Source organism: Miscanthus floridulus, chromosome 15 (assembly GCF_019320115.1).
Source record: "Miscanthus floridulus cultivar M001 chromosome 15, ASM1932011v1, whole genome shotgun sequence".
Classification (NCBI taxonomy): Eukaryota; Viridiplantae; Streptophyta; class Magnoliopsida; order Poales; family Poaceae; genus Miscanthus; species Miscanthus floridulus.
Genome location: NC_089594.1, coordinates 29,560,551 through 29,621,498, shown reverse-complemented (window position 1 = coordinate 29,621,498; position 60,948 = coordinate 29,560,551). Strand labels below are relative to the sequence as shown.

Genomic DNA, 60,948 nt, shown 5'->3' with positions numbered 1-60,948 from the left:
CTGACATATATATGTATATGTCAAAATGTAATATCCTTATATAAATATTGATCTAAACGAGCTTGTGGAAGGAAGAGAAGAAATGAATCTGTCATGTGATTTATCATAAATACAGATAATAAGAGATTTCAGTCAAAAGGTAAAATACAGAGCTATGTATCGGAACAGGGTCTAGGGAATTAGGAGAAAAGGTGCCATCAGAAGGCATAATCAGGTATAGCAAAAATGCAGCTATGAAAATAGAAAGTACATGTCCGTGGGTATAGCAAAAATGCAGCTATGAAAATAGAAAGTAAATGTTCGTTCAGAAATATCATGACAGTTAACAGGAACATATTGTTCAATGCATTTTTCGTGGACATGCTGAACATTTGATTTCCATGTTTGGTCAGCTTCTACCGGCTCCCCATTCAGATAATATGACAAAGAGCCAGTACACTATAAGTTATAGTTTGGATTAGATTCTTCAAGTATACATTAAAGTTCTGCAAGACCAATCTCAGTGACTTGGAAAGGATGACAAAATTCACATTTTCAGGTGCTGACCATGGACCCATGGTTGTTTATTCTGTATTTGTGTTCAGGATCATATTAGCATCTTGCATTTCAAAATATTCATAAAGGAGTGCAGGAAATGACTCTTACATTGTGACTGATCATTTGACCGTTTGCCTCTTCAATTCTCTGTTATGGTCATCCATTACATTTGGCTCTCTTTTCAATGTCGTTTGAAGAGGTTGTGTGCTTATTATCTGATAGAACAATACACATTTAAGAGTGGGTCTACAGAAAGTATGTTTCTAAATAACTTCTCAAAAAAGAAAAGAAAAAGGAGGCTGATAAGATATAATAGAATTTCACCAGTTTTCGTTCAAGGTCATTGCTGCCACAATCCTAATCTCGAGGGCTGTCAAGAGATTGTGACTCAGAATGTAAGATTACATCTCGTTAGATTTCTTGACCCCACTTATGTTTCCTTGTCCTGATGTTCCATGAAATTCCATCTTTGTAACTCAACAAAAAGAAAATCTTGCCACATCAGAGAGCGACGAGTGTCCATCATCAGAGCCTGAAGACATTACCTGCAAGATGTGTGGTAGCACGGTAGGGCTGCGCCCAACCCAACCCCACGAATGCAGCTACGAGCGCTACGGCATGAGCGGCAATACGACGAACACTCAGTTGGGGTGACCCATGGTTGGAGATGCAGAGGCAACGGGAGGCAGAGCAGTAGCAATTCCAGCCGCCGAATTCACTGGCATCGCCTCGTCGGTGGGCTGCGCCTGCCTTGTTGGGAGCTACGTCTGTGGCTCGGTGTGCTCATGAAAAGCAAGCTTCCAGGAGCTAAGCTAGAAGTTAATCCTATTACCTAGGTTCTACACTTGCTAAACCAAACCACTCCGATAAAGTATGAGTCTAGTTCTTTGTCAAACTATTCAATAGGACATAATGCAAAGATAATATTTAATGTCTACAAAAATTTAATATTTTTCGCAACATAAGGCAACTAAAGCATATAAATCATTATAATGCAAAGATGGTTGTGCATATGCATTTCTCCAGGCAGAGCCACATCACAACAGATCCAATAAAATTGGTGTTGCAATTTGTAGAGCCCTAGGGAATTTATTTTGCATTTATCAAATTCTGCACATTGTAATAAATAAAGAAAATTTGGCTTGAGTAACATATGCAAACATATTTTCCATGGGTAGAGTATAAAGTTATGAATCTAAAAAAATTAATTTCACATTCTTTGGATCTATAATTATTTTCCTACGATTTTCACAGTTTTCTGCATGGATTAGTACAAATGTGCAAGTTCTTATTAGCTTGTACTGTCCATCTTCTGGAGAGGACAAAGGAACAAACCTGCCTTAGATTCACATTAAGAAGCATTCGAAGGGGTGCGTTCGGCTCGAAGCATCGCGCTACTAGCCTGCCTGCGGCATCCACCCGACCCGCCGCTGGCGCCTTTCGCTGCCTGGAGCGCCGCCTGGGGACGCCGCGCCAGGGTCGCCGTGGGAGGGGGGCCGCCGGGGCAGGCACGCCCGAGCCCCACGCCCGCGTCGGGGCGGCCGCAGCTGCCTTGCCCGCGCCCCCACCTGCTCCGAGGTGGCCAGAGCCACCACGCTCGAACCCCCGCTCACGCTGGGCTCGTCGGGGCCGCCGCGCCCGCACCCCTGCCCACGCCGGGGCCACTTGGGCCGCCATCCGCGCCGAGAACGCCGCGTCCGCACCCGGCCCACGCCGGGAGGAGGAGGGAGGTGCGGTGCGAATGCATGCGAGGTGGGCGAGGCCGAATCGAGAATTCGAGACGAAGCGAGAGGATGCGACAGGATTGTTACCGGGTGCGACGGACGGGGACCCGCCCGATCCACGATCGGACGTTCCATATCGCGTCTTGGCCAGATCCAACGGTTCAAGGTCTAACGGGCGACGTGGCCCGATCCGCTACCCGTCTTTTGGAAGCAGGATTCCTATATAGAGATATGTTTTCAGGTTCTCAAAAAAATTGTATATTTATTTTCATAACTAGCAAAATCTTGGGTATTGCATGGAATACAGGGGAATACCCTGCATTGCCCATGATGGAAGGTGGGCCACATGATTATATATGAGGACCATAACATAATCTTAGAGCAACTCCAATAGCCTCTCTATACCCTTTTTTATTGACAAAAATAGAGATTTTGATAAAAAATATCCTTAAACCCTGCTTTTATCTTTTGGCTTTCTGTTTTTCAAAATAGGTGGAATAAAGTACTCTTTCATAGTTGTTTCAAGAGAGAGATAGAAAGTATAATGTATACTTGTTCAACCAGACACCTTTCAGCTTTTCACAGCTCATAGCCCACAACCGTTTTTCTATAGCTCACAGCCCACACCCCACCGCAGCTTTTCGCCATAGCCACAGCTCAACCAAACGGACCCTTAGTCGATCAATTTGTAGGATTGAGACCATGACGTTCCTCTATTTTTGCCGCAGCAACTACTACTAGGGCGAAAGGCGCGCTCCGCTGTGCCCGTAAAAAAATGTGCCCGTAACCACATGTTGTCTCATCATGGTGTACCATAATGACCTATTGAGGTTTTCGAAAAATGAACCTAATACCAATAACATAATAGTCCTGGTAATAGATAGAACTATAGATTAGTGGTGGGCAAGCAAACAATTAAGGGTGGAAATATTATATTGACTGAAATGAATACGAATTCCATGGTCAAGGCAATATGCAAGGAATTTGTAGCCCGTAACTAATAAAACATAGTACAATCGTTTGGAGTACACATATATGGCATATATATGCATGCACTCTATCACATATACATACACCAAATGGTCTTCCAATATGTGATGAAAGGCAATATGACATATGGATCGTCGCTGATATAATGCCCACCATTGTTGGGCTGCAGACTCACAAGGGCACTGCTGAGTTGGGCATGATGAAGAACCTGAGAAAAATGTTGCCACAAGGGTTACATATTAGATTAGATCAGGAAATCCTCTATGGTCCTACACATGGGTACCAATTCTAAGTAGCAGTCTTACAGGGGTCAGTGGCAAATTCAGTAGCAGGTATGTTCAGTGCAGGATAGGAAGGTCATGTTAGGGGCATCAATTTAAAAGGCATGGACACGCATCCAATGAAAAAATTAACTTGAAAAGAAATACATATAAATATATAATAACTCATATGAAAAAATGGAACTCATATTTATCCCTGTGCAAGCTAAACACGTGCAAAGATTCTGCTTCCCTGATATGCTGCGAGGCTATTGATACAGTACCGTGTTCCAAGTTTATTAATGCATTGATATGCTGCTTATATTTACAATCTTCAAAAAGAAAAATGTATATGCTATACAAGTTCATACATAAGAAAGGAAAGTTCTTATGTGCAACTAAGAGCATCTCCAACCGATCCCTCACTCAGCCTCCTATCCATCTTTTGAGGGTCAAACCATAAAAACAGCTCTCCAACCGATCCCTCATCCGACTCCCACCCGATGAGAGACCCTCATCCATCGCCTCCCATCCCTCACATGTAGGGGACCGCACGAGATCCCTCATCCACGGCGGGAGCAACCGCCGTGAGCCTACGCACGCTCGGACATCTCCGCTCGTGCCTACTCTGCGTCGACGCCGCCGGTCTCTGACGTTGCCGTGCCGGCTCCATCGTCGACCAGGTATGCCCATCCTCCAATTGTATTTAGTAGCTGTAGAGACGAGGAGAGAGAGACCACATCTACTAGATCCCATCGTGGGGAGAAGATAGATCAGCTATGGTCGGTTGGAGCAGCGAGCACTGCTCGTGCGCTGGTTGGGCAGGTCAGCAAGCTCCGCCGCGCTACTGCCTGCCCCCTGGCCCCTCCTCCTCGCCCTCTTCTGTCGATTGTTGGTGGTGGATTTGTGATGCGGGATTTTTTTTCATCTTCTTCCTTCTTCTCGCGGTGTCTCGAAATCTCGGCTTCTCTGGATTGTTGTCAATCTGTGCTTCTCGATTTTGGTTAGTTTTGGGGGGTTGAGCAGGCGATCGTCGCATCCGGATCTGATGATTCTCGCATGGCCTCCTTCTCTTCACAAAATCTTGCTGCCCCTTGGGGACTAACGCCACTGTTGTTGTTTGTTGGTCTTGCCGCGGCTCTGATCTGTTCAGTCTCGGGGGAATTCGACCCATGCTTCTGTGCCGCCTTGAATGCTCAACCGTGTCAAGAGTGAATGCTGCTACTGGGATTGTGGGAGTGTGATGCTCTTATTTAGATTGCTGTCTTGTACTAGGCAGCAGCCTTTAAGCACCAATTTGGCTGCAATTCATTTAGCTCATCTGTGCTTTGCTCATCTGTGCTCGTTCCTTAGTTTTTGCTGTGGAAATCTCCAACAACTTTGCATTCATCTGAAATATCGGCAGTACCATTTTGGGAGCAATGTAGAAAACACCGAGGTTGATTATTTTGGTATCTCACCTGAAGATGGAAATGGCCAATGTGGCACAGGGTCTTATTTTGGTATCTCACCTGAAGGATAGAATATTGTTGAACAAGCCTCTCAGTCTACGAAAGGAAGCAAGAAGAGATAAAAAAATTTCACTTTAAAAGAGGATAACATGTTGGTGGAAGCATGGCTAGAAGTAAGCTTGGATGCAGTTCAAGGCGTCGACCAACCTCGTGCTACCTATTGGCAACGAATTCATGATTACTTCCATGAGCACAAGGATTTTCAATCTGATCGTAATATTAGTTCTCTCTCTCATCGCTGGGGTATCATTAATGAAAGTGTTAACAGATTTTGTGGATGGTTAACAGCGATTCAAAATAGAAACCAAAGCGGTGTGACTGAACAAGATGAGGTAAGAGGCATTTTCTTTCAATTTGTTAGAAATGTATATGTGCATTCATGGTTACTAACACATATTAAATTGTGTAGATACAACAAGCACTTGAAATGTACAAGGAGAAAGATGAGAAAAAAAGATCGTTTTTATTGATGCATTGCTGGAATGTATTGCAGCATGAACAAAAGTGGACTGACCAAAGACCTGTAAAAAAACAGAAGTCATCTTCTAGGGAAAGTCCAAGGTCATGTACTCCTGAAACCAATGAAAGTCATCTTGGTGATGAAGAGCAGGGTCCCAGCCATACTTCACCAAGGAAAGGTAGGCCTATCGGTAAGAAGAAGGAGAAAGATCACCGAGGTAAAAATCTTGTTGCTCATGGAGAAAACCTATACATGGAAGCAATGGAAAATATGTGGCTCAAGAGAGAGAAGGCCGAAGAGTTGAGAGAGATTAGGAAAAAACAGCGTAATGATCAAAGATTAGCTGTAGAGACTAGAAGGCTTGAACTGAAGCAAGAAGTAGAGAATAGGAAGCTTGATCTGAAGCAACGAGAACTACAACTGAAACAAAGGCAGGACGATGAGAAAGTGATGAATATGGATCTTAGTTCTTTGAGTGAGCGGCAACAAATATTCTACAAGACAATGCAAGATCAGATCATTGCTCGTCTTGGTGGTGGAACACTTTGAGATGACAGCTATATGTGTGGGGCATTATGTGTGTGGGACATCGTGTCATTTAAGTATTGTTGTAGGACCTATGTAAGAACAATATGTCCGAACCACTAAGTTTAATTCTTGTTGCCTCTATATGTGGACTATGAGCTATGTGTGTCTTTAAATAGAAGGCACGATACATGGTGCATGCTTAATAAAACGATGAGTACAAGCCTCAATAATAAATTACATAGTACATGATTACAAGCCTGAATAAATTATATAGTGCTAAATTACATAGTAAAATGATGACTACAAGCCTCAATAAAGTACATGGTACATGATTAATACAAGTCTGCATGATGTTGCCAAATATGCTCAATTAGGTCCTCCTTAAGCTGGCTGTGGGTTTCCATGTTTCTAATATTGTGATGAGCTTGCATGAACTCATGTAGCTCATGTGTGCGATTACGAACTTCACGCTGTGTAGGTCTCACTAGCTGGCCAATACCCTCATAGTGGAAGTCGTCTTCTTTATTTCGCTCATCTTCGACTATCATGTTATGCATAATGACACAAGCTGTCATAATTTCTCTAAGTGTTTCTTTATCCCAGCTACGAGCTGGCCCACGAACAATGGCAAAACGAGCTTGTAAAACTCCAAAGGCTCATTCCACATCCTTCCGTACTGCTTCTTGTGCCTTGGCGAAGTATTTCCTCTTATTGCCATGCGGATTAGTTATGGTCTTCACAAATGTTGCCCACTTGGGATATATACCATCTGCTAGATAATACCCCATTGTATAATTATGATCATTGATGGTAAAATTAACTTGAGGAGCCTCCCCTTCGGCTAGCTTGGAGAAAAGATGTGAACGGTGAAGAACATTGATATCATTGAGAGACCCTGGCAAACCAAAAAAAGCATGCCAAATCCAGAGATCTTTGGAAGCAACAGCTTCAAGGATGATAGTGGGCTCACGCTTATGACCGGTATATTGGCCATGCCATGCCACAGGGCAGTTTTTCCATTGCCAATGCATACAATCTATGCTACCAAGCATTCCTAGAAAACCTCTGCGCTCACCTATTGCAAGTAATCTGGCAGTATCATGCTCATTTGGAGATCTTAGGTATTCACCTCCAAACACTTCGACTACAGCTATAACAAACCTTTTAAGACTCTCTAGGGCCGTACTTTCACCAATGCGAATATATTGATCTATAAAATCTGCCGGTACTCCATAACTGATCATCATCAATGCTGCAGTAACCTTCTACAAACATGATAACCCAAGTCGTCCACATCTATCTCTTTTTTGCACAAAATAATTGTCATGTTGTTCTATAGCTTGCATTATGCGAAGAAACAGAGGACGGGCCATTCTAAACCTGAGCAAAGAAATGAGAATAAAAAAACTTACACATAGAAAGAGCATGAGAAAAGAGGGCAAATGAATTGACCAAGATATTTGCAAACCTGCGTCGGAATATAGATTCCCCATAGGTTGGATGCTCCGAGAAATAGTCATTGTAGAGTCTAAAATGGCCACTTTCTCTTTCTCTATGAATATAGTTCCGGCCAGGTATAGAATCTCCCCAACGTGGATTATTCAAAGCTAGATATTGAGTGTGGGCTTGGTGTAATGCACTAAGGATGAACTCAGGCTCATCATCATCATCTAAAGATGAGGATGAATCTAAGCGAGAGAGACGACTCATTTCTGGTGGAGAAGGAACAACAGAGTAGAGAAGGAGCAAAAAACGAATGAGTTGGTGTATGAACCAGGTGAGTGTGCAAGCATATATAAAGATAAAATCAAGAGCCGTTGGAATATAGCAGTTTGGAGTAGAGCCATTTGAAATAGAGCCGTTCGAAATAGAGCCGTTGGAAATAGATTTGTTTGAAATAGAGCCGTTTGAAATAGAGACGTTGCAACAAATTTGCTGGAATATGGACTTCTAAAAAAGAGACGTTGAAAAAATTGTCATTACAAAAAATGGCCATTGGAATGTAGCCATTAATCAAAAGTATAAATGTTGAAAATATAGCTGTTAAAAATGGTTGATTTGTTAGTTACAAGATATGCATAAAATAGAGGTGGAAGAAAGTAGGGAGGCAAATATGAGGGATCGGATGGAGTTCACAGCTAAGTAGGGGATGGAATCTGGATGAGGGAGCCCTACTTTCAAGGATAGGGGTTCAAAATTTGAGGGTTCGGTTGGAGATGCTCTAAGGTTACCTATGTAGTGGCATCTCTGTCTCGATCGAACCTGCAGAAACATATAAAATCCATAGAGCGTGAAAATGAAACAGTTTATCGCCTTCAAAGCGCACAGGCTGGCTAGTGGATCGCTGTCACAACGGCAATGGACAGGGAACTGGTGGCACATATTATAGAACTCTAAATCTATAGAGCAAAGTAAAAATGAGGTAAAATGCAGGGGGAAATAGCGCAAAGGCATGTTTAGAATGCCTCAAATGGTATGAACTTGATAGATGATGCCTATTCTTGAGCTGAAGCTCCAACTGTCTTTCATAGAGTTATGATCTGGGTTGGCAAGAACGCACGAGGTCCACCGTCACAAGCAATTACCGCACTGACCGGTATTTTCAAGTAAAATTTTCTGCTATTCTATCGAAGGAAACCAACTGTGTGGTACATGGATCCGCTTCGTTTGCCGGGACTGTATGTTCCGCTGCAACGATGGAAAGGCGATACATACCTGTTCAGTAAGAGGAACAGCGAAATGAAAGAATCGACAGGAATTACTATCTGTGTGTATGGAAAATTTATGTGATGAAAAAGGTGACATGGATCCTCCACCTGTGCCTACTACCAGAGCATTTTTGTCCACCACACTTGAAAAATTGAGATAAACATGCAACCTGACTAATAAAAAGGAAACCGACTGGTTCACAAGATGCCATGTCCATATATATAGTATTCAACATTCAAGTTGGGAGCCCTTTGCTGCCAAAGAGCAATCAAAAAGTGTGCCCGCAGTATTATAATCAAGGGAATAACAATAAAAGAAGTTCTATAGAAAATAATCTACTAATTGCAGCAGGAAATATACCTTATGATTTTTTGAACAATATACCTTTGATCAACAAGATGCACATTGCAAAGTGGGTTTGGTCCTGCCTTGATCTTTTTGAGTCTTACATGAGTACAACTCATCACAACACCAATTGTATCTGCAGATACAACTTATATATGAAGCAACCAAAAGACAAATAATTGTCAGGTAGAGCTTCAACATCGACATAGTTGGATATACACATAGAAAATTACAATTAAAGTAAACTAAAATTTGTAGAAGTATGTAGCAGAGTAAAGCAATAAGCATACTTATGTAAATGAGGCACCATGGTTTTGATCCTATATACCTTTGTATGGGCAATGAAGCTTATATCAGATAAGGGTGCTCAATAGTTGAGTTCTATGTGTGAGCATTGACAACCTGAAAAAATTCGAAGCGTGGTATAGAGTCCCTTCTTTTAGCTGGGGCATGGACACTGTTATGTATGCTTCCATTGTTGTATTATGTGAGAGCAGTAGTGCCTAGAAATCAGACGACCTCAATAGATATAACATAATGAACACTTGGGCATTTCTCAGAAGTATCCTGAGTCCTGATAGCTAAATAGTTACCGATTGCATTGACAACAAAGAGAAATTTCTTTGGTCATGCATGCATAGCGTAACATGGTTTCCAAACAAAAGAAGCAAAGAGAAGGACCTTAATAGTGTGCCTTTGAGAATAAGGTGACTTACTTGAAACTGCTGTTGAGGTTCACTAAGTCTGTCTACAACAGCCTTGAGCTGCAATGGGAGAAAAAAAACTTGTTTTGGGATGATTGATGTCTTCGCATTAGGAATTCTGTGTGTGCCAATGCAGACCAACAAAGTCCTATCAAAACACATTGGTGAGTAACTCGGCATCCCTTCAGCCCCAATATTGAAACTGAAAGCAGGGTGCAGCAAATTAGATAGTACTAAACGAACCAGGGTAGGTGTTGGTTGAGGCAACGAAGCAAACACATGGTGCGCGCTACGGTCGCGTTCTGTGAGCAGCACCTGCAGGGAGGGCACTGCTCATGGACAACGTCGAGCAGGCAAGATACACGATCTGAAACACAAAGAGCAAGAAATATATACACCAATCCAAGAACAGATATATACATCAATTGAAGAAGAAATCAAGGTAAATCACTTGGTCCTGAAGCTCCGAACTCCCAAGGCCGTGGACGAATGAAGGCACAGTTAGGCAGAGCCACAGAGGGATGGGGATGCACAACCTGTGTATCGTCCTGGTTGGCAGGTAGTGCCGGAAACGAACGTGCAAGCCGCCGACGCCAGGGGATGCGGCGTGAGAGAGATGACGATGCGGTGATGGGCCCGCCGTGGCCCACGGCGGTGCAACAGGCAAGCGGAGGAGTCGAGGAGTGTGCGCGACCCGTCCTCTGGCCGCCGCTCCCACCCCCGCCTGATGTTGCGCACACCGAAGGCGTGAGCCGACCTGCGGAGCACCGACGCCCCTGCCCTTGATCGCTGTGCGCATCTAACCTATGTCTCGCCGCGTCTTCCGAGCTCGACCGCGTACCGCGCTGGTGGTCATATCCAGATGCGGGAGGAGGCGGTGGCAGCGGTTGGAGCAGGTGGGGCAATGGGTGCGGTGGAGCAGAGCGGCTACCGAATCGAGCGGAGTTGGCAAGGGTTGACGGAGGGAGCAAGGAGAGTCGACGGATTCCATGCATCCGAATCTGATTTGTTTATCACAGACTGGCAAACCTTTTTAGAGCACGTGAAAGCAAAGCTTTTCATTACACGTTGAGGGATCAACTATATATGTTCTTGGCTTCTTTTATGATTGTACCGAACTTGATTTTAGCGGAAGGAAGATTGAGGATACCGGAGCGATATTATAAGGTGTTGCTAGGATTATGCTACTCAATTTATGGGAAGTAAGTTGGATGGAAAGATTATTGATTTCTTCTTGTCCAAAATGGAAGATTGGGATTTTTGTAGTGCAAAGGTGATCACTTTCTATAACATGCAACCAAATCGGTACTGTTTCAAGGAATATTCATGTACTCACGTGACGGTGCACCGGGTCGTCGCAGCTTCTCATTCTCTCACTTGCCGGTCGCCACTCGCCCACCGGCCGCCGGATGCAGGATGAGCGGCAACTTCGTGATCGTGCATGTGTGGGGCCCCGTCCAAGAAACAGAACACACGGGTATATATGGCCAACCGGCTGACCTGGCATAGACCCATGCCAGCACAGCCCGATAGCCAACGGGTCGGCATGGCACGCCGTGCCTCATAGACCCATGGGCCTAGCCTTCGGCTCAGGCAAGGCCCTATGGGCCGATTTCCGTATCGAGCCGGCCCACGAAGTACGGCCAAAATCACGGGCCTTGTCAGCCCGCGGCCTATTACCCTTTGCATTCATAATTTCACAAACAGATAACAGTTCACAGTTTTATAATTTATACATTCACATTTCACATCAATACATCATCACAGTTTCTTACATTCATAAAATCAAAGTCCAAAACTTGTCTGATACACATTTTCATACATTCACAGAATTGAAGTCGAAATGTCCGATACATTCATAGATCACAGTTTCATACATTCACTGATTCACAGAATCAAAGTCCAAAGTCGACAGACAACAGAAATAACCAAAATGAGTTGTTTAGTGCAATGCTGCATCGTTAAAAATCTTTCTAGGTAAAACTCACCCTTGTGAGAAACCCTAGAAAGGAAAAAAGAGTACAACCAGCTCTTAATTAACCATTGTTCAAATGATAGACAAGTCTTTCACAGTCACTGAGTCACACACACCCTTTTACAGTCACAGATCACACACACACACACTCAGGAGGCAAGTCTCAACCTTAGTACCTCACTAAGTACCGGGAGCACCACCAGCAGGTCCATCTTCATCAAGGTACAAGTTCTGGAATGAGTCTTCAAGTTCTTGGTTGTTAATAACATGTTGTTTCCTTTTTCTCCTAACTCCCCGTCCTTTAAGCAAGTTATCATCTCCACAGTCTCTGGTGACAAGCGCCGCCGTCGTTCCTCAATTATCCTACCTGTCAAACTGAAACAAGACTTCGAAGAGATAGTAGATACAGGAACTGATAGAATATGTCTAGTCATTATATATAGGATTGGAAAGGTTAGCTTGTGGTCACGCCACCACAGAAGCAGGTCAAAATCATCCTCATAAGAAGTGACATTGTCACTGTCTAAGTAAGCTGATAACTCAGAAACAACAGAAGTAGATGAAGATAAAGTGGCAGGGAGAGGGGAAGGACCAACAACACCTGATCCATGACCAAAGATTCTTCCCTAGGCCTGCTTTTTCTTACCTATATGATGTGATGGTTGTGCAACCCTTTGAGACCTAGCTGCACCAAACTTGCTCTCATATTTGTTAAACAGTTTATACAATTCAGTTTTAACATCAGCATAGTATGAACTGTACTTAGAACTAGTGTATTCACCAAGTAATTGCAGCACATTAAAGAAACCTCTCATCTTAGCTCTAGGATCAAGAATGAATGCATATGAATATAACATAGGTATGTCCTGCCAATATTTAAGGAACTTAAGCTTCATAGGTAATACAATAGCTCTTAGATTATGCTCTTTTTCACATGCATGCAAATGAGAAGCAATCTCTAGGATATGGTGCAGAACAAGTGGACTTGTAGGATAATAAACACTAGACAGTACAAAGTGGAGTCATAGAAGAGTTCCAGGAACTCCAATAACTTCTCAGCAAAATACCAATGATTTGTAGTCAACAATTATGAACCATAATGGGAATTAATGAACACAGAAAAGACATTCTTGTATGGAACCAAGTGTTTAAGCATAAGGTAAGTAGAATTCCATCTAACATCCATATTCAAGCCAAACTTTCTAGGTCTAACACCCTTAGCATTATAGTATTCCTTGAACAATGCAATTCTTTGTTTAGAGGAATTTAAAAAGTTAATTGCAGTTCTAAAATCTTCAGTGTAAGGTTTCAACCTCTTTAATCTAGATTTTATAATGAGATTAATGATATGACAAGCACAACGTTGATGTACAAGTCTGTACTTACGGTTACTGGGATCCAAAGGATCAGGTGAAGGATCAGGACCCAAGTAACAAGCAAATAGAGGTGTCAAAGTGTTCATAGCCCTAGCATTAGAAGAAGCATTGTCTAAAGTGATAGAGAAAATCTCGTCAATCAGACAATACTCCTCAACCACAGCAGCAATTCTTTCAGTAACATTTTCACCAGAATGTTTAACCTCAATCAGCCTAAGACCAATAACCCTTTTCTATAACTCCCAATTAGTATTTACATAGTGAGCAACAACACTAATATAGTCCTCCTTACATTACCAGACCAAATGTCTGAAGTCAAAGCAATAGAAGAAGCAGTAGGCAACACAAAATTCTTAAGCTTATCATGGTGTTCAGTAAACAACTTACCAAGATCTCTAGTGGTGGTCTTCTAAAAACCTTGGCAAACCTAGGATTATGAGCAAGAACAATGTAATCCTCCCATGCCTGTGACCCACCTATACCTAATGGAAGGTTAAGCCTAGCAATTAACCTACATAACTCAGAGTGAGCAATAGTAGGATTATAGTCCTAATTATGCACAGATCCATTAGGATTGTAAGAAAGCCTAGACTGAACCCTAGCAGCATGATCAACCTTTTTCCTACAAGATTTTTAATGCCTAATCAAATGGCTAGTGCCAGCAGAAGATCTAGCAGACAATCTACTCTTATACATTTTACAGATAGCAGCAGTTCAAACTTTTTGACCATTCACAGTCTTATAGATCTCATCAAAATCAACCTAGACACCAGATTTATGCTTACCAAGGCATGAGGTACCATCTGTGCTATTGGAGCCGACCGGTGTCCCTGTCGCCATTGCCGATGGCGTTGGCTCCACCCCTCCACCACCGTCTAGATCGATCGGAGCAGAGCCGCTACCGATATCGATACCCAACAACACAGTAGCATCGTCACGAATGTTGTCATCGTCCTCTCGGAGCAGCCCTGCTGCGATTAGGTCATTGTTGCTAGTGAGTGGATAGACGACATCATTGTCATCCATCGTGGTGACCTTGACCGTGGACGGCTTATCTCCAGCACTGTTCCTCAACGGTGCATGCAGCCGCCATGCCTGGTCTATGCCATAGGAAGAGGACGATGAGGCATCGGCAACCAACCTGCATGGAGGAGAAAAATAGAGTCAGAGAGATAGAGCCATAGAGGTACAGATCCAGAGTCAGTGGAAGAGACATAAGAAGTGGAGAAGATAGATCTAGGGTTAGGGTTAGGGTTAGGGTTAGGGTTAGCAGAGTACTTGCATAACTGGAGCCCGGTGCCAGAGATGATGAGGGCCACCTAGAGGAGAGAGACTGATTAGAAACGATGGCGAACGGCAGAGGAGGGACAGACGGGAACACGATCACAAACTCACATAGTTCACCAAGAGCAAGAGAAGAGAGAGGGAGAAGGGAGGAGAGAGGGAGAAGGGAGGAGAGGCGGATCGAGGTCACTGGAGTCAGGGACGACAGACGAGATCAGTAGATCATGAGAGAGAGCTCAGATTCACCAGATCATGGATGCGGCTGATGTGGGCAAGAGAGGGAGCAGAGATTGTGCCACGGTGAGCTAGTGAGTGAGTGGGGATTAGGGTTAGGGTTGGGAGCGGACTATGGAGCTGGCCACCGGCGAGGCCGAGGCGACTGGGTGAGCGGGGCTTGGCTACGCCACGGCGAGTGAGTAGGGAACTGGGGATTAGGGTTAGGGTTAGGGTTTGGAGCGGAGAGCGGAGCGGACGAGGAGGCGAGGCAACTGCTGACTACGGAGCGGGAAAGGAGGGAGAGTGGAGAGGTGAGGACTGAGGAGGCGAGGCGATGGGGGGACTGGGGAGCCGCTTATATGCGGGGGCGGGGCGCGGCGCGGGGCGGCAAGGGGGGCGCTGGCAGGCTAGGCCATCATCGGGCCGACTGCTCTATAGCAGGCCATGCCGTGCCAGCCCACATGCCTGGGGTCAGGCCTAGGCACAACCTGCTGCTCTAGGTCGGGCCAACCTAGGCCTGCTAGCCTCCGTGGTGGGCCGTGCTTAGGTTGGGCCAAAAAACCAGGCCTTGGGCTGGGCCGACGGGCTCGGGCTGCCTGGCCAACTATGCACATGGGTGCCATCCCCATCCAGGCATGCTATTGCTTATGGTGTCAGTCACAGCAAGCGACAAGAGAGGATGGGACAAAAATCTTCACAACAAGGGAGCAGGGCTTCAGGAATCAGGAGCACGAGGCGATCCACCCGTAGTACCGGACGATCACGAGCCCGAATCGTCAGGCCAGCAGTGGCTCGGGGCCACTGGTAGTCTGCCACCTTTAAACCCGAGCATTGGCCAGGCCGAGCCTTCCTCGGCTCTCTACGCCAGGACCTAGAGTCCTTAGCGGGTTTTGAAATAAAATAAATAAAAGACCTCTCTTCAGCTTTGCTCAAAAGCACAATTTTTTTCTCTTCAACTTCAGTCACAAGAGAAGTAGATTGGACTACATTGATAATTTGATAGCCGACTTTACTTAATAAAAAAAGTATGGATACATTTTTTCTATCCAAACAAAATCCAAATACATTTTTCGGAAAAGTTATGCAACTAAAACCCTAATTTTTAGAAATTTTGTTTTAGCTCAGAAAAATATGAAACAAGTTTAAGATCTTTTCTTAATTAAATCTTGCTCTATCTTGTGGTTGGTCTAGTTTAGAATCATGTTATCTTTATTATATGGTCTTTTGGTGTATTTTTCTAGTGCATGCTCTTGTTTTATGTTATAATTGGAGTATAATTATGACCTAGACTATGTAAAACTACCCACAGCATTGGGTTTCAGCGATGCTGAAGGTAGGAGAGAGAAGGATCAGGCATTGGGTCATACCATTGTAGAGTGTGATGCCAAGTTGAAAAAATCAGGCCCCAAAGCATGTAGATGCCTCGATGTTTGTTGAATAAAGAAATAATTTCATAGCCAGCTACTAGAGAGCAGATAGAGACACTGATGTTCTGACAAAATAGCCCCACATCCGCAGGCGCATCGACGCTGACGTTGTAGGCTTTTAAGTGTTCCCAACCTCGGTGAAGGTGGCATTTGAATATTTTGTTTGAGCATCGATCATGCTGTGGGCAGTCTAAGAGTTTATGTGACTTCGAGGACACCACGACTCCGCGGAGTGACATGTAACAACCTCATACTTAGATCTTATTTAGTATGAACACATGCATCACTTGTACATGAATAGATTTCATCACTAAAAGAGCTAAATTCGTCATAATTTCAATTTTATGACGAATTTATAACGAAAAACGATTCGTCATAGAAGTCGCGTCATTCTTGCACATCTATGACGAATCTGACAAAATCATCATAGAAGTGTCTTAATCTGTGACGAAAAATAGATCATCATAGAATTGTTTTGGCATGTGTGGTAGGGGGCTGCCACACTGGTGGGCGTTTGTGTTGGAGCTGCTTTCCACGTGTACATGCTACACATGTACATGCTATAGCCGGTTGCATTGGAGGTGGTTCGAATACGTATCGCCTTCTTATTGCACAACGTGGTCATCTCTGGTTCTTGCACATATCAAGTTCTTACTGGACCACGTGTCGGGTCCCTGTTATTCCACATGTCAGTTTTCTATTGGCACGCATGTCATGTTGTGGTTGGATCATGTGTCACTTCTTCATTGGACCATGTTTCGTATTTTTATTGGTCCACGTGGCCATTTCTTATTCAACCACGTGTCACAGCACTGTCCGTCCATGTTTCGTATTTTTATTCGGCCACGTGGCTTCACGACTTCCTTCCACATGTTGGATTTTAATAGCCCATGTGTCGAGTCCTGGCTATTGCACGTGTCATGTACTGGTTCGTCCACGTGTTGCATTTTTATTTGTTCACGTGGTTTATCCTGGTTCTACAGTGTGGAGTACAATCAATTCATCGTAGAAGTAATTCGAGATCGTCACTACTGCATAGATTGACTACATAACTATTTAGTCTGGCAATCAAATAACAATAATTAATATTTCACACGTCAACAGTGAACCACTGACAGAGTATCACAACATCAAACCGGCATAAAAGTCCACACATCAAACTGGCACATGAGTCCACACATCAAACCACAAATGTTCACTGCATCAAGCTGCATGAGTTGAAGACTGAGAATTACCAGAAGAGCTGATGCGCATGCATAGCTCATGGAGATTGTTGCACTCCTCCTAGTGCTGTTTCTTTTATTCCTCAAGCTCCCTTTCAGTCTTTTCTATCTTTCTCTTCAGTTCATCCACTTGATTGATGAGGGCAGCAAAACTTTCTTGTTCAGCAGCAAGCTATTTCCGAAGCATTCTCTCCATTGATGTCCCTATTCTAGTGGAGCTTGTCTGGATACCAGCATTCTTCAAAAGATATTGTTGCCGCTTCCCTGGGAAGGGTCCTTGCCCTGGTAGACGTAGAGGACCTTGCAAACAACATCAGCACTAGTAACTGGTTGCTGCCCATCAGCAACAAGTTCTGCTTGTATAGTTTCCATAGCTTCCTATGAAATTCAATCAGTAAAATATTATGTTTATAGATAATGTAAGAGGATTTCAATTGAAAACCCAAGAGATTGATTCATAACAAGTAATGTATAGGTCTTTGTTGACGGTAGTTAACAACCATTATAAACCGTCAATTAAACATGTATAAGGGCATAAATATAATCACCAATGAAAGTTTTGGTCTTTAAACTAATGAATTCCACAAGCTTTGGTGATTTCATGACTATAGCAGGATTTATCCAGAAAACAGCTCCTAGAACCACTGTCATACACTCCAAACAAGCAAACCGACGACAACAAGTGATTCTACCCATGACACCTATGAAAGTTGACCCAAGATGGAGCCCAAGCCTCGCCACTAGAAGGAAGAGCCCACCTAGCACCATAGTGGGCCGGCTGGCCCACTATGGAAGCCGCCCGGCATATTGGGGTGGCCCATCACCCTCCGCCGCTGTGTACTCCTTCCTATGATCTACACCATTGATTTTAAGGTGGTTTTAGGTCAGTTCATCCAATGGTGGTCGGGAGAGATGACACGGATCGATGATGTGGCAATTCCTTACCCCCTACTCCTCCTAGAGTCCTTGCCCCTTACTCCACCTCGATTCCTGGGCCGCTACTCTACCTTTGGCCTATATATAGCAGCCCATACTCCCCTCCCTCAATAGATCCTGGAACCCTAATTTATATTCTCCTCATGAGGATCAGAGCTAGCTATCAAGGAAAATTAGTCCTCTATAGGATTAGTCTTATAATTAGAAATAGTGAGATAGAGAGTTAGGGAAGAGTATGGAGGAGATGCTGGCCTGTCGGTGCTCTCTCTACGGCTTGTACCTTAATGGATTCAAGTTCTAATTGAGCTTGCTTCTGAGATTTCTCTAGTAATCAACTTCTGATTCAAGTAAGTATCTTGTTTATATTGTTCTTCAGATTCATGACTCTTTTGAGTGCTTTATTCCTGCACTAGAGGAAGTATAGTATTAATTGTAAGTGTAAGCATGGTGCTTAGACTTAGGTTAATCGTGGATGCACCTTGCATTCCGGATCGGTGATAGATCATGTGTGTGACATCAGTACTATATAGTATTGTACTATATAGCATCGTTGATCCTGTGTAGTCTACCTCCCGTCTGTAGATGCACGTAGGACACGGTTGCGAAGGAAAGCATCCTCTGCTGGTGTCTTTCTCTAGTAATGTCCCTAGTTGAATAGTAGAAGACATAAGCTTACCCAAGTCAGAACTAGAGAACCTCAGTTGTCCTCTCTACGCTCCTGTTTATCCTAACCTTGTTGCTACTCCTAGATAAATTAACCCTTAACCTATTTACTACCCCTTGTTAAATTAGACCGTAGTTAGTCTCACACGTTTTTCTGTGGATACGATACTTGGAATACTTCTGGGTGAAAGCTACAGTAGTATTCGTGCGCTTGTGGATTTATCTGTGTGCGTTAAATATACCAACAAGCTTTCTAGCGTTGTTGCTAGGAAAATGGTGGCTGAATTAACTACAAGCCTAGCTTAACCTTTTATCTTTTATTCTTTCTTTTGTTTTAATTTTTCTTTTGGCATGGATTCCACTCCTATCTATCAATATGCTAAACCTATGAGTGTAAGCCTAAAGCAACTAGATTCCTCAGAGCCTATCATAACACCTGGTTATGAGCTGCGCCTATGTTTAATAAAATTGATTCGTGATAAATCCTTCTCGAAAGAAGGCAATGAAAACCCATACTCATAACTACGAGAGTTTGAGCAGATCTGTGCATGCTTGCGTATCGCAGGCATGTTTGACAAGACCTTAAGATGAAAGTTATTTCTGTTCTCTTTGACGGGTAAAGCTAAAACATGGTATAGTCAAACCATAGGAAGTGTGCAAGGAGATTGGGAAACATTATGCTCTAAATTTTGTTTACGTTTCTTTTCTATCTCTAAAGTGGTTAGCCTTCGGAAAGAGGTTCTAAATTTTAGACAACTAGAAGAAGAATCTCTTGACATATCATGGGATCATTTTAATGAACTCATCATCACTTGCCCAGCCCTTGCTATTCTAGGCCCAATGCTCCTTCAACATTTTTATATGGGTCTTAGCAAGGATTTTGCGCAAACCTTTGATGCAGCCTCTAGAGGAACTTTTCTTCATTTGTCTACTAGTGAAGCAAGGGCTATGCTTGATAGAATTAGTGGAAAGACTCCCTGCACTAGCATTCATAATGAACTCCTCGAGGAAGAGAAGGAATCATCTCCCAAACAAGAAGAGGAAGTTTTGATAGCCAAATCAGAACCACTTCAATACCAAAATTTAGCTATCAATCCTGAACCACCAATACCCCAAAATCCTTCAAGAGAAGAAGGAATTCCACCTTTGGAAATCCCTATTGAAACTAAGGATGACCTCTTTGGTGCTGATTTTAGGAGGACATTAAATTCTCATCTTCACAAGAGACCTTCGAGCAAATATAATTCAAATCCTCTCAAGAATAGATCTCTTGGAAAGCGTCCTTATTCCCATATAGGACATTGGGAAGAACACAAGGATGACATGTCTAGTGAAGCCATAGAAGGAGAGCCAAGCTATCTAGAAGCCATTCCTATTCTCTCCTCTTCTATGCCCACATTAGATGTCTCATCTGAACCCATCTTTCAACCCATCCTTGACCCTGATGATCCCTGTTATGCTCTTTCTCCTCAGTCTTATGATGAATCTAGAAATCCACCAAGACACCCAACACATTAGAGTCATGAAGGCCACAAGGAAGACCAAGAAGAGCAACAACAATGGTTGGTGGATATTAAGAACTTATGTGCCGTTGCCATTGAATGGATGGACGAGTTTTTAGATGAGATTAACCCGAGAGTCACCAATCCAAGGGAAACCTTGGACAACAAAATAACCAAAGAATGTCATAGGCATGGAATGATGGAGATAATGTTTCCGCCTATAGACATTCATAAAGAAACACCCTTAGAGCTTGAAAAGGAAGATAACATCGATGAGCATGGAAGTTATTGCATGAACACCTCATCAAATCCATGCTCTCATGAGAAATCTCCTAAATCAATTGGTCTCTCCAACTTTGCCACACGCGAGATCTTCAACCCCCTCGTACTTCCTGTTCATAAAAACTTTGAAAGGGTGGTTGTAGATGCATATGTTTATCAAAAATATTGCAAATCTTGTTGGCATGAATCTTGAGATAGGCACCCAAAGGTTGGTATGGGAGGGAAAGCACCTCACCAAACTAAAGCGTGATTCAAAGGTTTCCCAAGGACGAGCTTCTATCCTAAAACAAGCACTTTTGGGGAGACAACATGAGTTTTCATCTTTTGCTATAATGCCCTTGTAAAATAAGCATAGAAATATAATTCCTTTGGGTATTTTTGTCACTAACTGTTCCAGGTCTGAAGTAAAAAGAATGAAGGATGACGACGCAAGGTATGTCCAACCCATTATCATGCAACATTTAATCACATCCATCCAAACTTGATTTTGCATTTGCAAAATTCAAGCTTGGGGGATGGACTTCTCTGAAAAATCTCTTCCCATGTTGCTAAATTTATCTTGGTTTTCTCTACCTTTAAACCACGCTCAGTTTGCTAAATAACAATCATGCTCTTTGTCTCTATTTGAATAAAACTCTATAAAGTTTTCATGCTACATTTGTTTGCTATTGTATGCTCCATGCTGTTTAGATTAGGGTGCTGATCTTGGGAAGCACGTCTGGGTCTTGATACACACATGTCAGATGATGTCGACAAGCTTTTAGATTTATTTTCTTTAACCCTACTACAAGATTCATTCTTCATCTTTCAGTAGGCTCGGGGACTAAGTGGCTACACTAAACCTGACAATGAATGTAGTTCTTATTTCCTGATTTACCCTCCTTATTGAGTAAGTCACGGATGATAATCATCTGACCTCGTAAAAGGAGTCTAAGGGACTACACTTTATCTGAGGTGAATAATTTTTAAAACTAATCTTGATCCCTATATATCCTTTTGGCAAGCCTTACTTGGCTAAGTCTGAGGTCTTCTAACTAGTTAAACTAGTTGGCTTTGACTTCCATCGCTCAGATCACATGTTAAACTGGTCAGCTTCGATTTTCATTGCTCGGATCATCGGTTAAACTGATCGGCTCCACATCAAACTGCTCGGACTTGTTCATGATAGCATTGCTCAAAGGATACAAGGTGCTCGGGGACTAGCTATGAGGGTATGGCCCTCGATACTCACAAGACAAGACATGGGCCACGCCCCAAAGGTGGCCCAGCCCACAAGATCAAGGTGTGCACTGCAAGACTACATGAAGATGTGAATATGATATTTTCCTTGTAAACCTACCCCTCCAGGGTATATAAGAAGAGGCAGGGGTCCTCTAGACGGGATATCGAATCTGATACACAATCAATACAAAATAACCAAGCATAGGATGTAGGGTGTTACATCAAGCTGATGGCCTAAACCTATATAAATCTTGTGTCTTGTGTTTCTATTACCATCTGGTTCGTATCACGTGCACCTCCACTGATTCATCTACTACAGTGGGTATACCCCTTGGTAGACTGCCGACCAGATTTTATCGATAGTGGTGCGCTAGGTAGGGGGTGTGCGTGCTGATCCTTGATGAACTAGATGGTGTACCTTAAGATCAACAACACGTTCTTAGCGATGGCCTCGTGCTTCTAACCACTCACATAGGCCGCCATTGGGGAGGTGGACCTACACTAGCATGCCTGCCGCAAGTCTGATCTCTAGATGCTCCGTACGAGCTTCACCACGTTCACTTGCCGGATGGCATTCGGGGTCTCCACCTCCGAGTCAACCCTCACGGCACCCGCACGGTGGTGCTCTACATCTCGATTGGATCCACTGGTCCCATCCTATGATGACGTGCCGGACACAAGCATGGTGACCAAGATACAGATGAGATCCAATCCAGTCCGACACGTGCATGTGCGGTTGAGAGGGAACCTATCGACGTCTGATGTTTTCATCAGGCAATAGCAAGCAAGAGAAACACATGATCTATGTGACCACACAAGCAAGCACACAAAGGCTATGTCCGATCTACACCACCATGCAAATCATGCATATACATGTATATTATCAGTGGAGCGATTCCTCAGCGGTTGATCGGTCGGCGCCTCTGCTTGATCTCACACAAGCTAAGTCAATTCTTTAATCTTCAATCTAATATCCTATGATATAGTATGTCTCCAGATATCTACATATGCGCATGATTAATTTGGTAGGAATTCGGCTATGTCTTTCGAAGTTGTCATCCCGCGCCGTCGACAAGCGTCATCGACTCATCGCTGTCCTATGGCAGCCTTCATCATTGACTCCTCGACAATCCATAGTTGACTTCCGCGATTGAATGTTGGAGGCTGCATCCATGGATTTTGATTGGACATGTCGCGGTCATGCGCCAAGTTGTCCAAACCTAATGGGGATTGGTTAAATCGTATGCAAGGCACACCGGCAAGGCATCATCATCATGTGGTGCCTTACAGCTTACCGTGAAGCTCACGGTGGATTATTGGATCTATAGGATCATGCAAGCTAATTAGATATTGAGGCTTGTATACATGTACATAGATGTATACATGCACAGATGCATCTATCAAGCATGCAAACATCTACGTGTATATCTCGCCGCACAGTGGACTTCATCAGGCTATGTCACGACTCCACATGTCTATGGGCTCCGTCCAGCCTTAGCACGACCAACACGGTCCGATGTATTATGACTCTACGATACACCGACTACTTCACTCGACCGTCAATCAATTCGGATGTGGCTACATCAATTATCTCTTTGAATCTAATCGGTCTAAGGCCGACCAGTAGGATGAGGATGATGTCGCCCGGACTACTCAATTCGACCACCTGCCGTGTCACAATGATGATCGCCGTGAAGAATAGCGCTGTCACAACCGCGACCGCCACCGTGACGATAGGCTCGAAAGCTCGAGGGCCGGGCAATGTCGTCGATGCTGACCAGATAACATCATACGCCATCGATCAGACGTTATATCTAAAGATAAGTACCTTTTTATATATGAATATTTAATAAAGTTTTTGTCATGATATTTCTTCATACTATTCTCTAAATGACTTTTCTCTATGCTAAACATCTTTAAGATGATGCATACTATCGCCATTCAAATCGGACTGCGCCCTCGCCTCAGTCGGACACGCTCAAGGGCTTCGCCTCCCCATGCGAATTGACTCTGTTAGGCTTCGATTATGCCCATTTGCCTATGACTCCACGTAGCCACCGAGCCACCGAGCTGCTCAAGCTGCCGAGCCACTTGAGCTGCTAAGCCATCGAGCCGCTTGAGCCGCCGAGCCATAGAGCCATCGAGCCGCTTGAGCCATCGAGCCGCTCGAGCCACCGAGCAGCCGACCCTCCCGAGCCGCTAAGCGAGCTGCTAAGCGAGCCGCCTGAGTCGTAAGCAAGCCACGCCGCATCACGATGATGACCGTCGTGAAGAATGGCATTGTGACAATAGCGACCACTATCATGATGATAGGATAGAAAAGCTCGAGGGCTAGGCAATTTCATCATCACCGACCAGTCACGTTTTCATTTGCGTTATCCAGAAGCAGCCCTGTCCTCAACTTAGCACCTAAACATGCACAAGCAGTAGCGCCCTATGTTATGAGCGGGTGGCAGTGGCTCCTTAGTGATGCACATATTCCTAAGCATGCACAAGAATCTTGGGATAGAATGGCCCACGTGTCTCATCGGTATAGTGCTAAGCACTCTCCATGTTCTCCAATCTCGCCACGGTATTGTGCTAAGCACTCTCCATTCTCTCCAATGTTCACCATGGTCAAGTGCTAAGCACTCTCCAAATTTTGCCATGGTCAAGTGCTAAGCACTCTCTAATTTTGCCCCAGTATAGTGCTAAGCACTCTCTAATTTTCTCCAACGGTAAAGTGCTAAGCACTCTCCAAATTTCACCATGGTCAAGTGCTAAGCACTCTCCAATTTTGCCCTAGTATAGTGCTAAGCACTCTCCAATTTTCTCCAATGGTAAAGTGCTAAGCACTCTCCAAATTTCGCCCTGATATAGTGCTAAGCACTCTCCAAATTTCACCATAGTCAAGTGCTAAGCACTCTCCAAATTTCAGCACAGTCAAGTGCTAAGCACTCTCCAATTCGCCCCAGTATAGTGCTAAGCACTCTCCAATTTTCTCCAATGGTAAAGTGCTAAGCACTCTCTATTTTTTCTCCATTTTAAGTGCTCAGCACTCCAAATTTTACTCCAATGTCTAGTGCTAAGCATGAGGATTTTGTCCTTTTTACTTGTTTCCTTGATCCTGCTACAAGATGCTGCTCTATCTTACAATAGGCTCGGGGACTAGGTGTGTACACTTCACCTAGCGGCTCAGGGACTACAATGTATACATTACACCTTGCGGCACATGTATCAATACTAACATCCTCTTTACTAAGTCATGGATGATGATCATCTGACTTCGCCAATGAAGCCTAAGTGTGTACACTTCACCTAAGGTCGATGTCTCTAGCAAGCTCCGCCGCTGTTTTCTTCGCCGATCAACTGGTCAGACCGCTAGGTTCATGACCTTCATCGTCAACCAGCTGGTCGGACTGTTCGGCGCTTGCTTCTACTTGGTGCTCACTTCGCCATCAACTAGTTGGTTGGGCTGCTCGGTGCTCAATTCTTCGCCAACCAGCTAGTCAGATTGTCCATCGCTTCATCGTCTGCTACGCTGGGGGCTCGCTAGCTAAGCTAGGGACTCCTCAGTGTTTGGATTGTTCGTCGCTTTATCGCTAGCTAAGCTAGGGACTCCTTGGCATTTGGATTGTTTATCACTTCATTGCCAGCTAAGCTGAGGACTCCTCGTCACTCAGATTGTTCATCGCTTCATCGTCTGCTACGCCGGGGCTCGCCACCTAAGCTAGGGACTCCTCAGCATTTGGATTGTTTGTCGCTTCATCACCAGCTAAGCTAGGGACTCAGCGTTCAGATTCTTCGTGTAAGAGTCACCAGCTAAGCTATACTATCAGCTTGCTCCATGCTATTTGGATCAAGGTGCTGATCTTAGGAAGCATGTTTGGGTCTTGATACGCACATGTCAGAAGATGTCGACAAGCTTTCAAATTTATTTTCTTTGACCCTACTATAAGATTCATTCTTCATCTTCCAGCGGGCTCAGGGACTAAGTGGCTACACTTCACCTAATGGTGAATGTAGTGCTTATTTTCTGATTTACCCTCCTTATTGACTAAGTCACAGATGATAATCATTTGACCTCACAAATAGAGTCTAAGTGACTATACTTCATCTGAGGTGAATAATTTTTAAAATTAATCTTGAGCCCCTTATATCCTTTTGGCAAGCCTTACTTGGCTAAGCCCGAGGTCTCCTCATTAGTTAAACTAGTCAGCTTTGACTTCCAATGCTCGGATCACCAGTTAAACTGGTCGACTTCGACTTCCATCGCTGAGATCACTGGTTAAATTGATCAGCTTCCCGTCAAACTGCTTGGACTTGTTCAAGACAGCGTTGCTCAAAGGATACAAGGCACTCGGGGACTAGCTATGGGGGTATGGCCCTTGGTACCCACAAGACAAGACATGGGTCATGCCCCAAAGGTGGCCTAGCCCACAAGATCAAGGCGTGCACCGCAAGACTATATGAAGATGTGATTTATTGTATAATACCAAATAGGGTATCTTTCATGTAAACCTACCCCTCTAGAGTATATAAGAAGAGGCAGGGGTCCCCTAGACAGGATATCAAATCTGATACACAATCAATACAAAATAACAAAGCATAGGATGTAGGGTGTTACATCAAGCTGATGGCCAGAACTTGTATAAATCTTATGTCTTGTGTCTCTATTACCATCTAGTTCGTATCACGTGCACCTCCACCTATTCATCTACTACCGTGGATATACCCCTCTGTAGACTACCGACCAGATTTCATCAACAATGTCTAGTTTGATATTTGAACCAAGAATATGCTATAGTAGATACTAGTCATTTTGTTGGACTAACCCCTGTAGGAAACTCTTAATTCAATTTGGGTAAGTCACGAGATGAATTCAAATCAAAGATGAAGCTAGGCACATGTCGAACTCCAATAACATGGCACAAAGAAGACACAGCTCATTCAACATGGATGAAAGAACTGTAAGTATCAAAGTTCATTCACTTTGTCTTTTGCTACAAGTTACCTTTGCCTTGAGCCATGCTGGTATAAAACATGATCTCTATACTAAAGTAATCCCAAAACTATCTTTTCATTAGCATAGAGGGAAATTACAAAATTCTGGACAAACAACTATTGTTTCAAAATTGTATTTTTCTTTAGGTATGCATTGTCCACTAATCCTTTGTAGGCATAAAACAATGAGTGAGGCAGAAGGTCTAACAAGGTGTCAAAAGATCAAAGAGCAGAAAATGGCATGACATTAGGATGAGAAAGAAAAGGTGTGAACTAGAAGATAAGAAGCTCATGAACAACTTGTACTATGAGGCTAGCCAAACAAGGAAAACTTCAAGTAAATAGGAAGGGCCATCACGAGTCATCTACCCTTCGTCATATGGTGTCTTCATGCCCCAATGACAAATGTAACATCCTAAGGTAAATGGTCATTATTTAAAAAGTTTTTCCTTGATTCTGGTAGGCACATAAATAAGAAACAAACATGTTTGAGTTACAAATTTACTTGATCCAACTTGATTAACTCAACATGTTTAGTTCTTTAAGCTTGTTCCTAGCACCACTTTCTTGATCTCATAGTCTTAACTAAATAATCTAAATATTGCACATCCTATCTCTGGAAGATGATAGTCATAATCATGTAAAGTTCGATATATTATGTAAAGATGGACAATCCTTCCATAGGTTAAGCAACTCAATCTTTTCTGCCAAAAGAACTTAAATGCTACATTCATGCTCACCCTTCTATCTTATTACCCATCTTTTAAATGAACAATGCACATAACATCAACTTCATCTTGTTCAATGTGCCTAAGGATAGAGAATGATAAATAAAGTTTTGGTTATGTTGGTGTTTTCCCACCAACGGAGCCCATGCACTTGATCTCTACCTTGTCTTATGAGCAAGACACACCTCAAGCAAAGTGTGGGAGAGTCAGTTGATTCTCCAAATTTCTGCAAGTGTTCTAAACCTGTCAAACCAAAGTCCAAACTCAAAATCAAGACATGTTTGGCAGAAAAAGGTGACATTACCATTGGAGGCATCATCACAAGAATCCTCATCTTCAAAGCAAACCGAGGAACTTGATCAATGACTTCACAAGGAGAAGTTCAGTTCTAAGGACTTAAAATACCAAACCCTCACTGAAAGAGCTAGCTTGGGGGAGAAGCACTCCCGTGTATCTAGGTAAGTATTATTTTCCCTTTTGTTTTAGTTTTTAGTTTCTTTTAAATAGTTAAAAAATGATGAATGAAAAACAAAATAAAAAGTTATCTATATAATAAATATATAGTTATAGTAATAATGTGTGATCTAGTAAAATTGAAAACAAAATAAAAGGTGTGTCTAGTTTGCTTTAATTTGTTTTTAAGAGTTGTTAGCAAATAAAGAGGACTCAGAATATTCTCTTAAATGGAAAATATGAATAGTTGCTCTGCTGTAATTCCTTTCAAGTACCTAGTTTTCAGCCTCAAATTCTCTCGAGTTTTGGATAAGATTGATTTGATATAAAGATTTACTCTGAACTTGAAACTCATGGGTAGCGAATGCTTGATCTAAGTCTAGGTAATTGACGGATATGATATGAGAAGGTCTGAGTTAATGTTTATCTTATTCCTAGTGACACTAATGTTCTGGAGATTTATCTTTTGAAAAACACTAAAATACTACATGATGAGTTCCTATATGACAAAGCTTGAATTCCCACCAGAGCCACATATGTTATTTAGGCTAGAAAAACTTCCACATATATGCTGCTTGCTTTTGCATTGAGTTTTGTCAAGCTTTGTTGACCCTTATGAGAGATTTGTCATGCTCTTAAAATCAAGATCATGTACACACCACCCACATATGCACTACTCCTACACTGGGGGTAGGCACAAGAACATGCCTTTCATTTAGATCCACCCAAAAATGTTCTACTCCTACACTGGTAGTGAACCCAAAAACATGCTTGTTAGGTTTTCCATTCACCAAATAAATGCCCCAAGTTCTTGTTGCTATCTCTTAAAAGTTTTGTTGCAGAAAAGAGACATGGAGCTATGCAAATGTTATTCAAAAAAAAGAGAAGAAAAAAAAAGTTGAGAAAAAATGGACAAGTGTCTGAGATATTTAAACAATGGGCACATAGATGCCCACCTAAAAAAGAGAGATGAATAAGATAGCCTCTGTTCTCTTGCAAAATTATTTCTAAGTTTCAAAAGAGAGATAAGTTTTCAAAGAACATAGTAGAATTAGGTTAGCCACTATATAACCACAACACATCCACACACATGCACTTCTTGATTTGATTGTATGACTCAACTCTCTTTGGATCCATTGTTTGACATTAGAATATATGCATTTGCAAGTATGTTCTAGCTTTCTCCCTACCTATGAACTCCACATAAGGCATGTGTCGCAAAACCACCTAATCTAATGCCCTCCCAAGAGTACTTGTCTTCTATTAGACACTAAGTACTTAAGAGAGTGCACTAAATCGTGCTGTTTCGTCGAGCACACCCCAAGGGAGAACTCAAAAATCCACATTTTTTCATCAGGATCATAAATGAGAGAATAAAGCTTACAACATTCTTAAGCCATTTCTTACATGACTTTATTACAGTAACAGAATATTACCTCAATTGATTATAATAGCGGAATATAACAATGTTATCAGAGTTAGAGGAAACAAAGATTAATTTAATGACATGGTGGAGTATTAACATAGTGGACATTTATATACGAGAGATGCTAGCAGATTTTACATCTTTTCTTATAAAAACCTTTAGTAAGGGTTATAAATAAACACTACGGTCGTAGCATGAAAGGAATCCTATCTGAGCCCACCCGGAGGTTTCCACACACAAGAGTCAGCTCTATGTATCCTCTAATCACCTTCAACAGGGGGAATAAAACCCTAAGTACTCGATTATACTCAGCAAGACTTACCAGACAGGAGGAAAATAAAATACTCCAAGGATATGCAAGGCTTATTTGGCTTATGGGTTGTTACATCTACGGAAGCATTACTAAATGTGTGTCCTTATATTCAATTTTATTAGCAATCATCATTAATTCATTAACTAACCATTCTAGGTAAGCACCTATGCTACTATTAAGCAGGTGGTAAGCAATCAGAACCATTTTATCACCTTTCAAGTTCCAGTTCTTACTATGGTGCTAGACCATAGCCAAGTTAGTACCGTCTCATAGAAACAACGATTTGTGAATCAATGTATCCTAGCTGGGTACCCCAAAACACATGCCCCGTTTGTACCCCCAGGCACAAACAAGACCAACCCATTCCACTCCTATCGAGGGGTCCAGGTCCCCATCCAAACTTGGGCTGCAAGCCTCCACACTTGAGGCCCAGCCTCAATATGGTACTTAGACCTCCACCTTTCTCCGCCTCCAATTAGTCGGTCCAGAAAGAGCCAGAACTCATGACAAGAGCGTAACGAGCCTTCACGCTCCCATAAGCAAGTATGTGCTCAGGATAATAAGTCTGTGACCTGACTACCATCCACAGCAATGGACGGTCCTTAATCAACATGAACAGGGAAAACAGTGTAACCAAGATAAGCCTCATTGGCTGCGGGACACAACCTGTTGCACCCACCAATATCCATACCATATCCTTGCTTGTCTCCATTTTTCCTTTCACCATTTTATCATGAGAGTAAATATAATAATCACTTATTGTGAGTAATGGCAGGTTACTCATGCTACCAAAAACCTAAGCATAGCATCTACTCGAACCTGCACTCGTAAGACTCATAGGACAGATATATCTATGTATGTGGTTTTCATAAAATTCCTATAACGTAAATGCACATAACATATATAAACAGTGATTATAAAAATAAGGGGTTATGCACCGGGGCTTGCCTGGGTAAGATATAACCAAAGGTTGGCACTCCATTAGGGTGACATGATCACCAAGGCACCATGTTTTCCACTACTTCGGTCGACTAAGCAACGCAGAGACACAATTAAGCAACGGAAACCGCAACTCTTAAAAATACGATTACGCCTCTCAAGCCAAGGAGCTAGCTCTAATGACTAATGTACTAGGCTACGTACCATGTTGTCGAATAAGGCTTTGTCTCTAGAACAATGTTTTAGTTCTAAAATCCTAAGGTGTTTCAGCATTTTATTGATTAAATATATATTTTTGAACTAGGGCTCATTTAGCTATCTTAGCAAACTAATTATTATGGAGCTACAAAAATTATAGTGTGCACCTAATAATGTTAGGAATTTACTGTGAAAGTTTTAGAGCCAACACTATTACCAATGTATCACAAAAATTCCTACAAGTTTATATCTTACACTATTAAGCATCTCAAATTAATTAGATAACTCCTGAAAGTATTATAAAACTATGTGAACAAAATATACTAGCAGATAGATCATGATTTTAGGAACCTAACAAAATTGGTTTCACAATTTTTGGTTAACTACACCATTTTATATTGAATTTACAAGTTTACCTTAGAAACTAAATTAGAAAATGCTTTAGAAAACAAAAAGGGCCGGGGGCAAGCATTTGACCCAGCAGACCCGGTGGCCCAGCACGTGGCGCGGCCCATGTGTGAGATGGCCCACGGCGGGGAGCCCATGCTTGCACTTTAGCAAATGAGCCCTCAGACTTTTCTTGAACCACGACTAGGTCCTAATACTATTTCTTCCTTTCTCTCATAAATTCACTTAACCCCCTAGATTTTTCCAAATCCCCCCCCCCTCGTGCACCCCCGACCGCCCCGTGCATGGCGGCGCGGCGAGCGGTGGAACTAGGTGCCCATGTCGGCCACCAGGGGGCTACGTGGACCCATTTATCATGCGATCGCCATCTACAGCTAAACACGCTAAGATGGCTGGCGGCTAGGGGCTCAAAGACGCACTGTCATGGGCTGCAGTGGCAAGTGGCTATCTATGGTGGTGGTACGACTATTCCAGCGGCCTAAGGTTCTATCGAGGTGGTAGGGATATCGGATAAGCACCAGTAGCTCACTGAAATTCATGTTGCGGTGACGGTTGAGGTGGAGGAGTGCCGAGGTGGCCTAGCCACATGCGCTCGGGCACAACAGCGATGCCCTAAGCTAGACATCGATGGGTCACCCCATCGCCGATGAGTTCCTTGGGTAAAATACCACAAGCTCCAGATGGAGGGAGTCAAGGCGAGTTTAGGGTTACGAGCAATTGAACTGCTATTAACCCTATGGGCCTTACCCCCAAACCTATTGGCTCGACGGCGCACCTGACTGGTGGTGAGCAAAACTCCAAATTGTTGGTTGGTAGTGATCGGCCGAGCTTGAGGAGAATAAGGCACCTAGCTGACTACCTATGCCACCCACTAATGTAGGGAATTGCGCTACAAAGCCCGAGCTGGTGATTATGAAGTGGATGGAACGGTGGCTCTACACACGGTGTAGCTATGGGGAGGTCACACGAGTGAGCCCGAGCGGATTAAGACGAGGTGACCCCGATCAATGGCAGTAGTACGAGCATGTGTGCATAGACGATGAGACCTAGAGGCTTGGCGCAAAGTGCTTGAAATGGCATGGCCAGACCTGGGCGGGCACACCAGCGTCAGCTAGCGGGGGCAAACATGACTGAGTGACATCACCATCACCCCTACAACCGAGGTCATGGCCCAGACATGGCGACATTGGCACCTGCCTAGAGCCTCGACGTGGTAGGTAAAATGAGGGGTGGGGTGGACGCCACGTCGACCGAGTGACGTTAGCCGCAACCTTGGCTTTGACCAGCGCACGGCACAATGGGAGCCAGATCGCGGCTAGCTGGGGCTGGCCAATGCCAGGCTGAGGCGTTGCGTGGCACCATCCGTGCACATGAGCTGACCCATGACCGCGACCCGGCCATGTCATGAGACTGATGCCCACAACGTCCACACGCACGATGACCACGGACTTAGGCCGAGCGGCTACGCTCGTTGCTGTGCACACATTTTAAAGCGAAGCAAAGATGGCTGGTTACCTCGATTGAAACTCAACCAATTTTGCTAACTCAGAGCCAACACTGCCAGCCATCTAGCAAAGCAATCATCACGACCATAGAGCAACCATAGAGGGAGATAAAAGGATGACAACATGGGCTCGTCGCTGGAGTGTCGGTTCATGAATAGAGCGCCAACAACATGGTTACTGCGCGTTCCAACGAAGTTTGGGGATTTTTTTACGAGAGCAATGTGACACCCAACACAATGACCACCTATATCTTGCCCATGTACTCACTTTGATGCAATAAACAATACAAAAACATGCGGCTAGTGTTTAAACATCTTTGTTAAGAATTAAATGTCAAAATACCATTGTCTTACTAATTTTCCCATACCTGGAAAAGTTAAGGTTTAGTTCAAACTAGCAGCTATTAACATTTTTGTTACAATTGTTATAAGGCCTAAACCCTATTAACTCCAACCCACAAGTATTTCATGCAATGGTCCATACTTCATACTAACCCATAGGAACAAAATATTTAAGCATTAATTAATCATTTTGCCCACAATAAATCACCAAAAATAGTACTGTAAACGTAAGTTCAAGTGTTTAACGTCTTAACGAAAAAAGGTTATCTTAACTTCAAATTTGATTTTTGAGCTCCCAAGAGCACTAGTTAACAACATTTGTTTTCACAAATTAAAGTTGCATCTTCAACTACACCACTTTCTCATCATCTTTACTTAAGTATTACACACAAATTATATTTTATTTTTGTTTATATAAATTGTTTTTCATGCCAAACTTTTAAAATGACTTATCCCATTTTTTCATTAGGATTTTCATTAGCACTTTTACGCACCAAGTAAGTTAACTTGGATATTTATTTGAGTCCACAAAGGTGAGTCACATAGGATTTGATTATCATTTCATGTGAGTTATAAATTTTTAAAACTCAAAAACTTGTTTGGCTAATCCCTCTCAGACTTAAATCTCGGTGCTAAGCAAGCTCGTAACACCAGGGGTGTTACAATCTTCTCCCCTTAAAAGAATCTTATCCCAAGATTCAAAACAAGAATCAGAAAGGGGAAAATGTGATTACACTTTGCAGATCTAAAATTACATGGGAGATTACACGACGTCGAAGACTAAACCACACCAAGATTTAGAGATACACGATTAAGAGCAACCTAATACAACCAAGGTCTAATCCAAAAGTCGAGATAGATGAGGACAATGGAGAAATAACAAGAAAATGATTATCCAAAACATGGCGTATGTCCAACAGATCGAGAAACATGAGACTGAGAACTCAAACATCATGAACCCTAAGACCAAACTAACCAAAGGTAGACTTGAACTTCTTTGACAAAAACTAGATCCCTTCTTCTTGGATTACGCAATCACCTCTAACTAGCAACCCTAGTTTTCTGAGCGACGGCTGGATCTCGCATCTCTGCTTTGGATTCGAGGGGAATGGGGATGCAAGAGGAGAGCAAGGGCATCTTATAGTGATGAATGGAGGTGGGAACGCAGTGCACTAGAAGTGAAGGCATTGTGGATGGAAGACACTGACGGTTCATGAGGTGAGGAAAAAGTCGGCCATGGTGCGCTCCCTTTGCGAGCTTGAGTAGAGGGAGGATAAGTGAGGGGGATTCACTCGATAGGGAAAGCGTGTGGACTGCCGTGTCCCCAAAAAGAAGAAAAATGAGAGGGGAAGGGGGGTCCAGTATGGGAGTGAGGGTAGGGATCGAGAGCCAATAGGGTGCTGATAAATGGGGAAGCGCACAGTGCATGAGTACGGTGGATGCGGCATAATGCTGAGGTTACGTGAGGACGGAGTGCTAGTGGTCCCTGACACTGACGGTGTCCACAGGACACGTGGCAATAGTGACCGACATGCGTAACGTGGTTGAGCTAGACACAGGGCTTGGGACATGACATCCACTCAGGCTTTTCCAATCACTTCCGACTACCCGAAGGCTAACTTTTCCTTGTTGCTTTTCTTTTCCTTCCCTTCCTTGACCGCAATATGCGCCAACCTGAGATCATGACATACATGCTTCCTCCAAAACCACATTCTCTTGTTTACTTTGAGGGAACACTATTTCATCAACCCATTGTGGATTTCCTGTTTGAACACCCGAATATTTCCCAGAAGAGTATTTTGTATCAAGGGAGGTACAGTGGTGTAACTTGGTAGAGGTACTTGGTTAACAACCTTGATACCAGCGCGTGCCGAGCAGCATCACCATGTGGTAGCTGTTCCATAGGGGCCCTCGGTTTTGTCGTGGCACCATAAGCTATTAACTAGGCAACTATTACCAACTTACACACAATGAAGGTGGTGGGGTCATAGACCATAGAATCAGAGTATTGCAAGGGAAGATTCAGACAACAAGAGTTTCTTTTGCAATAAGGGATAAGGAATTCAAATCCCACAATGGATTTGATTTAAAGAAATTCAAATGTTCTGCTGGGATATCCACAATTAGTCAATATAGTGTTCTACGTTATCCCATCATGGCTGGTCTGCTGGCATCTGAATGGTTGCTCTCTTGTAACCCACTTGACATTGTCCTTGAAAACCCTAAGCACGTCTAACGAGACCTAAGGGTAGATGGACACAATAAACACAACAAAATAAATAAAATGCACATTCCAAATGTCCTTATGCTGGTACAACATACAGGGACTCACTCTCCCATTGTCAACACATCATTCACCTTCCTTATGACCAGATGATCTCAACAACTACGAACAAAATACAACAGAAAGATTACAATACTGGAGGACAATGACAAAAGGCACCACTAACTATGGGCACATCTTCCCAAGGCAACTAATCTACTTTGTCGGACCACACATCTTCATTCCTAGCCTCGGTGGTTTCTCCTACTACCCAGCTATGGATCCACATCCTCTATTGGCAGTGGCTTAGTGAGGGGAGGCAAGGGCTCTACTTTTGATTCCTCCAAGGGTGGGGGTGCTGGTGGTAATGCAACACTGGTTCTCCTTCTTTCCAGCGGGTGGACATGGATTCCCTCCAAGATCAAGGGATGCTACCTTTTAGCGGCTAGCGTCCTATGCTTGGTGATGAGGACATCACTCCTTTGGATGTACCCACTGATCCTCCAACCTTTATGCAAGGTCCAATGACCCAAGCTCGAATGCGTCAACTCAATTTAGAGGTGAGCTCGTTCTTAAGCGATCCTTTTCATGCTTTTGAGAATAGACTACTACCTAATGATGTTATCTTTCTTAGGAACCTAGGAGAGGGTCATGAGGAACTTGGAGAAAGGTATAGAGGTGGAGAAGACCAGCAAGGATGACCAACAAAAGCTGGAGGCCCAGTCCAACTGAAGTTGGAGGTAATCTCAGGTTCCAGGACTAGTCTATCATAAAACTGGTCACACGGGCGCGTCTGGGCTTCGTTTTTGATGATCCACATCTAGATGGAAAGCTAATTAGATAAGTAAGCCAATGCAAGTGGTCTCATGTCAAAATCCCTTCAAAATCAATGGGAATCGTCGAAACAAGTTAGCATCCAGAATCTGCCAGGGTGATGCGACACCGTCTTTTGGTCCATTGGACCATGTATCGTGTTTGGGCCCATTAGGGGGCGCATCCAAGGGTCTTTGCATGACCCTAGAGTATTCATAAATAGCCACCACCCCTCCATTAGGGTTTGGGTTTTGCTTAGATTAATCTGTCAAGAACAGTTTCGCCGTTTATCGGTTTGTGGACCCCAACATTGTGAGATTAATCATTCATCTGCAATTTGATTGTTTTCTTTCTTGCTCTTGCTTGTGTTCTTTGTTGCGTAGGCAGGGGTTAGCCTTCTTGGTGAGGTCAACCAGAACCGAGTCTCAGTTGATAACCAGAGGAGTTGTGGTGCTAAGATTGCAGGGTTCGATCTTTCGATCTGAAGCTGGATCGGTGTGTCATTCTTTGCCACAACGATAGTTACCTCTATCTGACAGAAGATCAGGATCCCCGTTCCCATTAATTGGTATTCAGAGCTAAGGTATACCATCAGGTTCACATATATCCCCTAGTTTTGAGTGTTTTGCATTCATTCCATAGTCCAATGCCATACTCGTTTTTTTCCTGTCCTAGAACCTTCCGCGCCATAGCCTTCGCATATTCCATTTTAGAGTCCATCGTGTTGAGTTTGTGTCCTGGTCGAGGTCTTGTTGATGGTTAGGTCATGTTAGAGTCCAGTTCATGTGTTTTCCCCATCATTATCATCAAATCCTTGTTGCTGTGACCAATTTTGCGCGCATTGTTCCTGTTTTGTCCTCTAATTCGGAGTCAGTTCTCAAAATCAGTCTAGTTTTCGCATACAAACTCGGTTTTCGACGTTCCATATATCAAAATCGATCAAAAAAACATTTTGGATCCTCTCGTCCCCCGCTTTGTCGGGTTTAGAAAATTTTATTTTGGCCAAGAACTAGTCACAAGATCCTCTTTTCGTGGTCATAAGCTTTTTGTCAATTTTGAGGACATCTTCTAAATTTTCCACAGGCCACGCCTTTCACTTGTTTAAGCTCATATTTTCTATGGTTACTTCTTTTGTGATTCTAAGTGAAAAAATATCAAAAAAATTAAAAGAAAAAGTCGAAGTTTCCAAAAAAAACAACAGCAACCCAAAAAAATAGAAAAAAAGTGGGGCAAAAGAGGAACAATATCTAAAGGGGCACATAGAGAAGGCCAAAGTGAGCTATGTTAGCGTGTGCTATCTGGTGCCTTGTTCGTGTTGCTCTTGCTATCCACCATACTTGTTTGTCACACCTGGCACTTGGAACATTTTAGACCAACAACGAGAACAAGTACTTTGGACTATAATTTAGCATTACTTTCTGTTACTGACTTGTGTGCCAAATATACATATTATTCTTTGTGTGCCTTCCAAGCTTCACAAACTCTTCAGATTAGTACAGAAAAGGCCCTTACAATCTCAGTGCCACTACCTCACAGGTATCACAAACCAGCCACCGGTTGTACCACCCACTGCTTGCGTTGGTAAGAACTTTGTAAGAGCTTGGTAAAATGCTTTCACTTGATATGAAAAGTGACACCATTGCAACCATATAGTCATTTGGTAGGGATTACTTTCACTATTTGTTCCTATTTTTTTGTTTACAATGGTAGGAGATGATCAAACTGGAGATAACAATCCCAAGGATTTCAACGAGTGTATCAGCCAAGAGCAACTGCAAGCTGCTATAGAGAATGCCCAAAAAAAGATGAATGAGGCCGTCAGGAAGGCTGCCACTGACGCACTCATTGAAGTCAACATTGGCAACATCATGGAGAGATTGGACAAACGAATTTCCACATTAACCGACAAGGTTACTGAGTTGGAAACCTTTGTGGTGATCAACAACGACGTCTCCGGCAGCAACACCAGAAGACACGGTGTATGATGCCAATGGGAACATAGATCAAGCAGCCTTCTGACAAGCAAGATTATGATGACGTCTTCGCCGCAACATGATAGGTATGGGTGGTGTCCACCACCATCAAGGTAATAATCACCGTGTGCCCGATGATCCTTATGCTAAGATTAAGTTCACAATATCATCTTTTTTGGGTCATTATGATGCTAAGGGATATCTTGATTGGGAGATGACGGTAGAACAAAAGTTTAGTGCCCACCTTGTGCCTAAGCAACATAGTGTTCGACAAGCTACTAGTGAGTTTAAGGACTTTGCCATTATTTGGTGAAATGGGCTAGCTACATAGAATGCTTTACCTGGTACGTGGGAAGAACTTAAGATGGCTATGCATGATCGTTTTGTTCCTCCTTCTTATCATAGAGACTTGCATAAGAAATTGATGCATTTAGAACAAGGAGAGAAATATGTACAGGATTACTACGGTGAGCTCCAAAAGGGATTGATGCGTTGTAGTGTTGTGGAGGGGAACGAAGATTCCATTTGTCATTTTTATTTGGGTTTGAGGCGTGAGATTCAGGACATTATTGATTATAAAGAATTTCACATTGTCAATCAGTTGTTTCAGTTCACTATGCTTGCAGAAAAGGAATTGCAGGGGCGTGAACAACAGAGCAAGAGCAAGGTCAGCACCACATGCACGCCACGCTCGGCACTGTCTTTGGGGCTGACCAAGCCAACCATTTTTCGAGCACCTCCACCTGCGAGCAAGTGACCAGTAGCCTCTAGAGTTACCGCTACACCTAAGGCACCTCTCGCATGACCTTCAGATTTAGGTAAAAATTATTTGTAGGTGCCTACCAAGAGTGCCTCATCTGTTGCATCGACGGGACGCACTTCGAGCATTCAGTGCCACCACTACCATGGAATTGGCCATGTGTAGAAGAACTGCCCAAGTCAGTAGGCATAAATTGCTACAGAAGATGGTTACATCAGCACCTCTGACATTGAAGAAGAAGAAGACAAAGATACAGATGAGGAGGGCAGTGAAGTCCTTGGTGATGAGGCCACAGTGGCCTATAGGAGCATCATTGTACAGCAGGTGCTCAGCACACAAGTATAACAACCTGAGAAGCTACAACGCCATAACTTGTTCTAGACTTTCTTCGTCATCAACAACCGTCAAGCACATGTTATTATTGATGGAGGTAGCTGCAATAATTTGGTGAGTTCTGATTTGGTCAAGAAGTTTGGCTTGACCACATGCTCGCACCCACGTCCATACCACATTTGGTGGCTAAATGATTCTAGAAAAGCAAAGGTAACACAAACTTACAGAGTTGTATTTTCTATTGGTTCTTCTGTTGATTGTGATGTGGTACCTATGCAAGCCTATTCACTCTTATTGGGTCGTCCTTGGGAACATGACAATGATGCTACACACCATGGTAGAAGTAATAAATACATTTTTGTGCATAAAGAAAAGAAAATTACTTTGGTTCCTTTGACCCCTGCTCAAATTGTACAAGCTGATAGAGAACGCGCTGCTAGTTTGAATGATGTTCAATCTAAAAATCAGCACGTTGCTAATTCTATTCTCCCACCTAAAAAGGATAAGTCTACATCTATTTCTAATGCCATGGGGATTAAATTGAAGGGTGGTGTTATGCTTGCAACAAAATGTGACTTTGCTGAAATTTCTGATGATGATATTTGCTATGCTTTGGTATACAAACAAGCTATGTTTTTGCTTGATGATATTGTTAGCTCAGTGCCTTCTACTATCACTAACCTTTTGCAAGAGTATGAGGAAATTTTTTTAGCTGAGATACCCCGGGGCTGCCACCTATGAGAGGGATAGAGCATCAAATTGATTTGATTCTGGGAGCAACCTTGCCCAACCATGATGCCTATCGAACCAATCCTGAGGAGACTAAGGAAATTCAACGGTAAGTCCAAGACCTTTTGGACCGTGGGTATGTATGTGAAAGCCTTAGTCCTTGTGCCGTTCCTGTGCTTTTGGTTCCTAAGAAAGATGGAACTTGGCGTCTGTGTGTTGATTGTAAAGCCATCAATAATATTACTATTCGGTATTGTCATCCTATTCCTAGGCTAGACGACATGCTTGATGAGTTGTGTGGCTCTATAATTTTCACCACGATTGGCTTGCGAAGTGGCTACCACCAAATTAGAATGAAACTTGGAGATGAATGGAAAACCGCGTTTAAAACCAAATTCGGGTTGTATGAGTGGTTAGTAATGCCTTTTGGTTTGACAAATGCTCCTAGAACTTTCATGCGCTTAATGAATGAGGTTTTAAGAGCTTTTATTGGTCATTTTGTGGTAGTTTACTTTGATGACATATTGATTTATAGTAAGTCTTTTGTTGAACATATGGATCACTTACATGCTATTTTTAATGCTTTATGTAATGCATGGTTATTTGGTAACCTTCAGAAGTGCTTCTTTTGCACGGATCGAGTTTATTTTGTTGGCTATGTTGTAACTCCATAGGGAATTGAGGTGGATGAGATGAAAATTAAAGCCATAAAGAGCTGGCCGGTTCCCCAAACTGTCACATAGGTGAGGAGTTTTCTTGGTCTTGTAGGATTCTACCGCTGCTTTGTCAAAGATTTCAGCACCATTACTGCCCCATTGCAAGAGTTGACGAAGAAAGGGGTGGTGTTTCATTGGATAAAAGCACATGAGGAGTCCTTTGACACTTTGAAGGACAAGCTCACACACGCACCATTGCTGCAACTTCCAAACTTTGGTAAGACTTTTGAGCTAGAATGTGATGCTAGTGTAGTTGGCATTGGGAGTGTTTTGATGCAAGATGGTAAACCCATTGCTTACGTTAGTGAAAAATTGCATGGCCCTGTTCTGAATTATTCCACATATGATAAGGAATTGTATGCACTTGTTCGTTCGTTAGAGACGTGGCATCATTATTTGTGGTCTAAAGAATTTGTTATTTATTCTAATCTTGAATCGCTTAAGTATCTTCGCTCTCAACATAATCTGAATGTAGGCATGCTAAATAGGTTGAATTTATTTAATCTTTTCCTTATATTATCAAACACAAGAAAGGGAGGGATAATGTGATTGCTGATGCTTTGTCTAGACGATATACCTTGCTGTCCCAACTTGATTGTTGGATTTTTGGGCTTGAATCAATAAAAGAACAATATGCGCTTGATCTTGATTTTAAGGAAGTGTTGCTGAATTGTAGAGAGGGACATACATGGAATAAGTTTATGATCAATGATGGGTTTTTGTTTAGAGCTAACCGCCTATGCATTCCAGTTGGCTCTGTTCATCTTTTGTTTTTGTAGGAGGCACATGGAGGCGGATTGATGGGGCATTTTGGTGCCAAGAAGATGGAGGAGGTGCTGTCCACACATTTCTTTTGGCCAAGGATGAGGCAAGATGTAGAATGGTACATGTCTCGGTGCGCCACATGTCAAAAAGCTAAGTCATAGTTGAACCCACATGGTTTGTATATGCCTCTTCCCGTTCCTTTTACTCCTTGGGCTGATATATCTATGGATTTTGTGTTGGGTTTGCCAAGGACTAAGAGGGGGAGGGATAGTATTTTTGTGGTGGTTGATCGTTTTTCTAAGATGGCACATTTTATTCCTTATCATAAGAGCGACGATGTTGTTCATATTGGTGACCTTTTCTTTCAAGAAATCATTCGCTTGCATGATATGCCTTCTACTATTGTTTCAGATCACGATGCAAAATTCTTGAGTCATTTTTGGCGCACTTTGTGGAATAAATTGGGGACCAAGATGCTGTTTTCTATAACATGCCATCCCCAAACTAATGGGCAAACTAAGGTAGTGAATTGAACATTGTCCACCATGTTGAGAGCAATTTTGAAGCACAATTTGAAGATGTGGGAAGAGTGTTTGCCGCATGTGGAGTTTGCATATAATAGGGCAGAACATTCCACCACCAAGGTAAGTCCCTTTAGGTAGTGTATGGTTTTAACCCCCAAGCTCCTATTAATCTTTTGCCTTTACGTACACTAAGAGAACACATAGTGATGCTAGAGAGCATGTTGATTTCATTCATAAGTGGCACAAAACAACTAAAGCAAATAATGAAAGAATGAATGAAAAGTATAGAATTGCTGGTAGTAAAGGTAGAAAAGAAATTAAACTTGAACCGGGTGATTTGGTTTGGTTACATTTGAGAAAAGATAGATTTTCTGAGCTGTGTAAGTCTAAATTAATGCCAAGAGCAGCTGGTCCTTATAAGATAATTGAGAAAATAAATGATAATGCCTACAAACTTGAGTTGCCACCCGAGTTTAGGGTTAGTCCCACCTTTAACATTGTAGATTTGAAACCTTATTTGGGAGAAGAAGATGAGCTTGAGTCGAGGACGACTCAGTTTCAAGAGGAGGAGGATGATGAGGACATCACTCCTTCAGATGTACCCGCTGATCCTCCAACCATTATGCAAGGTCCAATGACCCGAGCTCGAATGCGTCAACTCAATTTAGAGGTGAGCTTGTTCTTAAGCGATCCTTTTCATACTTTTGAGAATAGACTACTACCTAATGATGTTATCTTGCTTAGGAACATAGGAGAGGGTCATGAGGAACTTCGAGTAAGGTATAGACATGGAGAAGACCAGCAAGGATGACCAACACAAGTTGGAGGCCATATCGGGTTCTGGACCAATCTGTCATAAAACTGGTCACACGGGCGTGTCCGGGCTCTGTTTTTGACGATTCACATATGGATGGAAATATAATTAAATAAGGAAGCCAATGCAAGTGGTCTCATGTCAAAATCCCTTCGGAATCAATGGGAATCATCAAAACATGTCAGCATCTAGAATCTACCAGGGTGCTGCGACACCGTCTTTTGGTCCGTTGGACCATGTATCGTGTTTGGGCCCATTAGGATCATAAAGAGAGTGCACTAAATCATGCTGTTCCGTCGAGCACACCCAAGGGAGAACTCAAAAATCCACATTTTTTCTTTAGGATCATAAATGAGAGAATAAAGCTTACAACATTCTTAAGCCATTTCTTACATGACTTTATTATAGTAACAGAATATTATCTCAGTTGATTATAATAGCGGAATGTAACAATGTTATCAAAGTTGGAGGAAACAACGATTAATTTAATGACATGGTGGAGTATTAACATAGTGGACATTTATATACGAGAGATGCTAGCAAATTTTATATCTTTTCTTATACAAGCCTTTAGTAAGGGTTATCAATAAATACTATGGTCATGGAATGAAAGGAATCCTCTCTGAGCCCACCAGGAGGTTTCCACACACAAGAGTCAGCTCTATGTATCCTTCGATCACCTGCAACAGGGGGAATAAAACCCTGAGTACTCGATTGTTCTCAGCAAGACTTACCCGATAGGAGACAAATAAAATACTCCAAGGATATGAAAAGCTTATTTGGCTTGTGGGTTATTGCATTTGTCAAAGCATTACTAAACATGTGTCCTTATATTCAATTTTATTAGCAATAATCATTAGTTCATTAACTAACCATTCTAGATAAACACCTATGCTACTTTCAAGCAGGTGGTAAGCAATCATAACCATTTTATCACCTTTCAAGTTCTAGTTCTTACTACGGTGCTAGACCATAGCCAAGTCGGTACCATCTCACAGAAATGGTGATTCATGAATCAATGTATCCTGGTTGGGTACCCCAAAAAATAGGCCCCGTTTGTACCCCAGGCACAAACAAGACCAACCCATTCCACTGTTGTCGAGGGGTCTAGGTCCCTGTCCAAACTTGGACTCCAAGCCCCCACACTTGAGGCCTGGCCTCAATATGGTGCTTAGATCTCCACCTTTCCCTCCAATCAGTCGGTCTAGAAAGAGCCAGAACCCACGACAAGAGCGTAACGAGCCTTCTCGCTCCCATAAGCAAGTATGTGCTTAGGATAATAAGTCTGTGACTTGACTGCCATCCACAGCAATGGACGGTCCTTAATCGACACGAATAGGGAAAATAGTGTAACCAAGCTAAGCCCCATTGGACACGGGACACAACCTGTTACACCCACCAATATCCATACCATATCCCTGCCCTGTCTCCATTTTTCCTTTCATCATTTTATCATGAGAGAAAATATAATAATCACTTATTGTGAGTAATGGTAGGTTACTCACACTACCAAAAACCTAAGCATAGCATCTACTCGAACCTACACTAGTAAGACTCATAGGACAGATATATCTATGCATGTGGTTTTCATAAAATTCCTATAACGTAAATGCACATAACATATATAAACAGTGATTATAAAAAATAAGGGGTTATGTACCGGTTCTTGCCTGGGTAAGATATAACCAAAGGTTGGCACTCCATTAGGGTGACATGATCATCGAGGCACCATGTTTTTCGCTACTTCGGTCGACTCCATGATCCATCATTGTCCCTATTATGATATACGTGGATGCAACGCAAAGACACAATTAAGCAACGAAAACCACAACTCTTAAAAATACAATTATGCCTCTCAAGACAAGGAGCTAGCTCTAATGACTAATGTACTAGGCTACGTACCATGTTGTCGAATAAGGCTTCGTCTCCAGAACAATGTTTTAGTTCTAAAATCCCAAGGTGTTTCAGCATTTTATTGATTAAATATATATTTTTGAACTAGGGCTCATTTAGCTATCTTAGCAAACTAATTATTATGGAGCTACAAAAATTATAATGAGCACCTAATAATGTTAGGAATTTACTATGAAAGTTTTAGAGTCAATACTATTACCAATTTATCACAAAAATTCCTATAAATTTATATCTTACACTATTAAGCATCTTAAATTAATTAGATAACTCCTGAAAATATTATAAAACTATGTGAACCAAATATACTAGTAGATATATCATTATTTTAGGAACCTAACAAAATCGGTTTCACAATTTTTGGTTAAATACACAATTTTATATTAAATTTACAAGTTTACCTTAGAAACTAAATTAGAGAATGCTTTAGAAAACAAAATGGGCCAGTGGAAAGCATTCGGCCCAGCAGAACTGGTGGCCCAGTGCGGGGTGAGGCCCATGTGCAAGATGACCCATGATAGGGAGCCCACGCTGGCACTTTAGCAAATGAGCCCTCAGACTTTTTCTGAACCACAACTAGGTCCTAATACGATTTCTTCCTTTCTTTGGCGAATTCACTTAACCCCCTAGATTTTTCCAAATTTCCCCACGCGCTCCCTAGACCACCTCGTGCACGGTGGCGCAGTGAGCAACAACACTGGTCATCCATGCCAACCACGAGGGGTTTGCGTGAACCTATTTAGCGGGTCGGTTGCCATCTACGGCTAAACGCGCTAAGATGGGTGGCGGCTAGGGGCTTAGAGACGCACTGTCATGGGTTGTAGTGGTGAGCTGCTATCCATAGTGGTGGGGTGACTATTCTGGTGGCCTAAGGTTCTATCAAGGTGATAGGGATAGTGGGTAAGCACCAGTAGCTCACCGGAATTCGTGTTGCGGTGACGGTTAAGGCGGAGGAGTGCCGAGGTGGCCTAGCCATGTGCTCCTGGGCATGGTGGCAATGCCTCGAGCCAGACATCGATGCGTCACCCCATCACCAATGAGTTCCCTAGGTAAAATAGCGAGAGAATTGGATGGAGGGAGTCAAGGCGAGTTTGGGGTTACGAGCAATTGAACTGCTATTAAACCTAACGGCTCGGCGGCGCACCTGACTAGCGGTGAGCAAAACACCAAATTGCCGGTTGGTAGTGATCATCCGGGCTTGAGGAGAACAGGGCACCTAGCGGACTACCTATGCCACCCACTGATGCGGGGAATTGCAATGCGAAGCCTGAGCTGGTGATTATGAAGAGGAAGGAACGGTGGCTCTGCACATGGTGCGTTTGTGGGGAGGTCACATGAGTGAGCCCGAGCCGATTAAGACGAGGTGACCCCGATCGATGCAGCAGTATGAGTATGTGCACATAGATGACAAGACCTAGAGGCTTTGCATGAAGTGCTCCAAATGGCATGGCCAGACCCGAGCTGGCACACCAGCATTGGCTAGCAGGGGCTAACATGGCAGACGAACATCACCATCGCCCCTATGACTGTGGTCATTGGCCCAGATGCGACGACATTGGCACCTGCCTAGAGCCTCGATGTAGTAGGTAAAATGAGGGGTGGTGTGGATGCCATGTCAACTGAGAGACGGTAGCCGTAGCCTCGGCTCGGACCAGCGCATGGCACAATGGGAGCCAGACCGCGGCCAGCGAGGGCCGTCCAACGCCAGGCCGAGGTGCTACGTGGCACCATCTATGCATAGGTGTTGGCCTGTGGCCATGACCCGGCCTTGGCGTGAGACCGATGCCCATAGTGTTCGAGCGTGATGACCATGGAGTTAGGCCAAGTGGCTGCGCTCGGTGTCATGCACGCATTTTAAAGTGAAGCAAATACGACTGGTTACCTCGATTGAAACTCAACCAAATTCGCTGATCCAGAGCCAACACTGCTAGCCATCTAGTGAAGCAATCATCATGACCATAGAGCAACCATAGAGGGAGATAAAAGGATGCCAACATGGACTCATCGCTGGAGTGCCGGTTCACAAACAGAGCGCCAACAATGTGGTTACAACGCGTTCCAACGAAGTTTGGGGATTTTTTTACCAGAGCAACGTGACACCCAACACAACGACCACCTATACCATGCCCAAGTACTCACTTTGATGCAATCAACAATACCAAAACATGCAGCTAGTGTTTAAACATTTTTGTTAAGAATTAAATGTCGAAATAGTATTGTCTTACTACTTTTCCCATACCTAGAAAAGTTAAGGTTTAGTTTGAACTAACAGCTATTAATATTTTTGTTATAATTTTTAAAAGGCATAAACCTTATTAACTCCAACCTGCAAGTACTTCATGCAATGGTCCATACTTCATACTAACCCATAGGAACAAAATATTTAAGCATTAATTAATCATTTTGCCCACAATAAATCGCCAAAAATAGTACTTTAAATATAAGTTCAAGTGTTTGATGTCTTAATAAAAAGAGCTTATCTTAACTTCAAATTTGATTTTTGAGCTCCTAAGAGCACTAGTTAACAACATTTGTTTTCACAAATTAAAGTTGCATCTTCAACTACACCACTTGCTCGTCCTCTTTACTTAAGTATTACACACAAATTATATTTTATTTTTGTTTATATAAATTGTTTTTCTTGCCAAATAATTAAAATGACTTATCAAATTTTTATCGTTAGGATTTTCATTAGCACTTTTATGCACCAAGTAAGTTAACTTGGATATTTATTTGAGTCCACAAAAGTGAGTCACATAGGATTCACTTATCATTTCACGTGCGTTATAAATGTTTAAAACTCGAAAACTTGTTTGGCTAATCCCTCTCGGACCTAAATCTCGGTGCTAAGCAAGCTCGTAACACCAGGGGTGTTACAATCTTCCTCCCTTAAAAGAATCTCATCCCAAGATTCAAAACAAGAATCAGAAAGGGGAAAATGTGATTACACTTTGCATATCACCCTCCACCGCTGCCGCGTACTCCTTCCTACGATCTACACCGTTGATTTTAAGGCGGTTTTAGGTCGGTTCATCCAACAGTGGTCGGGAGAGGCTATAACAGGACCATCAATTTATAAGAGCACAAGTACAATAACAATCACCGAAGCGATCAAACTATCATACTTGAGCCATATAAACCCGATAGTTCGATGAAATCACGAAGAATCTCAAACAAACCAACATACAAACCAAGATCATAAATGATTCAACATAACCAGTCATATGTTACATCACACTTTACAAATAGTTCACAAGTATCTCACATACATCGGAGTTCACATAGTTTGTCAACATCACACTTAGTTCAAATACATGCTAGTACCATGGTCATTTCCAGCAAAAGCAGATCAGAGAGGATATCTTAGGAGTACCATGCCCCATGGTTTAGTCCTCATCCATGGCAGGATGAAGGCAGTTCTTATAGTACCCATGATACATCATGTCATCTGCAACAAGATGGAATAAACCCTGAGTATGAGAATATACTCAGCTAGACTTACCCGTCATAAACCAGAAATAATATGACACCAAGGAGTATGCAAGACTTTATTGGTGGAGCTAGCTTGACAACATTTTGCATAAAAGCTTAAGTAACATAACTTGGAGATTTAATATCTTTAACATCAAATTGAATACATATTCAATTAAGCACCTCTAGATTAGCACCTGTACTAGAGAAATCACTTGATTAAGCTAATAAGCATTAGTAACCATATCTGGTGTAATAATTTGAGCATCATCATAACCATCAAGTAACATCAATTAATGCTACGTTGTCGCTGCTCAATCAAGTTCTCATTATCCACGAGAGATGGAGACTCGAATCAATTCTAACCAGCTAGGGAGTTATTCCTAACACAAACCCATACTTCTGCCATTGAGGTCGTATCAGGTCACCTTTGGTACAATTCTGGTACAATCGTGGGTCTGATCAACGCCGTACCCTTAGAGATTCTACCAGTCTGCTAGGATGTTCAGGCTTGGCCTGGCCTTGGACTCATGCCACTGGCTCCCCACACATCCTTATTGCCTCTAGTGTGCACACTTTCACTTACTAGGTCTTGGCCTGAGTTGAGCTACTCAGCTTCATGGTCAGAACGACTTATCTGGCCAACTAAGTGGTAGGCATGTGTTCAATAGGACATGAGGACGCACAACGAATCGGTCCTTAACTGACATAGAAGGGGAAAAATAGGCACCAAGACCTCCATGCCTTGTTGCTTCTCTATCACAATCCTGCTCATTCTCCTTTTTATTCATCAACACATGGTTATTTCTACGATAGCAATTATAGCCAACCGTGATCAGATATCTACCTATATCTTGCAGGTGAAAGGAAATCACCTAACTTCTAACGCACTAAGTAAGGCTAAGTATATATTCGATCCTGGACCTACCAAGGATTCAAGATATATTTGTTTGGACAAGGAGAATATATGCAACAAGTGTTTCCAATCAACTCCAATAACCTAATGCATCAAACATAAAGGACGCAAATGATATTTATAAAAACATAGGAGACTTATAATGCTCTAGGGCTTGCCTTTCAAGAATGAGGAAGATTGGTGGTCAGGACACTCAGGAAGATCTTCCATGTTGACTCCTTCCACCTGAGCCTCCTGCTCCTAGGCTGCCTGTTGCTCCTCCTGATGCCTAGGTTTGAACTTGAGTAGAGTCACTCCTTCTAGGGAACCTATTGCATGCATATGCACAATTGAGTATCATGAATGCATAAGAGATGAGATGATATGATAAATTGTATACACATGAGCATGGTTATCCGCAAGATGTATGATAAGTTTAACATTCGTTGACCAAGTAGATGTATAACTTTCTTCTAGTTGATCTTTACTGAGTAAGGTGCATATCTCTTCTATAGTACAAGAAACATACACTCACCAAGTTCTAGTAACCTAAGGTAAAGTTGTTCATCATTAGTAAGAGGCTTAGAACCTGCAGCAAATGAATAATCTCAGTTTGCCTAAGCATCTACACAAGCAACACATAAGACAAACAATTATAATTGACTTAGTCATTTCCTACTGTAAACAGCAGCTACTTATTTTGGCCATATCGGGAGTTCTACTTAACCAAATACTGTGATCTTGGACTTTCTAGAAAGCTTATAAAGCTTCCTACAACTTTATTATAGTCATCTCAAGAAGATTCAATGGCTATCAAGGTCAAACAAAGCAATTTGTTAGATCTATCCAGAAATTCTAGAAATTTCTAGAGACCAACTTCTAGCAGCTATAACTATCAAACCATTTAGCCTATTTCCATGAAAATTTGACACAAGCAATATATGTAAGTTATCTATGACTTTGTTATTGACAAGATTCACAGCAAACATCATTTTACTCAAGCTATTTACTTAACAATAGAAACTGACCAAAATAGTCACTAAAATTGAATTATAGAGCAATTAATATTTCACTGCATACAAGCAATTAAATTTGGGTACAACCAATGGTACCAATAGTTCATAGACATCATATACACTTTAGAAAACATAATGATCAAGCCCAAATAAATTATTTTAAATGCCTTTATTAATTTATTTGGACACTAAGGTGAAATAAGGAAGACATATCTAAAGTGCACAGTAAATTCTAAGAAAATTATAGTAGCCTACATATGACCCCAAAAGTCTACTATACAAATTTCATGCCGTTTGGATAAGTGTAGACATCTCTACAAAATGACAAGTTGCATAGGCTTATTTTAGCAAAAATTGTTTAGCCTAGTGAAAAGTGTCAAACAATAGATTTCATATTTTTCTTACTTTGATCCTAGCACCATAACAGTGTGTAAAAATTTTCATGATCATTAGTTATGTATTTTTACCCCATTTATTTTCACTAGAATCTAGCAATTATTTAAGATTAAATAGGAAGACCATATTCCAAGTATGCTTACTGTAGGTTTAGTATTTTTTCAAGCTAGAGCATGTCAACACAAGATCAACAAAATTGGAATTACAATTTTATCACTTTCCTAGGTCAAGTTATTCATTTTACAAGATATAAACTACTTTAAAAGCACTTATCTAGCTCAATTTAATTCTCTTAGAAAAATATCCTAAACAGTAGGTTTCATATTTTAATCAAATAGTACACTTCATGATGAATCCAACAAAATTTGGTTCACTCAATTTGGACACTCCTAGATCTATATATGAATTTTTGAAATATGTATTCAAATCTATGAAAAAATAAGAAAAACAAAGAACACACAGACTGATAGATAGGGCCCACGGTCAATGGGGCCCGCTCGTTAACGAATCAAAAATAGAGGATGGATGTTGATCGGTGATTGCTCGCCATCGGTGAGGTCTCCGGCTATGAGGTTACCACCGTCATGTTCCACTCGTCTACCCGCACCTAGGGGTACCCCAGGTTGGGTCGGCGGCTCACCGAAGCAAGCTCACCGGCGAGCATGGCGGACGGCGGTGGTCACGCGGTGGTGCGCCGACCATATCTGGTGACAGCATGGCCAGGCGAGCATGGCTACAACATCCATGACCCTAGCAAAGCTCTATGGCATGGATCTAGACACTGTGAAGTGGCAGTGAGGCTTGACCGCGTGCATGGCGATGCGGTAGCACACTAAGCACGGTGGTGAGGTCGCCGTTCTGGTGAGCCGATGACTAGTGATGGGTCTCCATCTTTAGTGATGCTGCTAGGGTTAGTGGAGGTGCAGAAACACATGCTAGAGGGAGATGATGGGGCCTAGCTAAGGTCGACCACGGCGAGCCGAGAGTGCGGCGACGCTCCGATGATGTCGTGGTGGTGGAAACGACCGTAGTCCTTTACCTTAGGCTCGAATGGCAGTGCTACTAGACCGAGGTGGTAGAGTGGAGCAAGGCAGAGCTATTAGCGCGGGCAATTTGGAAATGGAGCGATGACGGCTACACGTGAGCTCGGTGAAGTTCATAGCGGCGACGGCGACAATGCTCAGTTTTGCTTGGCGGACGAGAGAGAAGCAGAGCGAGGGCGCGAGAGCAAGAAATGGATGGAGCAGCTACGTCACCTCACTCTTCACTCCCATTCAGCCCAACCAGCTGGGCCAATGCCAGTGTACGGCCACCACATGGTGTGCACAGCCTGCGCTGGTCGGCCACTGACGGCGCATGGGTTGAAACCTATCCATCAGGCCTTCTAATAGTGCAAGTTCAAGCCATTAGTACTCCTAATCCATGGTGAGTTAGCAAAAATTCCATTACTAAGAATTGTAGAGCTACCTGTGATCTCCAACTTTGCTTAAATAAGCTTGGTCTAATTCGAGCTAGTTTTCAATTTGTAAAGCTTCAAAGTATGGTACATGAAACTATAAATCAGTTCCTAGAAAAATTTGTAAGTTTGAAAACAACATTTTGTTGCTACATGTGAGCTATTTTTGACCATGCGATGCACCAAATTAGGTCTTGGACCAAAAATGAAAGTTGTTACTCTAGTCAATTACTACAACTTTGCTTAAGGGTGCACTGCCATGCAAGCACTCTAAAGCATAGTTCAACTTTGGTCAAACTAGTAACTTGAAAAATGACATTTTGAGTAAACTAGGACTTAGAAGCAAAATTGGCCCATGTCATGAATACAAACATTGTTCCATTTATCATCCTAGAAATGTCTAAGGAGTTTTTATGACCTCACAACCATTTCATGCATTGGTCACACACAATGGCAAGCATATATATGTATATAAGCAACATCACATGTGATAAAGATAAAGTGAATGAGATGAAACTTCTTATGCTCATGCTCATGAATGCTTGGATGATGCTTGTGCTCATGAAACACAAGTGCCCAATGCCAGATTTGATTTCAACTTGATATCTCTAACCTCCACTCTTTCTTCTGGAACATGTAAGCATTTCCTTAATTGGGATAAATGAAAAACATTAAAGATAGCCCTCATTTCTAGAGGTAACTAGATCTTGTAGGCTACTCTTTTGCTTTTTCTCAATGATTGGATATGGACATACTTATCTGGGTGCAAGCTTTCTTTTTACCTAAAACCATTGTACCTTTTTCATTGGTGACACTTTCAGGTATACATAATCACCTACTTTAAATTCAATGGGTCTTCTTCTCTTGTCCGTATAACTCTTCTGCCTTGATTGAGTGGCTTCTATATGTTGTTGAATGATATGCACCTGCGCTTTAGCCTCTTTGACAAAATGAATACCATAGTATCTCCTTTCTCCAGGTTCAACCCAATTCAAAGGAGTTCTACATTTATGGCCATACAAAGCTTCTAAAGGAGCCATCTTAATACTCTCTTGATTACTATTGTTGTAGGAAAACTCAGCTAAAGGTAACCATTTTTCCCATGAACCTTTTGAAGAGATGACACAAGCTCTCAACATGTCTTCCAATATTTGATTTGCACATTTAGTTTGCCTGAAGGCCTAAGGGTGATAGGCAGAACTTCTGACTAAGTTGGTGCCTAACATCTTGTGCAAATGTTCTAAAAAATGAGCAGTGAACTGAGGCCCTCTATCAGACACAATGGTTCTTGGCACGCCATGTGGACATACTATGTGGGAGAAACACAACTCAGCATACTCATGCGGTCGATAGTTGGTTCTGACTAGAATAAAATGTGCAGACTTAGTTAGGCGATCCACGATCACCCATATGGAATCAAAATTCTTCTGAGTAGGTGGAAGTCCAACAATAAAATCCATGCTAACTTCTTCCCACTTCCAACCTGGAACAGACAGTGGTTGAAGTAGTCCAGCATGTTTTAAATGAACATCCTTAACTTGGCAACAATTATCACATTTAGCAACATAAGCTGTAATTTCCTTCTTCATTTTGGTCCACCAAAAATTGGTCTTCAAGTCCTGATACACTTTACTACTACCTGGATGAATGGATAGTTTAGAAGAGTGAGCCTCACCTAAGATCTGGTTTCTAAGTTCTTTATGCTTCAGCACTACTAGTCTATCTTTAAACCATAGAACACCGTTCTCATCAATCCTAAAATGCTTGATTTCATGCTCTTTCATCTTTCTTTTGATGTGGAACACACCTGGATCAGTCTTCTGAAGCTCAATGATCTTGCTCTCAAGAGAACAACTGATCATAATATTGTACAGCATAATAGGATGCAACAAATTGAAGCCATCTTCTAACAGAGAATTGCAATGAGACTTTCTACTCAAAGCATCTACAACAACATTCACTTTGCCAGGATGATAATATACTTCTAAATTGTAATCTTTGATCAATTCTAGCCATCTTCTCTGTCTCATATTCAGTTCGGGTTGAGTGAAGATATACTTAAGACTCTTATGATCTGTGTAAATATGACTCACATTGCCAAGCAAATAGTGTCTCCAAATCTTCAATGCATGGACAACCGCTGCTAATTCCAAGTCATGAGTTGGGTAATTGACTTCATGCTTTTTTAGCTGATATGAGGCATAAGCAATGACTCGGCCTTCCTGCATAAGAACACATCCCAAACCAGTACTTGATGCATCGCAAAACACACTAAAAGGTTTCTCGATATCAGGTTGTGCCAAAATAGGAGCTGAAGTCAACAAAGTTCATAAAGTGTAAAAAGCAGCTTCACACTCTAGAGTCCACACAAACTTCTCATCTTTCTGAAGCAATCTTGTCATTGACTTGGCAATTTTGGAGAAGTCTGGAATGAACCGACGGTAGTAACCTACTAAACCAAGAAAGCTTCAAACTTTGTGAACTGAAGTCGGGGCCTTCCAATCCATAACTTCTTGCACCTTTGAGGGGTCTACAGAGATCCCATTTTTTGATAGCATGTGCCCTAGAAAATGTACCTTCCAAAGCCAAAACTCACACTTGCTAAACTTAGCATACAACTTATGTTCTCTTAGTCTGGTTAGAACAACTCTCAGGTGCTCTGCGTGATCCTCCTCATTTTCTAAATAGATCAGGATGTCATCGATGAACACAACCACGAACTTATCTAGCTCGAGCATGAACACCGAATTCATCAGATACATGAAATATGTAGGAGCATTTGTCAGCCCAAAGGACATGATTAAATACTCATATAGGCCATACCTAGTGAAGAAAGTAGTTTTGGGTATGTCTTCTGGCCTGATTTTAATCTGATGGTAACAAGATCTCAAATTGATCTTGGAGAACACCTTAGCCCTTGACAACTAATCAAACAAGATATCAATTTGAGGCAAGGGATACTTGTTCATGACCGTTACGGTATTAAGTGGTCGATAGTCCACACACATCTGCATGGATTTGTCTTTCTTCTTCACAAATAAGGTAGGACAACCCCACGGAGATGAGCTAGGTCGAATGAGACCTTTCTTTAAGAGCTCTTGCAATTGAACCTTAAGCTCAGCTAGCTCATTTGGTGGCATTCTATATGGCCTCTAAGAGATGGGTGTTGTACCTGGTAATAACTCAATCTTAAACTCTACATCCCTATCGGGTGGCAACCCAGGCAATTCATCTAGAAACACATCTGGAAACTAACATACCACTGGAATATCAGGGAGGGTCATGGTCTAAATAGCACAGGCTAAGTTTTGGAGATCAAAACTCCTAGGAAGTGGCATTAGGAAAGCATTGTTACTCTGGGGTTCCCTCAACATGATGATTCTAGTCGAAGTGTCAATGAGAACTCCATGGACACTCATCCATTTCATACCCAAGATTACATCTATCCCCAACCCTAGCAATACTACAAGATCTGAGGTATACTCTCGGTTGCTTATTGAGATGCGCACATCTCTAACTATCTGGTTGGTAGAGATATTATTTTCGGCTGCACTTATGCAATAACCACCCTTATCTATAGTAACTACCCTTTGATCATGCTTGGATGCAAATATTTGACTCATAAATGAATGTAAAGCTCTAGAATCAAATAAAGCAACTGTGGGGTGTTGGTTCATGAGAAACGTACCCGTAGTAACAACTTCACCTGAAGGGATCTCTTCTAGGGTGGTATAGTACACATGTCCCTGATGTGCATTTGGATTACCCTGCTTCTGGTTGTTCTTCTTGGGATAGGGGCAATTTCTTGCCTAATGGCCAGTCTTATTGCAGTTCTAGCATGGCATGTTGCTAGGTGGAATGCTGGAGCTTCCTTGTCCTGTGCTACCCTTTGGTAGGGCAATAGAAAAGGCCTTGTGATACACTTTTTGGGTCTAACTGGTCTGTACCTTTTTCTGAGGTGGTCTATACTTTGGAGCAGGTGGGCGGAATTGAGGTCTCGTAGCAATAGGAGATTTTGAATGAGATGCACCTGCTTCATAAGCTCTCTTACGACTCTTAGATGCTGAAAAGATGTTCTGATTCTCTTGAGTTAAAGCATCACTAACAAACTCATTAAAAGTGACACACTTGCTGTTAGCTAGAGTCTTCATTAGCTTCGGACTAAGCCCCCTCTTAAAACAAGCAATCTTCTTTGCATCAGTGTCAACAAACTCTATGGCATACATACCTTGACAGATTGTTAAAGGCATGCAGATACTCAGTTAGGCTCTTGGTACACTATGCCAACCTCATGAATTTTGTATGTTTCATGCTCATAAGACCCAGGGGAATATATGTCCCCTAAATGCAGCCTTAAACTAGTTCCAGGTAATTTGAGCATTCTTAGGCAAAGTGAATCGATGATGACTCCACCAAATGCCTGTAGGCCCTTGTAGCTGGTGTGATGCGTATTCTACCTTCAGGTGCTCTGTGACCCTTAAGAGACATAACTTATGTTCAATTGTATTCAGCCATTTATCTGCCTATAATGGCACCTCTGCTTCCTTAAAGATAGGAGGCTTGGTGTCAAGAAAGTCCTTAAAATTGTTGAACTAGTTAGGTTCAGGTCCTTGGTGTTGGTTCCTTCCTCATCCATGGCTGACATTCTGCGCAAGACCACACAGCACTTCTCCCATGGAACGTTGGGTTTCCATGAGCTGGGCCATCATCTCCACTAGCATGGGGTGTGGTGGTGGTGGGAGGTCCTCATTGCCATTGCCATGGGAACCACTACCACCCGCATCATCTCCACTAGCTCCCGTACGGGTGCGCGTCATCTATAGAATTGTAACCACAAGTAACTATTGATGATGTCAGAAAAATTGTAGAGGAATTATATAATTATGCCAAACTGAATTTACTAGAGAGAATTTACATTCATACAATAAAATAGAGGCATAATAATTCATTTCCACAACACAACATCACCAATTATATTACTTAACGATCACGCAATGCATTCCCATACATGCCAAATACTTGCCAGCACACAAACTGGACATTTATGAAGGTTCAACAATGACATAGGTTAAACATGCAAGGTTCTGATATTACATCAAAGGAGTACATCATGAGATTGAAACCTAAATTATGAGTTCATCACATAAAGGATCAAATATAGAGAGCTAGCGCATCTAGCTAGGTACTATAGCTAACCTACTCCTCAGGGTGGTCGCTGTTAATGTCGCACACATCATCACCGTGGTTGTCCTCAAAAGGTTCAACCTCTTCCTTAGGCTCAGCCTTGGCGTCCACCTCCATGCCATCGTCATTAGCAATCAACACATTGGGATCTTCTTCCACTGCTAGAGCTAGAGGAAGAATTGGGTTCACCATGTTGTTGAGACGATGAACCTCCAGCTGATGCTCCTCAATCTAGCGTATGAGTTCCTGCTCTCTATGATCAAACTCCATTGCCTACCTAGCAGCCTGAAACATAGCCAAATTCTAGCTACCTCTCTAGCCTCAGCAAGGCAAATGGCCTCATCCCTCTTAGCATGGATGTCATGTATCTCTACCCTAGCTACATCTCTTTCTACAACAACATTTACCAACTAAACCCGATGAGTTTCTAAAGCTGTAATAGCATTATCAGTTTCCCACTGAGCCTCTCTAGCTTCCCTTCGATGCCTACATACATGCCCTCGTAGCTAGCATTGCATGGCCTGTGCTCACTGGAGCTCTAGCATGTAGTTGACGTAGCTATCTTGGCGAGAGTAGAACATCTTCAGGATGGTGAACATAGCACTCATAGTAGCACTAGAGCTCTTTGCTCGCTCATCACGGTCTCTCGCCAGTGCATTACCACCCGGCTACATCCAAGCGGTCATGGATGGATCCACCCAGGGAAAGGTTCTGGCTGGACCATTGATGAGCTCATCACCAAATTCCTAACAGATCTCACTTAGTGCCTTCAAAGCTACCACTTGGGCACCTTCCCAAGGAGACTGTCCATCTAACTCAATACTCTAACCCTACCACTATGGATTGTCTGTATGGGCTGGAATGGTCACCCGCACATCATACCACGGCTATCCCTCAGCTGCCACTTCCCTCTAGAAGTAGCAGGGTGGCTCACCATACCCAACTGAGTTTAGCATCCTCCATAGCAAGGTAGGAGTGCCAAACACAGCCAGGAACATGTCACTACGAGGCGAGGCTCCTAGCACGGCCATCTATAGCAAAGTGTGCAACTCTTGTGAGAGGATATCATATGTGAGAATAATTTAATAAATGGGGCAAGCAATTATAAGGGAGGGAAAATTGCAAAAATGTAAATGCATGAGTGAACATGATGAATGCACGTTCCATACGTCCTCATGAATCTTAGGAAAATTTTAAAATTCTAACGACATACACGGTGGTATACATACATTCTCTCAATATACGTAACTAATCGGGCTACATGTTTCGCTGTTAGTGTACCTGCACAAGAATTTCATTTCAGCCCAACCCAACACTTATATATGCAAAAATGTAAATCTAGGCTCTAGGTTGCCACTAAATACTTCCATATATATACCCATACATATACTTCCATATCAAAGCTACCCAAAAGTAAATACATGCCATACATACATATAAATATGCATCTACAACCGTATCAAAGCTAACCCACAATTAAATACCTTAGTATATATATGGGATATATATATACCGCAGAACCAAAGCTACCTCTTCCCTTAGACCGCACGCTCACCCTTGCAGTCTTGCCACTCTTACCTTGGGCATAGAAGCAATTGATCCATACATTATCACTCAAGTGGATGGCATCCATACAATAGCACGCCGTATGGATGATGAAAGTAAACCCCCCATGTTAGTACTTATTTAGCCACCTAATAGTCCTTAACTGGGCATAAAGGATATGACCACTGACACACTCTAAATTTAAAATTCAGATTTTTAGCACACACATATATATAGCTATAAGTTGTCAAACTGATTTTATAAAACAAAACCTTTGTTTTAAATACCTATATGACAAGTTTAGTGTTGAACCTTTCTCCGATGCCAGCTGTAATAGAAACCGTCCAATTTATAAGGGCACAAGTACAATAGCAATCACCGAAGCAATCAAACTATCATACTTTATCCCATATAAACCTGGTAGTACGATGAAATCATGAAGGATCTCAAACAAACCAACATACAAACCAAGATTGTACATGATTCAACATAACTAGTCACATATTGCATCATAGTTCATAAATAGTTCCTAAGTATCTCACATACATCGGAGTTCACATAGTTATTACAAACCAAGTTTAAATAGCGGAAGCAAAGTAGTTTGACATCAACATCACACTTAGTTCAAATACATGCTAGTACCATGGTCATTTCTAGCAAAAGCAAAGCAAAGAGGATATCTTAGGAGTACCATGCCCCATGGTTTAGTCCTCATCCACGGTAGGATGAAGGCAGTTCTTACAGTACCCATGATACATCATGTCATCTGCAACAAGAGAGAATAAACCCTGAGTACGAGAATGTACTCAGCTAGACTTACCCATCATAAACCAGAAATAATATGACACCAAGTTGTATGCAAGGCTTTATTGGTGGAGCTAGCTTGACAATATTTTGCATAAAAGCTTAAGTAACATAACTTGGAGATTTAATATATTTAACATCAAATTGAATACCTATTCAATTAAGCACCTCTAGATTAGCACCTGTACTAGAGCAATCACTTGATTAAGCTAACAAGCATTAGTAACCATATCCGGTGTAATAATTTGAGCATCATCATAACCATCAAGTTTCATCAATTAATGCTACGTTGCCGCTGCTCAGTCAAGTTCGCACTATCCGGGAGAGACGGTGACTCAAATCGATTCCAACCAGCTGGGGAATTATTCCTAACACAAACCCATACTTCTCCCATTGGGGTCGTGTTGGGTCACCTTTGGTATAATTTAGGTACAGTCGTGGGTCCGATCAGCGCCGCACCCTCACAAATTCTACCAGTCTGCCAGGAAGTTTAGGCCCAGCCTACCCTTGGACTCATGCCACTGGCTCTCTGCACATCCTTACTGCCTCTAGTGTGCACATTTTCACTTACCGGGTCCTGGCCTGAGTGGAGCTACTTGGCTTCGTGGTCGGAATGACTTATCCGGCCAACTAAGTGTTAGGCATGCGTTCAACATAACATGATGACGTACAGTGAATCGGTCCTTAACCGACATAGATGAGGATAAATAGGCACCAAGACCTCCATTCCTTATTGCTTCTCTATCATAATCCCACCCAGTCTCCTTTTTATTCATCAACACATGGTTATTTCCAAAATAGCAATTATAGCCAACCATGATCAGATATCTACCTATATTTTGTAGGTGATAGGAAATCACCCGACTTCTACCGGACTAAGCAAGGCTAAGCATATATTCAATTCTAGACCTACCAAGGATTCAAGATTTATTTGTCTAGATAAGGAGAATATATGTAGCAAGTGTTTCCAATCAACTCCTATAACCTAATGCATCAAACATAAAGGATGCAAGCGATATTTGAAAAAACATAGGAGGCTTATAATGCTCTAGGGCTTGCCTTTCAAGAACGAGGAAGGTTGGTGGTCTGGACACTCAGGAAGATCTTCCACATTGACTCCTCCTTTCGCCTGAACCTCCTGCTCCTGGGCTGCCTGTTGCTCCTCTTGATGCTCAGGTTTGAACTCGAGTAGAGTCCCTCCTTCTGGGGTGTTTACACCAAAATTTGGAAGAAGAGTTGCAGGAACTTAAAAGCTCCCAAGGTCATCAAGGAATCAATCATGTGTAGATCGGTATCAGCTGATTTGAATGCAGAACTAGGATCAGCTTTCTTTAGATAGCGCCAGCAGATAACGACAAAGGCTACGATCGGCGCTGGGACAAGACATGTTGGACACTACAAAAAAGGGAAAGA

At 42.4% G+C, this 60,948-nt stretch overlaps 1 protein-coding gene, 2 long non-coding RNA genes and 1 pseudogene across 7 annotated transcripts; 1 reads left to right on the top strand and 3 right to left on the bottom strand.

Moving 5' to 3' along the window:
• Positions 1-305: 305 nt before the first annotated feature.
• LOC136506468 (uncharacterized) lies at positions 306-1,907 on the bottom strand. 2 transcript variants are annotated; one of them, XR_010771617.1, is made up of 3 exons: positions 862-1,907; positions 646-752; positions 306-438 (listed from the first exon to the last, which is right to left on the bottom strand). It is a non-coding gene; the product is annotated as an uncharacterized lncRNA (long non-coding RNA). The 2 variants fall into 2 exon arrangements; XR_010771618.1 differs by having other exon boundaries at positions 344-568.
• Positions 1,908-5,111: 3,204 nt separating this feature from the next.
• On the top strand, positions 5,112-6,031 carry LOC136507283 (glutathione S-transferase T3-like). Its single transcript, XM_066502055.1, has 2 exons — positions 5,112-5,354; positions 5,432-6,031. Exons 1-2 carry the CDS (start codon positions 5,112-5,114, stop codon positions 6,029-6,031), a joined length of 843 nt encoding a protein of 280 aa, XP_066358152.1.
• A 311-nt stretch (positions 6,032-6,342) lies between these two features.
• On the bottom strand, positions 6,343-7,585 carry LOC136507282 (protein ALP1-like; annotated as a pseudogene).
• A 741-nt stretch (positions 7,586-8,326) lies between these two features.
• On the bottom strand, positions 8,327-10,385 carry LOC136509342 (uncharacterized). 4 transcript variants are annotated; one of them, XR_010772314.1, is made up of 5 exons: positions 10,220-10,385; positions 10,012-10,135; positions 9,781-9,916; positions 9,104-9,212; positions 8,327-8,725 (listed from the first exon to the last, which is right to left on the bottom strand). It is a non-coding gene; the product is annotated as an uncharacterized lncRNA (long non-coding RNA). The 4 variants fall into 4 exon arrangements; XR_010772316.1 differs by having other exon boundaries at positions 8,327-8,698; XR_010772313.1 differs by having other exon boundaries at positions 9,104-9,200.
• Positions 10,386-60,948: the final 50,563 nt, after the last annotated feature.

What these genes read in the sequence shown, in the direction of transcription:
- LOC136507283 (XM_066502055.1), top strand. Translation starts at nt 5,112, where the DNA reads ATGTTGGTGGAAGCATGGCTAGAAGTAAGCTTGGATGCAGTTCAAGGC. An exon ending in GTGTGACTGAACAAGATGAG is followed by an intron (nt 5,355 to 5,431) that starts GTAAGAGGCATT and finishes TAAATTGTGTAG; the next exon opens with ATACAACAAGCACTTGAAAT.